Consider the following 72,089-nt stretch of genomic DNA (forward strand, 5'->3'; position numbering starts at 1 on the left):
CTTGTCCTATGTTGACATCCTGGCTCAACCCTAACCGTAGTTTCATGTTCACACCATTGCTCAGCCTTAATCTTAACCCTAACCCTAGCTTCATGTCCACACCCTGGCTCAACCCTAGCTCTAGCTTCATGTCCACACACCCTGGCACAACCTAACCCTAGCCATAACCCTAACCCTAGCTTCATGTCTACACCCTGTTTCAACCCTTACCATAGCCATAACCCTAACTCTAACCCTGCTGTTTATATATTAGTGTAAACACTATGTCTGTGCTGAATAACATAGCTGAATCTGGGACCAATTTAACAACCGTCATCATGCATACATCATGCAGACCATGATGTAAAAACAAAAACTGCGTTATTTTGAATGCAGTTGAACTGACTTTCATAAAACTGAAATTTTATGGGAAAACACTTTTACAGCAGTTTCATTACTGCAGTAAAAGTGTAGTTATTCTATTGCTGTAGTACTGCAGTCAAACTGCAATAAACAGTTATGTTACTGCAGTACTGCTACTGTAGTACAACTGCACATTAAATGCATATAAAATGTGTCACTAGTACTAGTAACGCACAGAATCAAAACATGTGTAGTGTATCTTCTTAAATGCAATATACAAAAGAAAAATAATCGGAAATGTGAAATTCAATAATTACTTTATTCTTAAAATTCCAAGGTCAATTGTAATGACATAAATAAAAAATGTAAATGAACATTTTACATTACCTTAAATAACTAATTAAGACAAAGCCGAAAAAAGAGAGATATGAGAGAAAGAGAGAAAAGCAGAGAGAGAGAGAGAGAGAGTGTGTGTGTGTGCGCGTACATGAGAGAAAGAGAGTTACGGCCTCTGCTTCAAATTCTTGATTTCCTTAACAATTGGACACAGCAGGTCAAGGTGGGACAGTGGATGTCAGACAAGCGCACCACTAGCGGGGAATCTCCTCGAGGCTGTGCGCTTTCTCCGCTGTTGTACATCTTGTACACTAATGACTTTAAAAGCACCTACACTGGTAGACACCTGATAAAGTTTGCAGACGACACAGCACTTGTCAGTCTATTCCAGGGTGACGAGGAGGAGCACGGGCCAGTCTTGGAGGTATTTTTCACGTGGTGTGACGACTCTCACTTAGTGCTCAATACAACAAAGACCAAAGTGATGCACATCGATTTTAGGAAAAATGTAACACCTTCCCCACCGACTGTTGTTAAGGGACAAGACATAGATGTAGTGGAGCAGTATAAATACCTACTTGACCACAAGATACAATGGGAAATGTGTACTAAGCAGATTTAAAAGAAAGGACAGCAAAGGAAACGTAGCTATTTTAATGTTGATTGTGTTCTATTGTCACTGTTTTACAAGTCATTCATTGAAAGTATCTTAACATATTAACATAATTTGCTGGTACGGAAATGCTAGTGTCTCTCAGAGAAATATGTTAAGAAAAATTGGTAGCTCTGATAGTAAGGTGCTAGGGGTCAAGCAGACAGGTCTGGAGGTCATTTATGATATAAGAGCCTTAACAAAAGCCCACTGATGGACCCCAGACATCCTCTTTACCAGGAGTTTGAGCTACTCCCCACTGGGCGACGTTACAGGGTACCAGGGCACAAAAGAAATAGGGCCAAATGATCCTTTGTCCCAGCAGCAGTAAGGCTCCTGAACATTGTGGTTGATAGAGGCCTACAGCTAACATTGTGGTTGATAGAGTGTTCTGTTGTGTATACTGTACAGATGAACCATTGATCGCTCATGAATTACTCTTTTTCTACTTGTATTTACTGTCTGTATATGTCCTTTGTCTATTGTATCTCTGATTATGTGTTATGTATGCACAGAGCCGCAACCAAAATTTCCCCACGGGGATAATAAAGTAATGATCTTATCTTATCTTTACACCCTGCCCTCATTGTTCAGCTATGTCCGGATCACTGCCTTCACTTGTCCGAAGTCCACCCCAAATTTCTGAATGACGTGATCTGTAGTGAAACATAATACACACAAAGAACCGCATTAGTAAGCAATCAAAACACTTCTGATTTTTTCTGGTCCACACTATATAGCACAATTAAGGCCAGCATCAAGACAAATTGGATTAATTCATCTTGTGTGAGCTACTGCTGTCTTTTTAAACCTGTGTCAATGATCAGAAATCAAACAGGTCATCAGATAGGGCGTGATGGCTGATATGCTATAGATGCTAGGATTAGGTTTAGGTATTGAGCTGAGGTTAGGGTTAGGGTTCTGGATAGTAAGTAAGAAATGTGTTGATAGTTAGTTGAACATTTAGGCACATTCCAAATAGTGTAAATAACCTTTGTCAGTGTTTAAGCCTTCGTATGTCTACATAGAGCTAAGCCTTTGTCTGTGTATAATCCCATCCCCCTGTGCATTGCTAATTATGACAATGACATACCAATTAAATGCTGTACTTCTCTTTTGGGTAGGGATTCCTTCACAACATCCTTGTCGCATTGGATGCCCTCCTCCCATTCAGCAAATGTGTTGCCAACATTTGGACCAGTGGTTACATTATAAATGGGTTAACCTGATTTGGACCTAGTAGGTGTCTGGATGAGGACGTTCAGTGTAATGTGACGTGGGCTACTGATTTCAAGTCCTGATAGCTGAATGCCTCTATATGCTGATGTTAGTACTTCCATCTACAGTACACCTTCAGTTGCCGTATCATGTGACTATGGACTGCTGCTGGCATCACGTTTACATGGATTGATTTATCCTATGTAGTTGAAAATGGCGCACATTTTGCAAATGGCTCATCAATTCAGTAATAGAGGTGGATTGACTGTCAAAGAAGAGGATTATTTCAGCTGCTTCTACAGGCATCTGAACCTATCTGACTCAGCAACCTGGAGGATATACAGTATACAGTACAACATGCTGCTTCAAAACTGAACACTTATTCAGACAAGTTCAGAGCCATTTCCATGGATACTGGCAGTAACTTAGCAACGACCGTGTCTGTCTGTTGTCATGGAAGCATATGTCTCATTACATGTGATGTACTCTGCTCTCTCTCTCACACACATATGCATGCACGCATGAGCGAGTGTGTGTGTGTGTGTGCATGAGCGTGTACATGCATGTGTGTGTGTCAATACAATACATGCATCTTTCACCAGCTTGCACTTTAATATATGATCTATTGCAGTACGTGCACTATTAAATCAGTAAAGGATAGATGATGTACCTTAGCTTAATGTGGCACAACCAGCTCCTCATCTGGGAACAAAGTCCCATTCCCACTTTAGCTTGGGAGCTCACTCTCTCCAGTACACTTTCATTATTTTCTCTAAGAGCTGAGAGCTATAAACATCACATTCCTCTGCTCAGAAGCTTAATGGAATCTGGGCTGAATAGGACAAATTGCAGATGTCAGCAGCATGTAGCTACAGGAGATGGGGATTTCCCTGCTGTGTCTCCTTTCTAGTGATGTGGGTGTGGGGATGGATGGATGGATGGATGGATGGATGGATGGATGGATGGATGGATGGATGGATGGATGGATGGATGGATGGATGGATGGATGGATGGAGAGAGGGGTATCCCACCATCCAGTGTTTGACATATCCTTAGGCTACTACTGAGTGGATGTGGTCTGGGAGCTCAACTCAATCAATGACTGGATGTCTGAGAAAGAGCATGTTGTAGCAGTGGTCTAAGGCACTGCATTGCAGTGCTAGCTGTGCCACTAGAGATCCTGGTTCGAATCCAGGCTCTTTTGTAGCCGGCCGTGACTGGGAGACCCATGGGGCGGCGCACAATTGGCCCAGCGTCGTCCAGGGTAGGGGAGGGAATGGCCGGCAGGGATGTAGCTCAGTTGGTAGAGCATGGTGTTTGCAACGCCAGGGTTGTGGGTTTGATTCCCACAGGGGGACTCACTAAACTGTAAGTCGCTCTGGATAAGAGCGTCTGCTAAATGACGTAAATGTAAATGTAGCAATATAGAATAATGCAAAAAAGTTCAATGTAAACCTGGCTACTACTGTAGTTATAGTGTTACTATAATATATACACTGGAATATGTACTGTGAACACGGCAAGATGACCTAAACACAAATATTTACATTATGTGGTCAGTTATGGAAGAGTACCAACCTTGAATAAATTCAATGTATCCGCATAGAATTGTTTAATAATGGATCAAATATTGTCGTAATGACGTCACTGCTCTTGGAAACTGGGTGGAGAGCGTGCTGCAGGTGGGACTAGAGAGCTCTGTCTTCTCAGCTTCCATTCGGCGGTAGACCGTTACCTCTCGCACAACTAACCCGCTTTTTGTTGTGAGACGCGGAGGGTTGCGGAGTCATGGGCAAGCTTAAGGAATTCGATATTACTTTCACCAACAACAAAGTGGTCTACAGCCCTGGCGAATCCATAAGTGGAACTGTGAAAATTACAACTGGTACCTCAATGCAATATAAGGGTAAGATCACATTTTTTTTGTTTTGTGTAGCACTGGCTCAATGAAGCGCATCAGGGTTCGATTTCGGTGGACGAACTGAACGAGAGGGGAGGAACTTTTCCTCTATTTACATGACCTAAACAAAAGATAACGTCCTTCAAGTTTTCTATTGTCCGTTCTATTTGTCTTTTGTCATGCAAAATAGTATTGAAGTAGCCTACATTTATGTTGGATACATATTGCGCATTGGTTCTGGAAAAGTGGGCATGCCTGTTCTTGACTGTGACAGCCGCTGATTTCAGATGTTTACTGCAGTTTTGGTAAGAGATCAAATCAGACAGTAGGCTACATCCTGTAACGTTACCGCATCCTGTTTATTTCTAGTTTAGTATGATCTGTAGCTTAGTGTTCATTGTTTCATATCTGTTGCTAGTTATAATGGAATGTCGTGGAGCAAAACCACAAGCATAGAAAGTCAACAGGTGTGGTTGTGTAGTGATTTTCTAATTTTAATCTGGTCAATTGTTACTAAAAAAGACCGAATATTTTAGGTTTTGCATAGATATGCTGTTTTAGATATGGTAGATGTGGACTAACACTGGATGAACAGTTCTAGAGAAGGTAGGTTAGGTAAAGTGGAGGGCAGCTTGTAAGATTTCCATGGAGGTACACAAAGAATCCATTGTTTATATTGTGTGTGTAGAAGTGATTTTAGACTGGATTAATGTCAGATAATAGGGGAATGCAATCAGTCTATAGCCAGAGACAACTTTCACATAAGGTCTATGTAAATGGAGAACCTGAAGGAATTACCCTTATTCCCAAAGGTAATTCACCTTCCCCTCTTTCACATGATATATGACCATTACACAACATTATTAAACAGTTCCTTGTTGCAACCAAATTCTGTATACAGTATAGAGTTTTCAGATTTGTGAGATGAAAGTCTCATCTCACTGGCAGATGAGGCTAGTGAGATATCAAGCATATATTAGGAATTGAGACTTTGGCCCTCCACGTTGGCAAGTGTGGTTACTTGAAATGCAAACCCTTCCCAGAATCCCCATTAATGTAGTCTGACTAATGCAAAGTATTTTGCAAGCCTCCATCATCTGACTTCCCAAGTTCCTCTTCAATGTATGTTTGCTTTCTTGGTGAATACTTGCACATGGATCTGATCCAAATTTGAAATCACATTATTCTACATGTGTTATTCCGGTAGCTATTGTTATTAAGTTTGAATAATACAGTTTTCCTGTCTGAATCATGTTGTGTGACATGGTGAATTCAAGCCAACATTTCTTATTGTCCTTGACCGTCTGAGTCTGACACACCTTGACATGTCTATGTATGTATTAGTGGATTAAGCACCATCCTATGTTTGCAGACCTGTGACAGATGATGTTACAAGAGTTGTACAAGATTTTCTCTGATATGTTACACTTTGAGGTCATATTGGACCTGACTGCGCACTTGACACCAGGCAGGCACTCACCAGGCTCCGGCCCGGTGAGCACACATCCCTATGGTGACTGATGGGACTAGTAAGGGCGAGCTCTCAGGACACAGACACTTGGGGGGTAGTGTTAGTAGGGAGGTGTTGTCATCAGCCTAGCACCCTAACACCCTCATGGCACCCAGCAGTTGTGCTGGCCTAATGACCTACATATCAACAAGGTGAAGATACCTCGTTGCTTCGGCAGTTTTAAGTAGATCGTCTATGAATACACACAAAGCACTCACATTAGACTTCTACTGTGAAACACGTGACCAGACCATGGTATCACCTCAGTGTGATATATGGTACTTCCTTGCTGAATGAAGACACTTTAGGGTAAGATATTCTGGCCCCATTTCAGGCTCTTTCTCAGCCAAGACATCATACTTTAATGTACAGTTGAAGTCGCAAGTTTACATACACTTAGGTTGGAGTCATTAAAACTCGTTTTTCAACCACTCCATGAATTCCTTGTTAACAAACTATAGTTTTGGCAAGTCGGTTAGGACATCTACTTTGTGCTTGACAATTTTTCCAACAATTGTTTACAGACAGATTATTCCACTTATAATTCACTGTATCACAATTCCAGTGGGTCAGAAGTTTACATACACTAAGTTGACTGTGCCTTTAAACAGCTTGGAAAATTCCAGAAAATTATGTCATGGCTTTAGAAGCTTCTGATAGGCTAATTGACATAATTTGAGTCAATTGGAGGTGTACCTGTGGATGTATTTCAAGGCCTACCTTCAAACTCAGTGCCTCTTTGATTGACATCATGGGAAAATCAAAAGAAATCAGCCAAAAATAAAGTAGACCTCCAGAAGTCTGGTTCATCCTTGGGAGCAATTTCCAAACGCCTGTAGGTACCACGTTCATCTGTACAAACAATAGTACGCAAGTATAAACACCATGGGACCATGCAGCTGTCATACCGCTCAGGAAGGAGACATGTTCGGTCTCCTAGAGATGAACGTACTTTGGTGCGAAAAGTGCAAATCAATCCCAGAACAACAGCAAAGGACCCTGTGAAGATGCTGGAGGAAACAGGTACAAAAGTATCTATATCCACAGTAAAACGAGTCCTATATCGACATAACCTGAAAGGTCGCTCAGCAAGGAAGAAGCCACTGCTCCAAAACCGCCATAAAAAAGCCAGACTACGGTTTGCAACTGCACATGGCGACAAAGATCATACTTTTTGGAGAAATGTCCACTGGTCTGATGAAACAAAAATATAACTGTTTGGCCATAATGACCATCGTTATGTTTGGAGGTAAAAGGGGGTAACTTGCAAGCCGAAGAACACCATCCCAACCGTGAAGCACGGGGGTGGCAGCATCATGCTGTGGGGGTGCTTTGCTGCAGGAGGGACTGGTGCACTTCACAAAATAGATGGCATCATGAGGAAGGAAAATTATGTGGATATATTGAAGCAACATCTCAAGACATCAGTCAGGAAGTTAAAGCTTGGTCGCAAATGGGTCTTCCAAATGAACAATGACCCCAAGCGTACTTCCAAAGTTGTGGCAAAATGGCTTAAGGACAACAAAGTCAAGGTATTGGAGTGGCCATCACAAAGCCCTGACCTCAATCCTATCGGAAATTTGTGGGCAGAACTGAAAAAGCGTGTGCGAGCAAGGAGGCCTTCAAACCTGACTCAGTTACACCAGCTCTGTCAGGAGGAATGGGCCAAAATTCACCCAACTTATTGTGGGAAGCTTGTGGAAGGCTACCCGAAACGTTGACCCAAGTTAAACAATTTAAAAGCAACGCTACCAAATACTAATTGAGTGTATGTAAACTTTTGACCCACTTGGAATATGATGAAAGAAATAGAAGCTGAAATAAGTCATTCTCTCTACTATTATTCTGACATTTCACATTCTTAAAATAAAGAGGTGATCCTAACTGACCTAAGACAGGGAATATTTACTAGGATTAAATGTCAGGAATTGTGAAAAACTGAGTTTAAATGTATTTGGCTAAGGTGTATGTAAACTTCCGACTTCAACTGTAAATGCCTGGCTATGTGATCAATGAAATCATCCTTTTAAATGCAATGGCTGCCCTATTTGATTTATGGCATCATCATCCATTAAATGCCTTGGCTCTAAATCTGATCAATGACAGAATGTTTTAAATGCCCTGGCTGTGACCTGAGAAATTGTCTTGATTTGCTTCCAGTAGTAATGCCAGCCATGTTTTTCTAGACAGTGATTGGTGAAACATTACGACCTGATGAATAGGGTCCAGGAGTACTCTGTGTTCCTATCAGAGGCTGTACATTCAGAAGAGTCATATTCCAATCCCCTCACTATCCCTCTCAAAACACCAGACACATAAACCTTTTTTTGGGGAATCCAACCAAAATCCATTTAGATTAGTGAGAGCAGAAAATGCATGATGTTTTCCTGTGTCCAACCTTAACATTGAGATTCACATTAGGAATGCCAGTGTTAAAATGTATGACAAATGTATCCCATCTTCTCTTGATATGGTTGCTGCTGCCCCACTCTAAAGCAATGATAATACCTCCACTGTCCTTTGTGACAAATGTCAGCACTCTTATCTTATCTCTCCCTCTGAGTTTTTTTCCACAATGGATGTTGCCTATAGAAGCTTGATGCCTCAGAGCGAGAGGAGGGAAAATTGGGTGAAATTATTATCTTTCTTCTTGCCTCACCATTGTCCGTGAGCTGCCTAGTTTCTACACAATCAGCCTGGTCTCCTCTCATTTAGTCAGTCTGCATGAAGTCTGTGAGGCCCTAGGAGACAGTGGGTCCTCAAGAGCTTTTTTAAATTATTCTGCTGATGTGTAGCCAAGTCTATTTCGCTAGCCAGCCCTAGCAAGCCCTGAATCCTGTTGAGGAACATCAGACACTGCATTAACACCAGGTTCTTGTATTTCATTATGTCATCGTCACTATAGGCAACAGAACTGCTGTGAGGATATTTTAGTAAAGGAGATCGATCTGATTGACGTCAAAGGGGTGTGTCTTTTCTGTGGGTAAATATGTGTATGTGTGTGTATCTGGCACTACAGTGTATGCTATATGTGTACCATTATTACATGCATTTCTTCATCATATGAGCTATATGGATTTGCTCCATAGCTGCCTTGTATTTACATTGTGGTCTGAGTGAGGTGTATACAGTTACCCAGTATTGTACTGCAATAAATAGAATAGTAAGTACAGTGGCGTCTGCAGCCCCTGGTGTGTCTGCTATGGTTAGTATGTAGAGCTGGACCTTGGATGATGAGGGAGATTCACTGGCCCACTGTATAATTGATGAAGAGTAGACCCTTAGTCTGTATTTCCATTGATTAGCTAGCAGAGGAAGACAAAACAGAAATAAACACACACAAATAATGCACCTGTTATTACGATTTGTTATTATTTTGTTGTGCATTTCTAGCCATATCCCAAAAATGTTAGGTCTGATTCTTTGCAATTAATTCAGCACAGGTACACATACAGGCTAGCGCGGGTACACCAAGGCTTTACATTTTTTGTGTGTATTAAACTTAGCATTCATTCAGTGGCAGGGAAACCCGCAGAGTCAATAATAAGAGTGTGACCTTCCCTTTATAGATCTGACGTGGTGGCTGTGAGAGTCAGGGTGTCTATTATATTCACTGTGCTGTTCTGTGTTGACTGACTGTCTGTCTCTCCTGGAGCTTCCCCTGGGTGAGCAGCATAGTGGGCCCCAGTCTGAATATAGACATCTGATACAGTAAGGTAACACCACTGTATTGATGCTGCTGGTATCAACAGAAAACAGGTTGTTGTCAGAATATATAATTGGCTCTTGCAGCTGATCCATCTGATGAGGCCTGATTTCTGCACTTTCAATGTGATGTTAGTAGTGGGGCACTAGCGAGAGTAATACTTAAAACACAGATACAGTTGAAGTTGGAAGTTTACATACACCTTAGCCAAATACATTTAAACTCAATTCCTGACATTTAATCCTAGTAAAAATGTCCTGTCTTAGGTCAGTTAGGATCACCACTTTATTTTAAGAATGTGAAATGTCTGAATAATAGTAGAGAGAATGACTTATTTCATATTTTATTTATTTCATCACATTCCCATTGGGTCAGAAGTTTACATGCACTCAATTAGTATTTGGTAGCATTGCCTTTAAATTGTTTAACTTGGGTCAAACGTTTCGGGTAGCCTTCCACAAGCTTCCCACAATAAGTTGGGTGAATTTTGGCCCATTCCTCCTGACAGAGCTGGTGTAACTGAGTCAGGTTTGTAGGCCTACTTGCTCACACACGCTTTTTCAGTTCTGCCCACACATTTTCGATAGAATTGAGGTCAGGGCTTTGTGTTGGCCACTCTAATACCTTGACTTTGTTGTCCTTAAGCCATTTTGCCACAACTTTGGAAGTATGCTTGGGGTCATTGTCCATTTGGAAGACCCATTTGCGTCCAAGCTTTAACTTCCTGACTGATGTCTTGAGATAATTTTCCTTCCTCATGATACCATCTATTTTGTGAAGTGCACCAGTCCCTCCTGCAGCAAAGCACCCCCACAGCATGATGCTGCCACCCCCGTGCTTCACGGTTGGGATGGTGTTCTTCTGCTTGCAAGCACCCCCTTTTCCCTCCAAACATAACGATGGTCATTATGGCCAAACAGTTCTATTTTTGTTTCATCAGACCAGAGGACATTTCTCCAAAAAGTACGATATTTGTCCCCATGTGCAGTTGCAAACCGTAGTCTGGCTTTTTTATGGCGGTTTTGGAGCAGTGGCTTCTTCCTTGCTAAGCGGCCTTTCAGGTTATGTCGATATCGGACTTGTTTTACTGTGGATATAGATAATTTTGTACCTGTTTCCTCCAGCATCTCCACAAGGTCCTTTGCTGTTGTTCTGGGATTGATTTGCACTTTTCGCACCAATGTACGTTCATCTCTAGGTGGGGAAATCAGACCTGGACCTATTCAGCCTGTTTGTTTGTAGCTGGCTGATAATGGATCTTGGTTGAGCTTGTAGCAAACAGAAATAGACAAACATTTACTGTAACCCAACACTCATGAACCGTAACAGGAACCACTGCTCTCACTATAGACACTCTTTACCTTTCCATGTAATGTGGCTCAGTTGGTAGAGCATGGCACCTGCAATGCCAGGGTTGTGGGTTCGATTCCCACGGGGGACCAGTATGAAAATGTATGAACTCACTACTGTAAGTCGCTCTGGATAAGAGTGTCTGCTGAAATGTAATGACTGACTGGCTTGGTTTAGTTTTCCCTGCAAGACCCACAAGGCTTTCAAACGTGTGTCATTGGGATGGTGAGGTCATGTAATGAGTTTAAACTTTTATGGTTCATTCCCTGGTGAGGAGTGGTTGGCTGGGTAACCACTAACCAGCATTAACCTTGATGACTCCTGTCTCAATCCCACTTCAGCAAACACTCTGGCACCTGTCCCTGCATTCCTGGCTGTAAATTGTAGTGAGTCACAAAGAAGACTTCCCCACAGGGCCTGGGTCTCAGTTTCTCCCTGGTCTGTCTAGACTGAGTAGTTTAACTAAATCATGATATAATCATAGATAGGGCTTGCACAATTACGTATAATCATGTAATTTAAGATTATGGATGAAGACCGTCATGAAAATAAAATAACCTCCATAACCATAAAAAAACGAAACAGCCGGGCATTCATGCAGTTGAGTCAGTTTCCGCAGTAACATGGAGTCTTTACAACGTGATGAAACTTTGTTGCGCCTGGCTGAGTTTTCATCTATATTTTCCATAGCTGTCTATTTACCACCACAAACCAATGCTGGCATTAAGATTGCACTCAATGAGCTGTATGAGGCCATAACTAAACAGGAAAATGCTCATCCAGAGGCAGCGCTCCTAGTGGCCGGGGACATTAATGCAGGGAAACTTAAATCCGTTCTACCTCATTTCTACCAGCATGTTAAATGTGCAACCAGAGGAAAACAAACTCTAGACCACCTTTACTCCACACACAGAGACGCATACAAAGCTCTCCCTCGCCCTCCATTTGGCAAATCTGACCATAACTATATCCTCCTGATTCCTGCTTATAAGCAAAAACTAAAGCAGGAAGCACCAGTGACTCGGTTAATAAAAAAGTGGTCGGATGACGCAGATGCTAAACTACAGGACTGTTTTGCTAGCACAGACTGGAACATGTTCCGGAATTCTTCAGATAGCTTTGAGGAGTATACCACATCAGTCACTGGGTTCATCAATAAGTGCATCGATGACGTCGTCCCCACAGTGACCGTACGTACATACCCCAACCAGAAGCCATGGATTACAGGCAACATCCGCACTGAGCTAAAGGGTAGAGCTGCCGCTTTCAAGGAGCGGGACTCTAACCCGGACGCTTATAAGAAATCCCGCTATGCCCTCCGACGAACCATCAAACAGGTAAAGAGTCAATACAGGACTAAGATTGAATCGTACTACACCGGCTCTGACGCTTGTTGGATGTGGCAGGGCTTGAAAACTATTACAGACTACAAAGTGAAGCACAGTCGCGAGCTGCCCAGTGACACAAGCCTACCAGACAAGCTAAACCACTTCTATGCTCGCTTCGAGGCAAGCAACACTGAAGCATTCATGAGAGCACCAGCTGTTCCGGATTACTATATGATCACGCTCTCCGTAGCCGATGTGAGTAAGACTTTTAAGCAGGTCAACATTCACAAGGCCGCAGGGCCAGACGGATTACCAGGACGTGTATTCCGAGCATGTGCTGACCAACTGGCAAGTGTCTTCACCGACATTTTCAACATGTCCCTGACTGAGTCTGTAATACCAACATGTTTCAAGCAGACCACCATAGTCCCCGTGCCCAAGGACACTAAGATAACCTGCCTAAATGACTACCGACCCATAGCACTGACAGCTGTAGCCATTAAGTGCTTTGAAAGTCATGGCTCACATCAACACCATTATCCCAGAAACCCTAGACCCACTCCAATTTGCATACCGCCCGAATAGATCCACAGATGATGCAATCTCTATTGCACGCCACACTGCCCTTTCCCACCTGGACAAGAGGAACACCTACGTGAGAATGCTATTCATTGACTACAGCTCAGCGTTCAACATCATAGTGCCCTCAAAGCTCATCACTAAGCTAAGGATCCTGGGACTAAACACCTCCCTCTGCAACTGGATCCTGCACTTCCTGACGGGCCGCCCCCAGGTGGTAAGGGTAGGTAACAACACATCTGCCACGCTGATCCTCAACACGGGGGCCCCTCAGGGGTGCGTGCTCAGTCCCCTCCTGTACTCCCTGTTCAACCATGACTGCATGGGCAGGCACGACTCCAACACCATCATTAAGTTTGCCGACGACACAACAGTGGTAGGCCTGATCACCGACAACGATGAGACAGCCTATAGGGAGGAGGTCAGAGACCTGGCTGTGTGGTGCCAGGATAACAACCTCTCCCTCAACGTGACCAAGACAAAGGAGATGATTGTGGACTACAGGGAAAAAAAGGGGACTGAGCACGCCCCCATTCTCATCGATGGGGCTGTAGTGGAACAGGTTGAGAGCTTCAAGTTCCTTGGTGTCCACATCACCAACAAACTATCATGGTCCAAACACACCAAGACAGTCATGAAGACAGGAGACTGAAAAGATTTGGCATGGGTCCTCAGATCCTCAAAAGGTTCTACAGCTGCACCATCGAGAGCATCCTAACTGGTTGCATCACCGCCTGGTATGGCAACTGCTCGGCCTCCGACCGCAAGGCACTACAGAGGGTAGTGCGTACAGCCCAGTACATCACTGGGGCCAAGCTTCCTGCCATCCAGGACCTCTATACCAGGCGGTGTCAGAGGAAGGCCCTCAAAATTGTCAAAGACTCCAGCCACCCTAGTCATAGACTGTTCTCTCTGCTACCGCACGGCAAGCGGTAACGGAGCGCCAAGTCTAGGTCCAAAAGGCTTCTCAACAGCTTCTACCCCCAAGCCATAAGACTCCTGAACAGCTAATCATGGCTACCCAGACTATTTGCACTGCCCCCCCACCCCCACCCCATCTTTTTACGCTGCTGCTACTCTGTTAATTATTTATGCATAGTCACTTTAACTTTACCCACATGTACATATTACATCAACTACCTCAACTACCCGGTGCCCCCACACATTCACTCTGCACCGCTACCCCCCTGTATATAGCCTCCCTACTGTTATTTTATTTTACTTCTACTCTTTTTTTCTCAACACTTTTTTGTTGTTGTTGTTTTATTTTACTTTATAATTAAAAATAAATGCATTGTTGGTTAAGGGCTGTAAGTAAGCATAATGTCTACACCTGTTGTAGTCGGCGCATGTGGCAAATATAATTTGATTTGATTTGATTTGAAACAAGCAAGGTGTTGTAGCGAACCTCCCACTACCTCCCCCTTTGGCTTAGACATATGATTGGACCTTTTCTGACCTGCGTACCCCAACTGCCTCATAAACCCCTACTCTATCAGAAGCCCTCGGTGGAAGCCCACCCCTTCCTCACCTGCCACGTTCCTCTCTTTTCTCATCTTCCCTTCGTCTCTTCCGCTCTAAGTTAACTTCGTTCCCTAAAGTTATATTTGCATGGCTAGTCTACTTGGCTGCACTGGAGACATTGGTTTTTAGTTGATTTCCTTTCCCTGTGTCTCTCTTCTGCAATGATCTGACAGACTTGACAAGTGTAAGCAATAAGCTGATGCCCATCATTTGACTGGGTTTAACTTGTTAAATTGTTACAGATCAGTGCAGACAGGTAGCTAGTCTAAAGATCAGACTCTTCCTGGGTGGGGATGGATGAGCCACCTACCACTGATACACTGCGACAGGAACATTGGTATCCTGCTTTGAGATACAGATTACATTTTTATTGTCATTATCTACCCACCAGCTAGAGTTTCCAGTTAGGGTGTGCTGTTATCTGTTGACACAATGTCACAGGCGATAGCCTGTTTTATTGTTTATTAGTACTGTATAAGCTCACGAAACTAACTGATTTCCTCGAACTGATTTCCTTTAACCCTCATGATGACAAGGATGCAAACATTGATCAAGCATTGGAATTATTATCTTGAAAGGTCAGGGTTCAAGTGAACCCAGCCTTGGAGACAGAGGCCCTTGTAGACAGAAGGTGTGGGCTGGAGACTAGAAAGGTTGTGTTGTGGGTGGTGGGAGGCTGGAAGCGCCTATGGAATGTCACACATTCCACAGTACCACTTTCTACTGCTGGACACAGAATGGAAGGTTTGATGGGTCTGAGCTGACTACCCAACACACAAGTCCACTGAGTGTACAACCTCTATCACCTGAGACAGGTCAGCAAGCCAGCAGCTGTGTGTGTGTGTGTGTGAAGGGAATGTGTTGGTTACCATGCCACTAACGCTTAAGATCAGTGGCCACTGGAGAGAGGGGGTTTCTACCCTCCTTCCTTGCCTCTCCACCTGTAATAGTCTAGGTTCGTTCCCAGGTGCCCTTTCTCACTTTAACCCTCCCCCTCTCCTCTCAAAACAAAGGCTCCTCTGGCCTCTGGAGTTTTTCCATGTCCCTCTAGTTTACATCATCTCACACAACAGTTTATGCTACTCGTATTCAGTTGTTTGGTAATGGAATCATGTTGGAAATACATTTATCAGGTCACAGATGTCTCTATTTGACCTAGTTTGCTGTATGTCAGATCAAGTGGAAACAGTATTTAAGGATTTATCACAAAATCACCCAAACTGACCTGGTTATTTCCTATTTGTGCACATGGGTAAGTAACAACATTCATTTCACCCGTGTTTGAACTGCTCAGGATGCTAAGAAATGTTCTGAAGTAGATAAACAAATGACTTCGATGAGTCTTTGAAAACAGCCCTTAACATAGAAACACATTGATGTGCATAGATTTCACAGATTTTCACAAATTACAATCTAATCCTTCCACACAAATTCAGCAGATCCTCCAACTCAATAATGTGTACTATAATTAGGATTTGATTGAATCCAATTTTTTGCATGTGGTCATTTCCATGTAAAAGGACCCATGAGCACAAACATGTGAAGTTCAAATTGGGTGTCGAATGATAGCTAAGTGTTTATATTTTTGAGAAATCTATGCTAAAAATCCAAAAAATATGGAAGAAGCAAAAGCTCTGATTTCTGGTCTAACAGATGGAAAAGGGGTCTTAGAAAACATCTACCAAAAAAAGTCTTAAAATATATTAGAAATACATCAAAACACAATAATGTTGAAGTAAAGACTCCTGCCAACTAATATTAACACTTATATTTAGTTTTTGAAACATTTTTCTGCCTTCTGTAAGTTTAAGAAACATTGCCTTGTGCCTTGAAATTCCGTTACCAAAAACCCACATATCTTTATAATATCATATATAATATCAAAACCCACATACATTTAATTTCTCTCCCTCATGAGGGAGAATAATGAAAGTTCACAGAAGTAAGAAGTAAAGGTAGACCTATACATTAGTTAGTGTTTTTATTGATATCAATTTTGTTTATGAATTATGAATGGAATTGAATTGGCTACAATGGGAAATCATAGTCACAAACCACAGTTGGGTTCACAAATTTGGACAGCGCAGTAGAGTGCAGTACAGAAAAGTAGAGTTCAGTAGTACTGTATAGTAGTGTACAGTACAGTACACAGTAGAGCACACTAGAGTTGAGTACACTATAATATACTGTACTGAACTCTACTGTACTTTGATTGGTTCAGATTTGGTCCGTCTTGTTTGGGGGCAGAGCTCATTAAAATCGCTAGTGTGTAGAACAATACCCAAATATCCAAAGGAGAATATTGCATATTTGTACTTTGTGTACCTATTTAGCATACAACACCATGAAGAGAATGGCATTCATATCCATAATTATGTATTTCTGTATAGTACAGATTAGGGACCCATGATGAAATTCCATTAACACAATTCTATTACTGGTTGTAAATCCATTTCACTTACTGTAGTTCAATAATCAAAGCAGATTTTTTCAAAGTCAATGTGTCATGTCATAGCTGACACCCCATTATTTCTGCAGACATTGTTGCATCTTAATTCAGAGCAGATATGTAACAGGCTTTTTGGAAAACGTGGACACAAAGCTGAGGGAGAATTTACCTAAATTCTGTTACCGAACTTTGCATCTGCACAGTTCTTCCAGTAAATGTGTTTTTGTAAAATGTTCAGTGTAAATTGTTAGAAGTTGTAACATATACACCGGTAGTCAGAAAGCAGGTGCAGAAGGTGAGTTTAATATGGAACAGATACAAAATAACAAACATGGGACGCGTACTGAACGTGAGAGAAAACCAATAACACCTCATGACAACTGAGGGCTAAATAAAGGGGGAGTAATCAGGGTAGTGATGAAGTCCAAGTGTGTCTAATAATGGGGTGCAGGTGTGCGTAATGATGGGTTGCCAGGACCAGTAGTTAATAGACCGGTGACGTTGAGCACCGGAGCGGGAGTAGACGTGACAGAAGTAGTCCTTGTGCATAGAGTTGTATGGTTTGTTAAACTTTGAAATCAATGTTTTTTTTTTGGCATACATCTTAAGTGAAAAATCTGATTCTCTAACTTCATTCATACTGGACACAGGGACATAAAAATGGTATCCACAAGTTTATCTGACTCTGGGGAAGGACAGTTGAAGTCGGAAGTTTACATACACCTTAGCCAAATGCATTTAAACTCAGTTTTTCACAATTCCTGACATTTAATCCTAGTAAAAATGCCCTGTCTTAGGTCAGTTAGGATCACCATTTTATTTTAAGAATGTGAAATGTCAGAATTATAGTAGAGAGAATTATTTATTTATTTCATCACATTCCCAGTGGGTCAGAAGTTTACATGCACTCAATTAGTATTTGGTAGCATTGCCTTTAAATTGTTTCACTTGGGTCAAACGTTTCGGGTTTCTGTTGTTCTGGGATTGATTTGCACTTTTCGCATCAAAGTACGTTCATCTCTAGGAGACAGAATGCGTCGCCTTCCTGAGCAGTATGACGGCTGCGTGGTCCCATGGTGTTTATACTTGCGTACTATTGTTTGTACAGATGAACGTGGTACCTTCAGGCGTTTGGAAATTGCTCCCAAGGATGAACCAGACTTCTGGAGGTCTACAATTTTGTTTCTGAGGTCTTGGCTGATTTATTTTGAGTTCCCCATGATGTCAAGTAAAGAGGCACTGAGTTTGAAGGTAGACCTTGAAATACATCCACAGGTACACCTCCAATTGACTCAAATTATGTCAATTAGCCTATCAGAAGCTTCTAAAGCCATGACATCATTTTCTGGAATTTTCCAAGCTGTTTAAAGGCACAGTCAACTTAGTGTAGGTAAACTTCTGACCCACTGGAATTGTGATACAGTGAATTATAAGTGAAATAATCTGTCTGTAAACAGTTGTTGGAAAAATGACTTGTGTCATGCACAAAGTAGATGTCCTAACCAACTTGCCAAAACTATAGTTTGTTAACAAGAAATGTGTGGAGTGGTTGAAAAACAAGTTTTAATGACTCCAACCTAAGTGTATGTAAACTTCCGACTTCAACTGTAGATAAAGGGCCTCATTGCCAAAACCGCAAAGTATCCCTTTATCATCAAAGAGAAAAGCAGATAATGGCAATCAGTCAAAATACATTTTTTTATAAACTGTGCCTTTTGGTGGCTGATTTTACATTAGGAATACTGGGGCATATACTCATCCTTCTGTGGCTTATCTGTATGTATACAATCAAAGCAGATGTCCCCATATTGCAAATGCATTTATATTGACCTAATTCTGACAAATAGCCCCCATATGCAGGGGTGAAAGTAAGCCGGAATGGTCCGGTGGGGTATACAGTACGCAGTGCCGGTAAAACATGAGCCTATCACAATAATTAAAACATATTTTCCAAGACAACTGTAGGCTATTACACTTTTTATTATTACCACATGTAAGTCACATGAAAAATGTGCGAATAGACTTGAAAACTTGTGGATTATGCTCCACGATGCGTTGTGGTTCAACGATAACACTGACATTTTGCCAAGGCAGAGATGAGTGGCCGGGACGGAGACCCACGAGGACAGCAGTGTACATATCAATTCAGGTTACAAGACTTGTGTAGGCCCAAACAATACCGAATGTCATTCATAACACTTTTGGGTGTTTTGTAAGTGATGTCTCTTTGCAGTTATCAAATGGCACTGTATGAATGCCGGAATTATTTTAGAGTGGAGTAGCCTAATAGTTGGAATAGTAACTGAAGTCTGGACACGGACTGTAGCCTATTATAATATTAACTCTTGCAGAATTAGGTGTTCCTCGCAAAATTATAGACCAAGTGTTAAGTTTGTCTTGGAAACAGGAGTGGAGAAATACGATTTATTTCTTTCAGCATCTTGAGAGAATGCAAATGCGAGTTTAGGGACATGTTGTGTAGCCTAAACATGCAATTTCTTTCAGCAACATAAAAGCTGACAGTATTTAATTTTCAACCACATAAAATATGCATCCAAGACAAACTGAAATACTATCAGAAACATGTTTGATCTTTGTCACAGCTTTTAATTTCCTGATGTCATTTTGAAATCGCCCTGGTCCTTAAACGTCCTTGCTCCGTCAGAAAAGCAGAAATGAAAGAGAAAACTTTACCTGTGTCAACTAGATTGTTGATGATGCATTGATCATTCTATCGCTTTATTACATTATTCTGGTGAGCAAGGCTTTACTTATACTGAACAAAAATATAAATGCAACATGTAACAATTTCAAAGATTTTACTGAGTTACAGTTCATGTAAGGAAATCAGTCAATTGAAATAAATTAATTAGGCCCTAATCTATGGATTTCACATGACTGGGCAGGGGTGCAGCCATGGGTGGGCTTTGGAGGGCATAGGCTCACCCACTTGGCAGCCAGGCCCACCCACTGGGGAGCCAGGCCCAACCAATCATAATTAGTTTTTCCTCACAAAAGGGCTTTATTACAGACAGAAATACTCCTTAGTTTCATCAACTGTCCGAGTGGCTGGTCTCAGATTATCCCGATGGTAAAGAAGACAGATATGGAGGTCCTGGGCTGGCATGGTTACACGTGGTCTGCGGTTGTGAGGCCAGTTGGATGTACTGCCAAATTCTCTAAAACAACGTTGGAGGCAGCTTATGGTAGAGAAATGCACATTCAGTTCTCTGGCAACAGCTCTGGTGGACATTCCTGCAGTCAGCATGCCAATTGCACGCGCCCTCAAAACTTAAGACATCTGTGACATTGTGTTGTGTGACAAAACTGCACATGTCGAACTTGGTACTTCATACAGTTAGAACCAAGTATATGTTATTTTCCAAATCACATAAAAATATATCTGGTGATTTATGATTCATTGCATTTTGTATCAGAAAGTAGGCCAGCCCTCTTGAAGTCTCGTAGATCGATGCATTGCACTCTTTTTGTCTATAAAGCCCTCTTGCATAAGCATCCGCCATACCTTACCTCTTTGTTAACCTTCAGACGTATCAGTTACCAGTGTGTGCAAAGCTGTCATCAAGGCAAAGGGTGGCTACTTTGAATAATCTCAAATCTCAAATATATTTTGATTTGTTTAACACTTTTTTGGTTACTACATAATTCCATATGTGTTATTTCATAGTTTTAATGTCTTCACTATTATTCTACAATGTATAAAATAGTAAAAACCCTGAATGAGTAGGTGTGTCCAAACGTTTGACTGATACTGTAGATATGTACAGTATAGTGTAATTGTTGTTTATTGATGTGTTCATGCAGGGCTCATCTGCAAAAGAGACTGTGGTCTCAGCATTACTCCCTGCTTAAATAAAGGTTAAATAAAATAAAATAAAAATTGTTTGAACTGCAGGATGGTTGGAGGAAATATACAAGACCTCTCTACAAGGTCTAAAAAGGAGGCCAAGGGTGTCTGGGACATGGTATGTGCTGGCAGTGGTGGTGACTCGGTGAGATGAGCTGTGGGCTAGACTGTGGTTCAGACAGAGGATGTATGGTAGGGAAATGTGTTGAGGGGAACTTCAGGCCAAACTCTTACAGTAATGTACTGTATCTGTCTGTCCTGCACTGGTGAATGTGAGACTGACTGGACAAAGGAGAATACAGACAAAGCAGCTTCTTATAATAAATAAGCATAAACAGCCCTCTATTAAGATTATAGTGGTCAGTAAGTGCTCTCCCTCTCGCTTCACTCCTCACTCTGACTCCTGACTGGCCATCACAGAAGGAGCAGAACAGATATCTCTCTTCTTAATCAGACGCTGCTGGTCTCTGCTGATTTCCACTGATATCATCAAGCGCTCTTTGGGGATAACCAAACTCTAGCTGGTCTGGTGGTATGCTGTTCATTGCTGCAGCTTGACAGAGGCAGGGTAAACTGTGATCAGACGGCACGCGGCCCTCCTAAGGTCATGAGGCCTGACTGCGCCTGAGCCTAATTGGCGAAGGGGGGATGTTTTGGGTCTGGGTATGGTGCTACTGCAGGAGCACACAGAGAGAAAACGATAACCCTGTAGCATTATGTAACCTCCCCCAGGCTAAGCCTCTTATGCACACAAAACACACATGCATTCACGCACATACACACGCTTTGAATGCAAACACAATGATTCGTCACCCTACTATACTAATAGGAAATGGTGTATGTAAAATACCTTAAGGCACTATCAACCATCTGGTAGTACCTTTTACGCTGAATAAAGATGCTCTTGGTTACTCTCACCCAGGCTTATCCAGGAGGAATTGCACTTTACATGCAAATCCTAACTATTGGACATGTCTTTTAAAAGAAACTACCCCACGTCTTGTGCGACCTTAGCTGAACCGACAGCTCCTGCAGTCCTGTCAGTGCAGGACTCACTTACAGGCATTTGAACTACTAGATCATTAGATCAACTGTCTGTGTGCTCTTTGAGTGTTACTGAGAGACAGTGAAAGGGAGAGGGAGTAGGAGGGAGAGAGATTCGGGGAAAGCGAGAGACTCTCTACTTGTTTGCAGCGCTTTAAGATTTAATGAGAATAGTGAGCGTGGCATTGGATTACTGGAGTGTCTGGATGAGATGAGTTGAGAATGCCTACAGTAAGTATGGGTGATCTCTGCACTGCTAATAGGCCTAATTTAAAACTGGAGACTACCAAGGTTTTCATTGGTGTACCTTTAAATGTGTCATATGCTGTGCATACAAACATTACAGTAATCTCACAAGGGAGTATCAAGGCTTCAGAAGCTTTCCTGTAGTATGTTACACTGTTATGAGCACAGCAAACAACACTATGAGTGTAGTAAACACCTCTGTAGCTAGGGGGAGTCAGCATCGATTTGGCTCTGTGAAAGGTTCCACCCTTTTTATCTAAGGGTGCTTTATCTTAAAGCAACTTATGTGCATGCGTCTATTCACTTGTGTGCTGGTGTGTAATGCTACTGTTGACATCAGGTTCCTCTGAGACCATCCATGGAATGTTCCTCCTGGTTTCCCAACCGATTCAGCAGACCTTCTTAATCTGCTCATTAATACTCCTGGCCCAGTTGTGATGAAACCCCAGCCTCTGGACAGACACAATCCTCCCCTTGTCTGAGCCAATGTGTCCGGCTGTCTGCCTGCTCCTTGTTTTGGCTGGAGGATAAAGAGATACCTCTGTCTGTATTGTTCTCTTAAAGGCCAGACCTTAAACAAACCCGCTGTAGCTCCTCTGTTTTCAGCCCCACCAGTTGAAACCCTACTCATGGTGCACGTAAACAAGGAAATATTGTTATCAGCCCAAAGTCTGTCTATCCGCCTCCCTGCCAGTTCCTCCTGCCTGGCTCACACGCTGACTCATTGTTGCCATGCAGTGATGTCACTAGGGGTCATGTTCTCTAACTGAATTTCTTCATATCTTGATTGGTTGCACAGTAAAGGCAACCCTCTATCTGTTACCAGGGAGTTTCCCCCCCCCCCCCCCCCATTAAAGATATTTGGATTGCCCTCCTAGGCATTTAACAAAAGATGAACTAGGCCTATAACATTAAGCAAATGTTTAAACAGCCATATCCATTCACAGGAGCTATAATATCTTAAGTTAGAAATAACACAGACATATTATAAATAGTATTGCAAAATTGCATAACAGTTTCTGTGAAAGTGTGCGCTAAAGATAGGCATTCCTGTGGGAAGAGGATAAAGGTTGGAATGTCAGGTATAAATAGATCCTTCATACAAAGACAAAAAAAGGGATTTCAAACCTACACAAAGAAGTGTGAGAAAAAGAAAGAGTGAAAATGCAGACTATTTGAAGCTCTTGACCGAGAGTGGTTTGTCAAAGGTCCTGATCATATTAATACTCCCAGTATTGGAGAGATGGAGCAGCCTATGCTGTCTGATCCTTCTGGGATTAGCTGTAATAAATGAAGGTGGTGTTCTCCACGCCTACAGCACTGTTTCTCTGACACACTTATTGAACTGTGGAAGGCTGAAGAGGCCTTGGAAAGACTCCAGTGTATTGGAGTGAACACACACACTCAACAAGACACTGAGTCAGAGCTTGTTCTAGTCTCGTCGCTCCCACCCAGGAATGCATTCAATGATCATTATTCGTGCTTGTTTGACACGCAGAGCTTGTAATACTTCATGGGTAGTCTGGTGAGAGATGACTTAAAGCTGCTAAACTCCTGTTCACATTACTATGTGTGAGTGATCCCTGTGGGCACTGCTTGTAGGTGTGTGAAGGCATATAGTTCTGTGGACAGTGTACATGCTGTCACTCACTGTAATGTGATGCCTAGTATGCCACATAGCCTGTTCATTAGACACGTGTAACTTCCTGGCATTGCAAACCTCTGAGGGCAAAGGCTTGAATTGCTTAAATGCTTGAAATGCTACACTGTAAAACAAATATCTTGTTGTTTTTACAGTAACTTACTGGCAACCAGTTACTGTAAAATAAGGTACTGTATGTTACTGTAAATTCCAAAGAAACTTTGGTTTAACAGCACTTTACTGTAACAGTAATGTACTGTTAAACCAAAGTTTCTTTGGGATTTACAGTAACATATTGTACCTTTTGTACAGTAATTTACAGGTAACAGGCTTCCAGTAAGTTACCGTAAAAACATCACAATGTTTTTACAGTGTAGGTTAGTGATGGGGGAAAATGTATACAGTTACATATCGGGATATCATTTTTTTTTACAATATATCATATCGTTTTGACAATATCACAGTATTATTTTTGCGGTAGTTGGCTGTACCTGCACCAAGTATTTTCCCTTCATAGCTTGTTCTCCATCTTCTTTTTAAATAGGGAGCCCATTTGTTTTCAGTACTTTTATTTCCATGACTGATTAAAACTTTTTGTCTCTATGGCTCTCTCTTGTCCCTCTGCAGCAGACATATGGTGAGTAATATGTTTGTAACATGGAATCACAATAGAAATTACAGTATCGAATAGCAATACATATAGAATCATGATAACATCGTATCTATCGTGAGGTCCCTGGCAATTCCCAGCCCTAGTGTAGTTCCGAATACAGTAGCTGGATTTTGTAGTTTGTATTGAAGATGAAGATGAACAGAGAGGGGGGAGTTGGAAGCTTTATTACTCTTGAAAGATCCAGAAGGAAATCAAACCCTGTTTTTTAGGAGCTTGGATCTGTCTTAGGTCCCCTTGGCTTGGTGTTGGAATAGTGCTTCAAGTCTTAGGAAGGCTTCAACACTGCCTGATGTGAATCTAGGCGTCCGACATCCGCTACATATTGACACACATTGTGGTCTCTGCCTCAGTGCCTTGTTCTCCTGTGTCATGATGCCATCAGACAGACTCACACAACAGCTCCATCTGGTTCAGAGTGGCACTGGAGAGACCGATCCATTATCCAGCTGCAGCCATCCAGCTTCTCTGCCAACCTGCCGCTTCTCTTACCACAGAGCTATTCACTATTCAACCTAACTGCTGCCTGCCAGTCTGTCTGCTGTGGTTGTGGGGTTAGCACATTAGAGAAAGCTAACTAGCTAACTCTACTGTCGAGCGATTACCCAACCTTTTACTGCCATTTACTATATATGTCTCTACAAGGGTTTGTAAATACTGGCCAGTTGCTGCTGCTAGTTATGTTTGTGTACAGTGTACACATATTTCATGCCCCTCCCCTTCACAAATGTGACACCGACCGGCTCGATTCGGTCATATGCAGCAAAATTTGAAATTGTGTTTTTTACATTGGATAAAAGTAGCGATTCAGAGCTAGAAAATGGTATCATACACTGCAGTTGAGGAACAATGGAAAATTAATTCTGCTTTGAATGTTGATAAACTGGGAACCCCACTTTTGAGAAAATGGCTCTTGAATGTTTTGGTACACCTACTGGAGAGCTCTTCTTTGTCTACACCCATTCCGCATTGTTCACATCCTCTTAAGCCTGGCGGGTAGGAGTGTTGGGCCAGTAACCAAAAGGTTGCTGGATCGAATCCCCGAGCTGACAAGGTATAAATCTGTATTTCTGCTCCTGAACAAGGCACTGTTCCCTGGGCGCTGTGGATGTCGATTAAGGCAGCTCCCCGCACCTCTCTGATTCAGAGGGGTTGGGTTAAATGCGGAAGACACATTTCAGTTGAATGCATTCAGTTGTACAACTGACTAGGTATCCCCCTTTTACCACCCATCTCTTTAAAGATTCACATGTGAGGCCATGTGCTAAACAGAGTAAGGTAGTGTAGAAAACAACCAAAGATTTCAAGACTAAAAGTGGTGAAAATACACTTTATCTAGTCCTTGGCCTATACCCTAATCTGACTTTGGTGCAGGTCATGTTGTTCTTCGCATTACCGGTAAACACACACTATATCAATTAAAATATATGTTTATTTGTCACATGCACAGGATACAGAAGGTGTAAACTGTACAGTGAAATGGTTACTTGCATATTTGATTCTTACCCAGACACACTTGTCTAAATTGATGGTTCATGTAAAAGAAATGCTATAACCGCCCCCCAGCCACATCTAGCAAAGTGGATGGGTCACTATTGTCTAGACGTACACAAGTTCATGAAATACAATGGATGACCGTAATCACCCCCAGACACACCTGGCTAACTTGATGGGTCATGTAATCATCTGGTGAGGTGCAGTCTTTTGTTTAGAAATGTAGCTTGCTAGCTAGCTAGCTAAACAATGAACCTAATGGTGCTTTCAAGACAACTGATAACTTGGAAAAATACGAGGTCAAATCATGACGTCAGTGATATTCAGGTCGGAAAGTCGGGGCTCTAGAAAGAGGCCTGAGTTCCCAAGTTGGAATTCCGAGTTGGATGACTGTTCAAAATGATTTTTCCCTGTCGGAGCAAATTTTTTTCCAGGTTCCCAGTTGTCTTGAACGCACTGAAGTCTGAGGTCGGAGATTTCTGAGTTACATGTTCCGAGTTCCCAGTTGTTTTGAATTCGGCAATAATCCCAACCCATACTACTAGCAATACAAACTGATTGTCATAGCTAGCCACCATGCATGAATCTGCAGGCAGCTAAAGCTAACCAACTAGGTTCAATGTTAGCAAGCTAGCTAACATTAGGCTATAATTAGCAATGCAAATGTATTTCTGAGATACAAATAATATTGCTACACAGATCATACACGTAAGTTAGCTAGCGAGCCAGCCAGCTAACTTTAGCTAGCTAGCTCATAGTACGCTTTAACTTGCAATGAAAACGACTTTATGACAAAATTAGAAACATATATTATCTGAAAATGTAGCTAGCTAGACTCTCTTACCCGTATACATGGATGAACGCTTCTCCCTCTCTGGCACGGATGCCATGGTTACCCTTAGTTTGAAGATGTAATCCGGAGACAGGTGTTTTATACAACAGCCTTCTGTGTGTTCTCTTTTCGACTCCCTCCGCATATTTGCAATCAAACGGCAGAATTTTCTCCATCTACTTAGCTATCATACTCTGCTTCCACCGGGCATTCCAGTGATTTCAAAATTCAGTCAACTTCTTCTGTGACAACAACACTGTTGATCGCCGTTTCAGAAAACTCTACAATGTACAATGTCAATGTCTGGTTCAATGAAAATGTTTTGACATAAATCAGGGATTTCCTCATCGTCTGATTCATTTTCAGAGTCAGAGAGAGTCAGCATGGCACGATCGTCCTCCAGAAGTTGGAGAGCTGTAGCAACACTTTTGCAGTTCTTCATGACATCGTTAAAGAAAGACACAGTAGAAAGGATTACCTGCACATACTGAGCAGCTCATGTTATAGACAGAAGCATGCTACATGGCAGACCAATCTGAACTCATCTCTCGGCATGTGCAGCCCATCCATTATCTCAGCCAATCATGGCTAGCGGGAAGGTTCCTGTCTTTTTCCGTGGCTAAACCAACTAGGTGCGTAATTTCAATTTTTTATTCGTATTTATAGATGGCATACAAGTTTGTTATTAAGGCACATTAAAGTTCACATGTTCCAGAAAGCATTTCTGCCAAAAAATGCATTTTTATAAAAATGTATGTTTACGTTCAAATACCTTTCCTGTGAAGTAGTGGCGTGCGACAAACGTCTAGTTTCCTGAAACGAGTCACAAATGTGTTGATATCAAACCGGGGGTGGGGGTGTAGAGGGAAGTGTGTAAACCCATTATGCTGAATGGGGCAGATGGCTTGAGAAACAGATTGCATGGTTTATTTAATGCCCACATGATGGGCCGTTAGTTTAAAGGGCACTGGTCTTTTCTGTGTACTGTGAATTTTGCTGTTGTTCTCCCAAACCAGAACAAACAGGCTCTGCCAGTGGAGGGGAGCCATCTGCTACTTGTGTGTGTCTCTGGTGCCAAAGCTGGCTTCTGCATGGTTGTGAGCCTGTGGTCGCTCGGTCACACAGTCCATAACTGCACAGTGTCATATGGCACCATTTCCGTCCCCTGCATAGATCGCTCTTCTCTATATCTGACCTCTCTCTCCCTCCCGCCATTTCTAACATTATGAGGCCATGAGGGAACATGATGCTATGGGAATGCAGGTTTCTATAAGAGAGGAGGATTATGACCTTGTGTGAACATCGTGTTCCACTGCACATTATCAAAAGGTTTCAGTTCCTCCTTAGAAAGAGAGAGGGGGAGGGACGAAGGGGGAGGAGAGAGAGAGAGAGATAGCATGTGCTGTAGTTGTGTTTGGTGAATTGGGCTTTAGAAAATCTCCCAGGCTTACCCAACTTGTTACATAATCATCTCAACACTCAAACATGGCTGAACACAGCAGGCTGATGATGGGTTTAACAGTAGTTAAACAGTACATTTTGTTTTCCAGGATGTTTTTTTCTAACCATCATTGGACACAATGGTCGCCATTCGACAGTGGTTTCACAACAATATTGGCGAACACTGATACTGTTTCTCCTCTGTTTCCTCCACCTTCTCCATCTGTTGATATCTACACAACACAATCAAGTGTCTGTTTTGTATGATTATTTACGACCAAGAGAGAATTGAGCCCCTTTGCCCAGCAGCAGCAGCCGCCGATAATGATCAAAGTAAGGCATCATGCTTTGTGAGGGTCTGTGGTGTGCCTCGGGTAAGGTCATTATGATGCTAATAAGTCTGCGGCATTCACTGTGTTTTTCTCTCCAACGGTATGCAACTCAACACAAAGGCCCTTAAACCACACAGAGCCTCTCCATACATCACCCCACTAGGCACAGATGTCAATTCAACGTCTATTCCACATTGGTTCTATGTAATTTCATTGAAATTACGTGGAAGCAACGTTGATTCAACCAGTGTGTGCCCAGTGGGACGTCATATGTGTTGTGACTGCTGTGTGCATTCTGATCACACTAACCCTCTGGTTAATTCTCAGTGAAGGAGATAGGAGCTTATCACAGGACATCAGATTAGTAGTGGCCACATGTATGCTACATCATGAAACATGATGAAATCCCCTGGTACACATCTAGGTTGACCTTTACTTATATAATGATAATATTACCCAGAAAACTTCTGGTTCATCTGAAGTTTGATGTAGATGTAGAGTCTGCCTGTCCCAATGGGGCAAGGCTGGCTGGCTCGCCCCATAAAGGCTAGCTATTGGATTTGATTTGCATTAGCGTCTCAGTAACATAATCGATAGCCCCATCAAACAGGTGAGCGGTGAGGCTAATCCAGTCTGTGATTCAGATAACTCTACAAACCCATCACTATTGAATGTTGAGTGCTGCTATTTTTATAAAACACAGTGAACACACCAGGACCAAGGGTATTCTCTCTGAAGGGTCTAATGTTGAACATGGGGCTTCTAGTCAACAGCAAAACATATTTATAGACACCAGTCATTGAAAACTCTGGTGTTCAGTGTTTGTAACATCCATACAGTATATGGGCTCTGTTTTTTATACCAGCTCATTACTTAGATACAAAAAACTCATAGTGGAAACTACCATTTTAGAGAAATATGGACGATAGACTAAGTTAGTAAACTGTATACGGTTGATTGACTCTTTTCTTTCTTTCCATTCCAGCCATTAAGGTGAACTGCCTGGGATCATGTGGGGTCTCCAACAAAATGAACGACATGTCATGGACACTGGAAGAGCAATACTTCAGTAGCACACTGTCTATAGCTGACAAAGGTGAGGACTATGGAAGCCATTTTGGGGCTACTGATACAACATGTATTGAGTATAAGGTATATAATGAGAATCTAAATAGAGGCTCTTGAGTGGCCGTGTTGCAGCCCTCTTCATCTCTGTTGAATTATAAAATGTATGATCATGTAGCTTTCTACCTCGATTAGATTTTTGTCCTCAAGAGCGGTTTTGCACTTTTTATATTGGTGATCATTCTGAGGGATAATTAAAATGTTCCACAGCCCTTGCGACAAAACTAGTGAAACTGCCATCAGCTGAAGTAATAGTTTCCTGCACTAAATGTTCTGTCTGCCCTCTCTGATGAGAGACATGGCTGTGCCTAACAATTACTGTACTATTCTTAGATCAAAGAACAAACATTTCAGATAGATGAAAACAGAGCTGAAATCCAAGCACTGACTGTGCATTTTGCTTACAAATAGGCAGAGGCAGGCACAAAACATAACACTAGCATTTAAAGTGATTGTAGACTTTTTAACATGCATGCATACAGACATGTTGCAGGTCCTTTTTAAAGTGGCATCTTATTTGTTTTCATTTAATTGGATATGAGGAGATTTGTACAAATCTCTTTGTAGAATGCCAATGTGTGTGCAGATAACATACCCAACATCCATCACGTGAACAGCCCAAGAGATTAGAATCATCACTGGATGTGTTTGAGTTATTAATTACAGCTCTTAAGTCTCACAACACATCTGACCCACACACATACACACACACTCCAAAACTGGGGAGTCATAAATCATTTATTTCACATCCTCTCATCTCAGTGGGTTTTTTTCATATCCCATTTTTCCTCCAACAATGGGCTCTGCCAGCCACACATGTATGGGAGTTATGGGGATGAGGCAACATAAGACATCTATTAGGGTTAATGCCCCTCCCCATGCTATGCTACTTTTGTTCATGTTCAGTGACCCTAAGAGATATTCTACAGATGGTAGAGTGGTGTGTGTGTGTGGCTGTAGTAAGCTATCAGTGTCATCTTTAGCCCATCCAAACTGTGAAGAGGTGGTTGCATCTCATATTTCTCACAGTAGTCAGTCAGTGCCTATTTCCTGTACAAGACTCTAAAAAGCCACAGACAGATCTCTATTGCTGGGTTTTTTTTTTTTTTTACTTACTTGGGGTGAAAAGAGAAACTTTTGAATATAGCTTCAAAAAGAATATGCCGCTGCTTTATACTGTTGCATAGCTCGAAAGCTGTAGGCCTGCTCGACAATCTTGAAATACAGGAGACGACTCTGTCTCTCAGCTGGTAGATCCGATTTGAAATACAGCCCCAACATCCCTTTTGAGGTTTCTCTGTACCGTACCTTCTCTCAGCAGCATGTGAAGTGCTGAGAGAGAGAAGGTGGAAGAATTTGGCTACTACATGAGGCACCCGCAGAGTTGTGTTCAAAGCCTGACACCGTTGCTGGTCGTTGCAAAGAGATGCTTCCTCTAGCAGTAATAAAGTGATGCAAAAGAACACACGTGGAAAAGTCTGAGCGCTTCCCCTTTAGGAAACGGAGACGAACAGAATATGCATTGACGCATTGATGCAGTGAACGAACGTTGCTATCTGGAAAAATGGAATTGCACTGTCAGCTTACAGGGGAAATGAATGACCTGAGAGGCTTTAATGTTCTCAGTTTGAATAAGATGGAAAGAGCCTTGTAGGCCGTTTATGTACTTGTTTGTTTTTGTTTGATATAGTTAGACAGGTGAATAATGGATATAATTAAATACTTAGTGCAGCTGTAGCATGGTTGATTTTCTGTGGTGTGACTTACTGCCTCCACAGTATCACAAGTGATAGATCATTAAAAAAAAGTTATTAACACTATTATTCACATGTTATCAGACACTCAGAGTGACGTCAGACAGTGCCTGTGTATCTACCTGTTGTATAATTCCCTTCCAGTATTAGTACCCATAGATCAGATGAAATGTGCGAGGGAAATCGACCCTTTGATGTTAGTCTGTAAATTCAGCACTCAATCTTGGGTTGATTTAGAGCTAGCCTTGCTTGTACTATAGGTCATTGATTAACTTTGCAGGGAAATGTCCACAAAATATATATATACAGTGCCAGTCAAAAGTTTGGACACACCTACTCATTCAAGGGTTTTTCTTTATTTTAACTATTTTCAACATTGTATAATAATAGTGAAAACATCAAAGCTATGAAATAACACATATGGAATCATGTAGTAACCAAAAAAGTGTTAAACAAATCCAAATATATTTTATATTTGAGATTCTTCAAAGCAGCCACCCTTTGCCTTGATGACAGCTTTGCACACTCTTGGCATTCTCTCAACCAGCAACAGTCTTGAAGGAGTTCCCACATATGCTGAGCACTTGTTGGCTGCTTTTCCTTCACTCTGCGGTCCAACTCATCCCAAACCATCTCAATTGGGTTAAGGTCGGGGGATTGTGGAGGCCAGGTCATCTGATGCAGCACTCCATCACTCTCCTTCTTGGTCAAATAGCCCTTACACAGCCTGGAGGTGTGTTGGGTCATTGTCCTGTTGAAAAACATATGATAGTTAACTCTGGGTCTTACCTTCCTGTGGCGGTCCTCATGAGAGCCAGTTTCATCATAGCGCTTGATGGTTTTTACAACTGCACTTGAAGAAACTTTCAAAGTTCTTGAAATTGACTGACATCATGTCTTAAAGTAATGATGGACTGTTTTTTCTCTTTGCTTATTTGAGCTATTCTTGCCATAATATGGACTTGGTATTTTACCAAATAGGGCTATCTTCTGTATACCAACCCTACCTTGTCACAACACAACTGATTGGCTCAAACGCATTAAGAAGGAAAGAAACTCTTCAAATTAACTTTTAACAAGGCACATCTGTTAATTGAAATGCATTCCAGGTGACTACCTCATGAAGCTGGTTGAGAGCATGCCAAGAGTGTGCAAAGCTGTCATCAAGGCAAAGGGTGGCTACTTTGAAGATTCTCAAATATAAAATATATTTGGATTTGTTTAACACTTTATTGGTTACCACATGATTCCATATGTGTTATTTCATAGCTTTGATGTCTTCACTATTATTCTAAAATGTAGAAAATAGTAAAAAATAAAGAAAAACCCTGGAATGAATAGGTGTGTCCAAACTTTTGACTGGTACTGTATATTTCTTATATATTTTCCCCTAACCCATTCCTTTTTTGTTATGTTTACCTGCCTACAAGAAACACTGTAGTGTGCGTAGATTAGTTTTATGTCAGTTTTGCCTGTTAAACTATCTGCTTAGCTACGTTATTACGATTCACATATAGCAAGCTGATAGTTATGAAGTAAAACGTTTTCTTTGTGTATATCTTGTTTCATCTCTATTGTTGGCTTTGTCCTGGCTGGAAGAAGGTTCAGTGAATGGAAGCAGCGTAAGGTAATACAGTAGGGGGAGTGTGAGTGCTTTTCAAATATAATGGTTTATGCGTTCTCCACACTCTTGTCCTCACAAGAACGTACTCAAGAGAACGTCCTCGGAGAATGCACTTGGAGCATGAGAGTGTGACGCGCAGTGGTATGCATTTTAAGAAACAGCCGATGTCTCTTGGTCTATAGTTGAACAATGCTGTCCGTTTGTCACAGAAACTGAATCTACTAAAGGCGTAGGGCTTCACCTAGGGGTCTGCATGGTTACCCACTGGGCTGTTCACACATATTGTACAGTTAGGGAAAAAAGTATTTGATCCCCTGCTGATTTTGTACGTTTGCCCACTGACAAATAAATTATCAGTCTATAATTTTAATGGTAGGTTTATTTGAACAGCGAGAGACAGAATAACAACAACAAAATCTAGAAAAAAGCATGTCAAAAATGTTATAAATTGATTTGCATTTTAATAAGGGAAAAAAGTATTTGACCCCTCTGCAAAACATGACTTAGTACTTGGAGGCAAAACCCTTGTTGGCAATCACAGAGGTCAGACGTTTCTTGTAGTTGGCCACCAGGTTTGCACACATCTCAGGAGGGATTTTGTCCCACTCCTCTTTGCAGATCTTCTCCAAGTCATTAAGGTTTCGAGGCTGACGTTTGGCAACTCGAACCTTCAGCTCCCTCCACAGATTTTCTATGGGATTAAGGTCTGGAGACTGGCTAGGCCACTCCAGGACCTTAATGTGCTTCTTCTTGAGCCACTCCTTTGTTGCCTTGGCCGTGTGTTTTGGGTCATTGTCATGCTGGAATACCCATCCACGACCCATTTTCAATGCCCTGGCTGAGGGAAGGAGGTTCTCACCCAAGATTTGACGGTACATGGCCCCGTCCATCGTCCCTTTGATGCGATGAAGTTGTCCTGTCCCTTTAGCAGAAAAACACCCCCAAAGCATAATGTTTCCACCTCCATGTTTGACGTGGGGATGGTGTTCTTGGGGTCATAGGCAGCATTCCTCCTCCTCCAAACACGGCGAGTTGAGTTGATGCCAAAGAGCTTGATTTTGGTCTTCTCTGACCACAACACTTTCACCCAGTTCTCCTCTGAATCATTCAGATGTTCATTGGCAAACTTCAGACGGGCCTGTATATGTGCTTTCTTGAGCAGGGGGACCTTGCGGGCGCTGCAGGATTTCAGTCCTTCACGGCGTAGTGTGTTACCAATTGTTTTCTTGGTGACTATGGTCCCAGCTGCCTTGAGATCATTGACAAGATCCTCCCGTGTAGTTCTGGGCTGATTCCTCACCATTCTCATGATCATTGCAACTCCACGAGGTGAGATCTTGCATGGAGCCTCAGGCCGAGGGAGATTGACAGTTCTTTTGTGTTTCTTCCATTTGCGAATAATCGCAACAACTGTTCTAACCAAGCTGCTTGGCGATGGTCTTGTAGCCCATTCCAGCCTTGTGTAGGTCTACAATCTTGTCCCTGACATCCTTGGAGAGCTCTTTGGTATTGGCCATGGTGGAGAGTTTGGAATCTGATTGATTGATTGCTTCTGTGGACAGGTGTCTTTTATACAGGTAACAAGCTGAGATTAGGAGCACTCTCTTTAAGAGTGTGCTCCTAATCTCAGCTCGTTACCTGTATAAAAGACACCTGGGAGCCAGAAATCTTTCTGATTGAGAGGGGGTCAAATACTTATTTCCCTCATTAAAATGCAAATCAATTTATAACATTTTTGACATTATTTTTTTTGTTATTTTTTTTGTTATTCTGTCTCTCACTGTTCAAATAAACCTACCATTAAAATGATAGACTGATAATTTTTTTGTCAGTGGGCAAACGTCCAAAATCAGCAGGGGATCAAATACTTTTTTCCCTCACTGTACATACACACCTTGGTGCTGAAATGTCACAGTGGGCTGACCTAGAAAAGCAGAGTTAAAAACAAAATCGCTTATTGTTAAATTTTTGACACCATTGTGAGAGCTGTTGAAAACGTACACTGGCCACCAGTCAGTCTGTCTTGCTCTCTGTGTCTGTGTCTGTGTCTGTCTGTCTGACCAAGCGATCTCTCCCTTACAGGTGTCCTGGCAGCTGGCGAGCACAGCTTCCCTTTTCAATTTCTCATTCCAGGTATGTTTGGAATTAGTCTGGAAAACCTATTAAACTGCATTCCACCATGTCAACCACACTGTGGTCCCTAATTTTCTTTTACATTTTTACAGTATAGCAGAAATGTTGTTAGTGACGTTGAAGGAAACTGGTATAACCACTGATAACCACTGATAACGTGACGTTTCTGAACAGGCACAGTGTTTGTTGTCTTTGTAGTATTGCCTAATGCCCTTGGCTCTTTGTCTAACAATGAAACAATTGGACAGGATATAATATATTATTGTGAATGAAGTAAGAACATTCAGTAGAGTTTGTTCAGGTAAATAAAGAGATGCCTTTTCATATCACAGGTAGGGCACACTATTGACTCTGTCTCTGCCCTTGTGCTTTATGCACTTCACCTTAAAGGGGGGATGAACTTCCTGATTTAGCCTAGGTTTCAATTCTCCTCATTAGGAAATGCGACTGAGAATGAGATTTGGGTTTTGGAGGCGTACTTTGATGTGGGTGTCTCTTGTGTGTACGGTCGAACGGGGGAAGTGTTTGTACTTTCACTCTGCCAAAACAGTACACAGTTACAGTCACTCACCCTTCTAGATAACTTGAAACAGTCTAACCAGGTCTTGTGTCTGGAAGTAGCCTAGACTAGCTAGCAAGCTAGCCAACTTCTTTACCCAATTAGCTTCAGCCAGCCAGTGTGCGACTGTGGCAAAGTTGGTTTGACTTTGGATACTCTATCTGTCACGCCCTGACTCAGAGGACGCTTATATGTTGAGTCAGGGTGTGTATATTCCTTGTTGTGATTTTCTATGTTGTATTTTCTATGTTTAGATCTAGTATATCTAGATCTATGTTGGCCGGTGTGGTTCCCAATCAGAGGCAGCTGTCGCTCGTTGTCTCTGATTGGGAACAATACTTAGGCAGCCTATTGGCACTAGTGGGTTGTGGGATCTTGTTCTGTATAAGGTTTGTTGTGTTACCTTTGGACTTCACGTGTCGTTAGTTTATTGTTTTGTCGTGTGTTTATTCGTGTAATAAACATGTATGCATATCACGCTGCGCCTTGGTCTGACCCATCCTTCTACGAGCGTGACAGAAGATCCCACCAGACCTGGACCAAGCAGTGTGCTGAGGAGGAGCAGAGAGGATGGACTTGGCAGGAGATGAGAGAGGATCTGGCAAGAAAGATGGAGGCCCTGATCAGGGTGGAGAGGCAATCCCAATATTTTTTTTGGGGGGGGGGCACACGGTGTGGACGACGAGGCAGCAGGAGGCCGTGACAGGGCGGATCGGCTGGTTAGGAGAGGAGGCCACCAGATTACGGGGGCTATTGGTTCAGAGGGAGCAGAAGGAAGGTGTAGAGGCACGGCGAGAGGAGCTGGTTAGGTAGCAGAAGGAGCGGGGGTTAATAAAGGAACCCAGTCCCGCTCCTTGCACCAAGCAAGTGGTGCGTGTCGCCAGTCCGGTCCGGCCCGTTTCTGCTCCCCGCACTAAGCCAGTGGTGCGTGTTCCCAGTACGGCCCGGCCTGTTCCTGCTCCACGCACCAAGCCAGTGGTGCGCGTCGCCAGCCCGGTCCGGCCTGTTCCTGTCCCTCGCACCAAGCCAGTGGTGCGCGTCGCCAGCCCGGCCCGGCCTGTTCCGGCCCCTCGCACCAAGCCAGTGGTGTGCGTCGCCAGCCCGGCCCGGCCTGTTCCTGCCCCTCGCACCAAGCCAGTGGTGCGCGTCGCCAGCCCGGTCCGGCCTGTTCCTGCTCCTCGCACCAAGCCAGTGGTGCGCGTCGCCAGCCCGGCCCGGCCTGTTCCTGCCCCTCGCACCAAGCCAGTGGTGCGCGTCGCCAGCCCGGTCCGGCCTATCCTGTCCCTCGCACCAAGCCAGTGGTGCGCGTCGCCAGTCCGGGCTGCTCCCCGCACCAAGCCAGTGGTGCGTATCGCCAGCCCGGTCCGGCCTGTTCCTGCTCCTCGCACCAAGCCAGTGGTGCGTGTGTCCAGTCCGGCACGGCCCGTGCCTGTTCCACCGGTGCCTGGTCCGGCACCGGTCAGCTGCTCCACTCCGGAGCCAGAGCAGTCCGCTCCACCGGTGCCCAGTTCAGCTCCGGTCAGCTGCTCCACTCCGGAGCCAGAGCAATCTGCTTCACCGGGGTCCAGTCCAGCTCCGGTCAGCGGCTCCACTCCGGAGCCAGAGCAGTCCGCTCCACCGGTGCCTGATCCAGCTCCGGTCAGCTGCTCCACTCCGGAGCCAGAGCAGTCCGCTCCACCGGGCTCCAGTCCGGAGCCTAAGCAGTCTGCTCCACCGGTGCCCGGTCCAGCTCCGGTCAGCGGCTCCAGTCCAGACCCAGACGTCAGCCCCTCTCCAGTTTCGGGGTCTCCCACACCAGGGTCCAGACATGGCTTGGAGTATAGTGGGAGGAAGGAGAGGGGAAGCAACGCACCGAGGTCTAGACCAGACCAGGGGCGCAACAGGGAGGCGACGAGTGAGAGGTCGTCACGCCCTGAGCCGGATCCGCCTCCGAGGCGGAATGCCCACCCGGCCCCTACCCTGTTATGTTTATGTTGTGCGGTCGGAGTCTGCACCTTTGGGGGGGGGGGTACTGTCACGCCCTGACTCAGGGGACGCTTATATGTTGAGTCAGGGTGTGTATATTCCTTGTTGTGTTTGTTTTATGTTGTAGGATCTAGTATTCTAGATCTATGTTGGACGGTGTGGTTCCCAATCAGAGGCAGCTATCGCTCGTTGTCTCTGATTGGGGTCCATACTTAGGCAGCCTATTGGCACTAGTGGGTTGTGGGATCTTGTTCTGTATAAGGTATGTTGTTTGTGTACCTTGGACTTCACGTGTCGTTAGTTTGTTGTTTTTGTCGTTGTTTATTCGGTTCAAATAAACATGTATGCATATCACGCTGCGCCTTGGTCTGACCCGTCTATGAACGAACGTGACACTATCTCTGGGTATAGTTAGAGACCATCAATGAATTACACAATGTAAATGGGACAATATTTTCATTTAGCCCACTTTTTAGTTGTCTCATTAAATGCTTTCAATATTTGTATATGAATTTCTACAATATATAGTTGGTTTGAGGTTTTTAAGTCATTGAAATTTTCTCCCATGTGCATTGTGTAATTTACTGATGGTCCTTAACTAGCCCCCATAGGGATATCGAATGTCAAATCAAATTGGCCATGGGTATTACGATCGGTGCACTCCGAATTGATGATTACTTGGGTGCTGCCAGCTGTGGGCATGTGGGCAGGATTGAAATAAACCCAACCCAAGGAAGACTTTTACGGTACCCTTCATTCCGTGACATATTTTTTTCTTCATAATTATCTCGCAAATCACCCTTTTGGACGAGACTGACTTTATGACCAGAATTATCCTATTTACACTTTGTAGTAACTTTTGACTCATATTGACGCCACGTAGGCCGTTTTCAAAAGGAGAAGTTGCTTATTACGTTCAGTTTCCCTTTAATCCTAAGTGCTTTAGTCAGCCAATACCCCTTGTGTCAGCCAATACAGTTGAAGTCGGAAGTTTACATACACTTAGGTTGAAGTCATTAAAACTCGTTTTTTAACCACTCCACAAATTTCTTGTTAACAAACTATAGTTTTGGCAAGTTGGTTAGGACATCTACTTTGTGCATGACACAAGTAATTTTTCCAACAATAGTTTACAAACAGATTATTTCACTTATAATTCACTGTATCACAATTCCAGCTTTCAACTAAGTTGAAAGTGCCTTTAAATAGCTTGGAAAATTCCAGAAAATGATGGCATGGCTTTAGAAGCTTCTGATAGGCTAATTGACATAATTTGAGTCAATTGGAGGTGTACCTGTGGATGTATTTCAAGGACGACCTTCAAACTCAGTGCCTCTTTGCTTGACATCATGGGAAAATCAAAAGAAATCAGCCAACCTCCACAAGTCTTGGTTCATCCTTGGGAGCAATTTCCAAACGCCTGAAGGTACCACGTTCATCTGTACAAACAATAGTATGCAAGTATAAACACCATAGGACCACGCAGCCGTCATACCGCTCAGGAAGGAGACGCGTTCTGTCTCCTAGAGATGAACGTACTTTGGTGCGAAAAGTGCAAATCAATCCCAGAACAACAGCAAAGGACCTTGTGAAGATGCTGGAGGAAACAGGTACAAAAATATCTATATCCACAGTAAAACGAGTCCTATATCGACATAACGTGAAAGGCCGCTCAGCAAGGAAGAAGCCACTGCTCCAAAACCGCCATAAAAATGCCAGACTACGGTTTGCAACTGCACTTGGGGACAAAGATCGTACTTTTTGGAGAAATGTCCTCTGGTCTGATGAAACAAAAATAGAAATGTTTGGCCATAATGACCATCGTTATGTTTGGAGGAAAAAGGGGGATGCTTGCAAGCAGAAGAACACCATCCCAACCGTGAAGCACGTGGGTGGCACCATCATGCTGTGGGAGTGCTTTGCTGCAGGAGGGACTGGTGCACTTCACAAAATAGATGGCATCATGAGGAAGGAAAATTATGTGGATATATCTCAAGACATCAGTCAGGAAGTTAAAGCTTGGTCGCAAATGGGTCTTCCAAATGGACAATGACCCGAAGCATACTTCCAAAGTTATGGCAAAATGGCTTAAGGACAACAAAGTAAAGGTATTGGAGTGGCCATCACAAAGCCCTGACCTTAATCCTATAGAAAACTTGTGGGCAGAACTGAAAAGGCGTGTGCGAGCAAGGAGGCCTACAAACCTGACTCAGTTACACCAGCTCTGTCAGGAGGAATGGGCCAAAATTTACCCAACTTATTGTGGGAAGCTTGTGGAAGGCCCAAGTTTGACCCAAGTTAAACAATTTAAAGGCAATGCTACCAAATACTAATTAAGTGTATGTAAACTTCTGACCCACTGGGAATGTGATGAAATAACTAAAAGCTGAAATAAATCATTCTCTCTACTATTATTCTGACATTTCACATTCTTAAAATAAAGTGGTGATCTTAACTGACCTAAAACAGGGAAGTTTTACTGGGATTAAATGTCAGGAATTGTTTAAATGTATTTGGCTAAGGTGTATGTAAACTTCTGACTTCAACTGTATCTCCTGTCTAAGTGGGTGATATATGTCAACGTTGGCCATGTAAGTCACCGCTGGCCAAGGACTAACACAAAGGCAGAGCAAACAAGTGCCAGTATCCTAGAGAGCCATATCGTGTCCCCACAGACACGCCCTTGTGTCATAACACATGACATTTAGAATGCTATTCCTTGTTCTCCGGAATTCTTTTGACTGTACTGTGAACTTGAGTACATGCAGGTGTGAGGGCACAGACAGTGCAGTGTCTGTCCATTAGGCTACACTCTGTCTGGGCTCGGTGGGGTGAGGAGGGATGTCTATATATAGTCCTTTAGTCCTGTCAGTGTTTAATTGCTCCTTGTGGGCCCCCTGCCATCCCCCCGCCATCCCCCCGCTGTTCCTCCCGCCCTCGTCGTCTACAGAACAGGCAGAAGACATGATAATTACAGAGCTGATGATGGGATCATCCAGGCAGACTCACTGAGCCCCGTGACCCAGTGACAGTGCCCCCTGCTGGTTGTTGGGGTCAGGGGCTGACAGGGGATGCTTTAACATCTAGGCTCTAGAGCTCCTGCAAATAGGATGCTACATTAAAACTGCTGTTCATGCTGTGAGGATTGGTGGATGTACTTAAACACTGACAAGTGAAGACTTAAAAACAAGAGCCCTTGGTTCTGTGGAGGAGGCTGGAGAAGAGGAAGTGGTAGAATAGCTTTTTGTCAGGCCCATAGACTCAGTCAGACAAGTGCCCCTGGTGCTGGGTTCCCTCTGGCCATGAGCCTGTATGTGTCTGTTCTGCCAAGCCTTTTATATCCAGCCTGCTGCTCCTCACTAATCCTTATTGACAGCAGGAAATGACCCTGTGCAGCACCCACTACTGACATTCTCATTTAAATGAGGAGGAGTGCAGAATTGGAATGGATAATATTGAGAAGTCCAGAGACCTGTTTGTTCTGTATACACCATATTGAATCATCTATTTATTCCAATGATTCATAGGAATATCTAATAATGTGTTTAGTTAAAAGGCCAAAGGGTAAATCATAGCATGACATTGGACACAATACATTCCAATTAGAATATGTCAGCACCTGTCGTGCTTTAAGACATGAGCTGAAAACAGAAGATGGACATTTATATTACCCAGTATGAACTTTGTAAATGTATTCGGATTGAGGATATAGACGTTTTTCTCCAAAAATCTGATACATCCTGTCTCATATCTATCTCTGTTTGTCCTGAACTTCATCCTGTAATTCTCCATTCCTTCTCTCCATCCAACCTCTCAGAGTTGTTATTTTTGACTTTCCCTTCTTCAGTTTCCTTTCCTCATTCCCTTCATCTCCTCCTCTATCTTCTGTCCTTTCTGGAGTCTGTAAATAAACTGTGTCCTCCTCCTGTCTTCTTAGGAGGGGATTTGTACAGCTCAGACAGATCAGCACAGACACTTGGTGACAGCTCTGCTAGGAGCCCCGAGTATCTGTCCCCCTGATCTGATCTATCTGCCTCCCACTGCTCAGACCAAGCACTGACTGGCCCTTCTCTGATAAAGTACACACACTGACCAGCCACCATTTTAGACTACCATTCTGTTTTAGTCAGAATCTCGTATTCTCATTTATAGGTTTCACCTGCAGACAGCACAGGCTTTATGAAAGAAATGAAACAGCTTTGGTTTATGTCGCTGCTGTAGTAGTTAATAATTACAGCAGTTTATGTCGCTGCTGTAATTATTTATCTCCATTAGTACATTTTTATATACAATCTTAAACTTTCTGTGGTCAATCTTGCACTGTCTAATAGCTGTATTTCTCTCTGCCCAACCAAGTGGCTGCCCCGACCTCCTTTGAAGGGCCCTTTGGGAAGATTGTTTACCGTGTGAGAACCGTCATAGACACACCTCGCTTCTCCAAGGACTACAAGGCCCAGAGGCCCTTCTACCTACTCAACCTGCTCAACCTCAACCAAGTGCCCGACATTGAGGTAAAGACCAGTCAACACCGTCTCAAAAATATAATTAAATTGTGTTGTTATGCAGTCGGAATTACTAATATAGTACTTGGCTACAGACTGTCTACTGGAACAGTAGATACTGTCTGAAGAGGACAGTGGACCACCCGTAGAGTGCCCACTTATTTGATCATGTCTTATTTAGTTTGATAGTTATGGGATTTGATTTCAGCGTAATGAGCGCAGTACAAACACTATCTCGTCTTTAATTAAAGATTACGGGAGGTCTCCTCCTTTCCCCCAGCTCTAATTTCTCTCTTTCTTTGCTCTGTTCATTTGTCCGTTGGAATGGCTTGTTTTATCCTTCCTATGACTGCTTCTCCCCAGCAACCCAGTTATGCTGTGACCACTAAGAAGTTCAGCTACCTCCTGGTGAAGACGGGCACCCTCATGCTGAAGGCTTGCAGTGACCAGAGAGGATACACACCAGGCCAGATCATCAGACTAGCCACTGAGATCCACAACAAGTCAGGCAAGGACACAGGTTGTGTGCTGGCCAGCCTCATACAGGTACCCGACGACCTCTTTAATGTCTCATGTGCTGTTGTTCCTTTGACTATTTTGTTCTGCAAAACAGATAGTCTTACTGGTTTATGGGCAAATGCTGATATACTGTATGTTGTCTCTAAGAAGTGATGTGATGCTTTGCTCTGTATTGTCTGGTCTGTATGTTGGTCTGATGGGCTTCATTCTGATGACTCTCTCCTGATCAGAAAGTGACTTATAAGACCAAACGGGCTGTGTTCGACCTGCGGACCATAGCAGAGGTAGAGGGGGCGGGAGTGAAGGCGGGGAAACACGCTGAGTGGCGGGAGCAAATCATCGTACCGCCCCTCCCCCAGTCTGCCCTGGCCGGCTGCAGCCTTATAGAGATCGATTACTTCATCCAGGTTAGTAACACCCTCAATGAAGTGCAGTTTTTGGGATCCACTCAATTAATAGTGTTGTTCACAAGTGGTACTTCAGACTTGTAGCAGTTGTAGTTGTAATATAAACCAGACACTTTTCCTCATACAGTATCATACTGCTGTAATCCTCTTATTAACCCAATGCACCTGTGATGTAGTATGCTGTAAGTAATTCATGCTCAGTCTCAGAGGTCTCTTTACTGAGTTCAGGGATTATAACTATGGTAATCTCTTGTTCCTAATACAGTATGGCAAAGCTATTTTTGTCAGTACTTAAAGGCCCAGTGCAGTCAAAAACGTGATTTTCCTGTGTTTTATATCTATTTCCACACTATGAGGTTGGAAAAATACTGTGAAATTGTGAAAATGATGTAGGGCTGACCCCATTTAGTCGACTGGTCGATTGTTTGGTCGATAGGCTGATGGTCGATCGAGATTAATTTTGTTGAGCAGTAGCAAAAAAACATGGTGTACAAGACACCTGTCTGATTGGTGGACTGATCCATTGTGGAGGCTGTGGGGATGGCACAGTCCATCAGTCTAAGACATGTGCTACTGAAATTGTACAGTATCTCACAAAAGTGAGTACACCCCTCACATTTTTGCAAATATTTGAGTATATCTTTTCATGTGACAACACTGAAGAAATGACACTTTGCTACAATGTAAAGTAGTGAGTGTACAGCTTGTATAACCGTGTACATTTGCTGTCCCCTCAAAATAACTAAACACACAGCCATTCATGTCTAAACCGCTGGCAACAAAAGTGAGTACACCCCTAAGTGAAAATGTCGAAATTGGGCCCAAAGTGTCAATATTTTGTGTGGCCACCATCACTTTCCATCACTGCCTTAACCCTCTTGGGCATGGAGTTCACCAGAGCTTCACAGGTTGCCACTGGAGTCCTCTTCCACTCCTCCATGACGACATCACGGAGCTGGTGGATGTTAGAGACCTTGCACTCCTCCACCTTCTGTTTCAGGATGCCCCACAGATGCTCAATAGGGTTTAGGTCTGGAGACATGCTTGGCCAGTCCATCACCTTTACCCTCCGCTTCTTTAGCAAGGCAGTGGTCGTCTTGGAGGCTTCCTTCTGGGACGACAGCCATGCAGACCAATTTGATGCAGTGTGCGGCGTATGGTCTGAGCACTGACAGGCTGACCCCCCACCCCTTCAACCTCTGCAGCAATGCTGGCAGCACTCATACGTCTATTTCCCAAAGACAACCTCTGGATATGACGCTGAGCACGTGCACTCAACTTCTTTGGTCAACCATGGCGAGGCCTGTTCTGAGTGGAACCTGTCCTGTTAAACCGCTGTATGGTCTTGGCCACCGTGCTGCAGCTCAGTTTCAGGGTCTTGGCAATCTTCTTATAGCCCAGGCCATCTTTATGTAGAGCAACAATTCTTTTTTTCAGATCCTCAGAGAGTTCTTTGCCATGAGGTGCCGTGTTGAATTTCCAGTAACCAGTATGAGGGAGTGTGAGAGCGATGATTTAACACACCTGCTCCCCATTCACACCTGAGACCTTGTAACACTAACGAGTCACATGACACCGGGGAGGGAAAATGGCTAATTGGGCCCAATTTGGACATTTCCACTTAGGGGTGTACTTACTTTTGTTGCCAGCGGTTTAGACATTAATGGCTGTGTGTTGAGTTATTGTGAGGGGACAGCAAATTTACACTGTTATACAAGCTGTACACTCACTACTTTACATTGTAGCAAAGTGTCATTTCTTCAGTGTTGTCACATGAAAAGATATACTCAAATATTTACAAAAATGTGAGGGGTATACTCACTTTTGTGAGATACTGTATATGGTTATATTATGTAAGAACAATGGTGCAACACAAATAAAGATTATATTATTTTATGACAAATGCACTTTCTCTTGCGTTGAATACTGTCCGCGGTTCTGAAACACATCAATGCTCTGTTGAATTGCCGCCTTTTCCTAGACCATGTTGCTATGTGCATAATAGCAAAGTTAACCAGCATATTGGTGTTGAGAACAATGCGGCGGAGGCAGCAGCAGAGTTAGGAGACGAGAAAACAACCCTTGCCTTAATTGTCTAAGAAAAGTGAGAGAGGAAACTCCAAATTAATTAGGTCTATAATCAATCGCCTAACTGTTAAATGTGCTTGGCTTTATAAACCATCCATATATATCTACAGAAATAAGACAGATCCTGCTTCTGTTGCCTGTTTGAGTGTTTGGTTGATAGCCTACTGATTCAGTGAGCACCAAGCCTCACACAACAATTTCACAAATTCCGCTGTTTTTAATTTCTGCTCTGCTGTAATAAAGGCTTTACACTTTATTTCGTTAGACCAGCCTGTCTGGTGTTGTTTATAATTATTTAGTGTTGTTTACACTGTTCCAAATTGTCAGAAAAACATTATTTATAATAATAATAACCCTCCTTTTTCCTTGATCTCCTTATTGTTATTATTATTATTATGATCATCATTATAATAATAAGTAATGTCATTATCATTAGTAGGCTTAGTATAGCAGCCTTGTATAACGACTAAGAGTGCATCCTGTTTAGTCTTAATACCATAATTTACTTAGGCCTATATTTCAATACTTATATAGTCTGCTGTATCAATCAATCATTTATGTCATCACACAGCATATGAGTCATTCATGATGTGAAATGCAATCAAGCATTTTAGTTTTAAAATAAAATAACAAAGCAACCATTGAATAATTAGCGTAAACAATAAATAGGCTTAAACAATTCCATTTCAGAAATTGCATTCTTGAATGAATGTGACTGTTTTTAGTCTTTGCTGGAATAAAGGCTTTACTTTTCTTAATGACAACAGACACTCTGGTATGCTTATCATTTATTTAGTGTTCTTTACATTGTTCCAAACAGTCTGAAAAAGTATATTGTAAACTAACAGCACCTGCAGTGCTTGCTCCATATCTTATTTTTCTTGATCTCCAGTATTTTCCACAACTAGTCAAATTTATTCCACACATCTTCCCCTTTACCTCCTGAGCAACCAGTAAACATTCCCCTGCTTTGAGTTTATTTATCACATCCTCTGCATTTATTTTGCGGTCACGTGTTACGATGTTCAGAGTTTGTTATAACCAATTTATTGATGTGATTATGATATGCTATAGGTCAGGCCCTATTGGTCACGTGCATATGAAGCATACATGTGTCACATAAAGAGAGCAAGGGTTGAGGGACTGTTTTTCCTAAACAAATTAGGGATTTCGGTAACAACTTTTCAGTCAGAAATGGCTGTAATTATGTTGCAGCTCCAGCAACACGGACAGCGTGATACACACTGTTGAAGTTCTATGGTGGTCGCTGCAGCAGGGAGGAGAGAGAGACAACGGGTGTTAGTCACAGTCACTTGCTGTCTTTTTTTTAACACAGTGCAGCAATTCTGAGACAGGTGGCACAATCAAATCAATTGCGGTCGGACTCCCTCTAGTCATTTGTGTGTCTTAATGATTTCATCAAACAGTTTGCTTAAAGCATCAGACAAGCTCAGTGCATATAGTTGATTTGATTAAAACACATAGGATGTGTCTATATATGAAAAAATACACATTAAAAAATGTTGTCCAATCGATTGGTCGAACGAACAGACGACTCTTGGTCGAGCAAGATTTTTTTGTTGTTGGGGACAGCCCTAAAATTATGAAAATGCCCTTTTACTGTAAGAGCTGTTTGAAAAGACCACCTGAAGTTTCAGCCAGTTTTGGTGGGATGGAGTTTTGGCATGCCTGGTGACATCACCAGGCGGTAAATTAGTTGATAGACCAATAAGAAAGAGAGTTCCAAACCTCTCTGCCAATAACAGCTAGTTTTCAGTTTTCCCCTCCACACTCAGAACACTCCCAGACAGTCCTAGCAAAATTCTTCCTTAAGAAATTGCTCTTTGCTAAGAAGCTGTTTTTGTTTCTTTTTTACCATTTTAATTTAAAACAATCACAAAGGTACTTAATTCTTACCCATAAATGGTTTGATATTGAGATAAGAATAGCTGCATTGGAGCTTTAAAGGATCATCTTGGGATGACAGGATATATAAACACATTTACATTGTGTCTTGTGACCGCTGCAGGTATCACTAAAGTCCCCAGAGACAGTTGTCACTTTACCCATCTACATCGGGAACATCGCTGTCAACTTGATCCCGTCACGACCTATGCCCTCAACTCCAGCCCCAACAACCATCAGCCCCAACACCGGTCCAGGAGGGGTTACCCCGAGCGCACCCCCGGCTGAGGAGGACTTGGAGGAGGTGTTGGGTGCAGGGGGTTCAGTCAGCGAGGAGATCCCCACAAAGAGTCACTCCCAGCAGGACCAATCCGGCCAGCCCCCCACCATGTCCCCCAGTGCATTCAGCTACGCTCCCGGTGTAGCTTCCCCCAACAGCCAGCAACCTGCCGATGACACCTCGGCGCATCTGTTCTGTGTGTCTACTGGGGCCACCATCCCCTTCTTCACAGAGGGAAACGCCACCCCAGTACCCACGTCCTGTCCTCTCATACTCCCCCCTGAGTACAGCACCTGGGACTACCCACATGGTGAGTCGTCGTCGTCCCCCCCCCCCTCCCCTAATACAGCACCCCTGTGCATGACAAACTATCCCAGTCAAAGATGAGCTGACCTGTCTGGAGTTTATTCTATAAATCCCCTCTGTGTCAGTATGATGATCAATGATTACTGAACAATGGCCTACTATATAATCTGACTGTTTCTCTGGTTTGTCTGTGTATTTTACAGAGCCCCCTCCCACATATGAGGAGAGCTGCAGCAGCAACAACTCCAGCTTCAACAACAGCAGGCCTTAGAGGAGTGGGGACTGAGCATAATGGAGCTCACAACCACAATTACACTCCCAAAAGGACAAATAGGATACTGCAACCCTTTCTCCAAGTGGACAGAACATGCTCTCCTCCTAAGTATTACTTTAAAATATATATTTTTAAAGGGATCATATCAGATTTTATATTATAGTTATATCTACCCTTCTCCCTGATTTAAAGGACCTGATGTTATATAGATAGAATGAGAGTGCAAATTCCCTGTGCCTAATAGGAGCACATCAGAGACAACTTATAGTAGGTATGATATTCCATAATTGGAGTCTATTAGAGACTAAACGTAGTGGGTAATACAAATTGTGAATATTCTTGCATTGTGATGACTTGAAATTGTTGTAGGCCTGCTTTTGTGTCTCCTTTTTCATCCTTCAAACACAACCAAGATCTGGCCTTTATTGTAGTTTCTTTCCAAATGTGCACACTACTGTAATTTCGAACCACTTCCACCGCAGTGGCTCCCTCTTTTGATGAGTAGAGTAGGGGTGGCCTAGCTGGACATGAGGGCCTAAGCATGTCTACCCCCTGGTGGCCATCAACGGAAGAGAATGGAGCCAATTGGAAAAGCTTCAGACCACTAAAGGATTGGAGTTCAATGATGCCTGCTGAGGAAGGACATATTCCATCAACCTGTGATCTACTGACAAGGGGCTTCTGGAATGTGCATCTTATCTTGTCACACCTCATCATCTTGAAACAGACAAGCGGGACAATGTACTCTTGGGTGTGTAGGGGAACTGACGTAGCAAGGTTTGATATGCATTTATGACATCTGATGCAAACAGCAACTTTTCTTTCACCTTTTTTACCCTGGCACATTTTTTACCCTGGATAAATGGAGATGATCTGTTGATTTTCCATATGTGGCCTTAACTCCTTTTGTTCTACCTACATTAGTATGTGGTGATGAAGACAGTTGTCTTCAGGGTTTCTGTTGCTTTTGAAATGGCAGTCAATGCAGATAAAAAATATGTTGGTGTGAAAACCAACAGCGTTAAATGTTCAAGCACAAGACAGCACTTTTTGACAGTTTGAAAACTGTGCATGTATATGTTTTTGTTTGTGAATGTGTATGTAGTTGTACCAGTTTGTGTGTGAATGTGTATGTAGTTGTACCAGTTTGTGTGTGGCTGATTGCCCCTCCTGTCTTTGGTAGTTGATAGCGTTGGACATCTCAGTTTGAGAGCCAGACATCAGGCAACATCATCCACTCTGTGTTTGTATGAGTGTTTGTTTTGTATGTCTGTCTTGTTTCCGTCTCAATTACAGCATCCTTTTTTATGTATAGGCCAACCTCATTGTGGCTTATGTTTCGTACAACTCTGTGAATACAACCTTTAGCACCTGCTGTGGGAATACATGTAACGCAATTCCTCCTCAAATGGTAGCCAATAGTACAGTCACAGCCTTTAATACCAGAAAATAAATTGCAGATTATATTGGGAATTGATCTGCGGTTCAGACCACTGCTCTATACTAATAAGGTATCAGATCTGAAAGAACCATAGAAATTACACCTCTACTGTACATTTGACATTTGCATTTGAGTCATTTAGCAGACGCTCTTATCCAGAGCGACTTACAGTTAGTGAGTGCATACATTTTCATACTGGCCCCCCATGGGAATCGAACCTACAACCCTGGCGTTGCAAGCGCCATGCTCTACCAACTGAGCTACAAGATTGCTATGGCAGCTTGGTTCTCGAGTCATTTCATGCTGCCTTTATCAATCCTGCCCCATTGTTTGTATTTCTCTTTACGAAAGTACTATAGCTTTATAAACTCCTACATGTTTTTCATTGTACTTTCTTTTCCCCTCACAAATGGGTGTGTGGTTTCGTATTTTTCTATTTGTAAAGAGATTTCTGGTGCATATGGTAGCCATTTGAGAGAGAAAAAATATTCTGAAAAATAGTAGCATCCTGGTCAATCAATGTAAAAATTAAACTTGTTATAAATCCAAATTGTACAGTATACCAATAAAATGATCATCTGCCATATAATTTGTACTGGTTTTGTAAAGGAAAGTGGTTTGTTGGGCCCTATATATAAGAAACCTGTCCCGAAGGGCAAAGTTATGATGCTGTAAAAGTGGTTGGATGGAGAATAAAAGGTGACCTCAGGTGCCGTCAAAAGAAATGGGTCTATCACCCACGTGCGCTCTGCCTGTGACTTTTTCCATCCTATAGGCCTCATGCTACAGAAACAGGAGACAGGCTCCTGCTCCTATGAGTCGTTCCGATTCGTAAAAGGCTACTTACATGTCTTGGTGTGACTATTATACACTATACTTTAGCTGCCTTCCTTATAATGATTTGACAATGGAATGGGCGAAAGAGTGTGACCAGTAGCCAAGATAATGGGCGCAACAGGGGAGAGCGTGAGAGGAGCATGGAGGAACCAGCCTTTTGAGTGATCGTCTCCGGGCTCACCACCTCACTGTTTACTGCTGCATCGCTCTTCCTCTGTTGCCATAGAAACTGCTTAGCCCGAATCCATCAGCCTCCCTGTGTCACACAAGGATATGGACCACAGAGCTTATGTCTGTTTGCATACCTGCCTTGGCAACATAATATCACATAATTTCCCATAATCTGTGCGCTATCACTACATAATATTCCATGCTGATTTTGTTCAGCTGTTATGATACAAAAGCTACACTGTTGGATCTTTTCTAATGGAATAAAATATTGGGGCCAACTTCTAGACTCTGTACTGTTTTGTCCTGAGTGCCACCACCTGCTGTGATAATGACACCAACAAGGTGTGTGGGCTATAGGCCTTTATCATTATCAGGTGAAATTCAGCATGAGGGTTTGCGCTCAGGCTAGAATGGAAGGCTGCTGGTGCATAGGAGAAAAAATATCTGTTGAGTTCAAAGGTACTCACACTCAAAACCATGGAAAATAATAAATCAGGGAGGCCGAAATGCAAAAAAAGTATATATTTAATCCATTCTCGAAAGAAATTGAAAGTGTAAGGGGCTATAAAGATTATAATTTTTTTGCATAGGTTTCGGCCTTATGCCTTAATCAGTGCTGTAAAAACAAATTAAGGAGACACACCTGCTGCGTAACAGGTGCAACAAGTGTAAGCAGATCATTTATTAGATACTGGTGAATATATATATATATATATATATATATATATATATATACATACATACATACATACATACATACACAGCTGTGGAAAAAATTAAGAGACCACTGCACATTTTTCTTAAATAAGCATTTCTTCATGTATGACAGCCATTCCATTCCAGTGTCTGTTGAATTCCAACACAGGCACACCTCATTCTACTGAATTAGGTACTGATTAGGTGATCACATGAACCAAATCTTATTTAACGAGGAAAAGTATAAAAACCACTGCTGTGGTCATCACTATCCTCTTGCAATAGGACCAGCTGGATGGCAAAAACAGTGCTAATAGTACCTCAAAAGTAATATTAATCAAAAAATAACTATTGACCATGCCAAAAGAGTTGAAAAGGAAAGTTTTGAGTGAGAAAAAGAAGGGTTCAATTCTGGCTTTACTGGCAGAGGGATACAGTGAGCGTCAGGTTGCTTCCATCCTTAAAATTTCAAAGACGGCGGTTCATAAGAACAAGGTCAAGCAGCAGACATTGGGGACATCAAAGCTACAGACCGGCAGAGGGCGAAAACGACTCTCTACTGACCGGGATGACCGCCAACTCATTTGAATGTCACTCAACAACCGTAGGATGACATCAAGTGACCTATAAAAAGAATGGCAAACGGCAGTTTGGGTGAAGTGCACGGCGAGGACGGTTCGAAACAAGCTCCTAGGGGCTGGGCTGAAGTCGTGCAAAGCAAGAAAAAAGCAAAAGACCATAAGGATTGGACCGTAGAGGACTGGAGTAAGGTCATCTTCTCTGATGAGTCCAATTTTCAGCTTTGCCCAACACCTGGTCGTTTAATGGTTAGACGGAGACCTGGAGAGGCCTACAAGCCACAGTGTCTCACACCCACTGTGAAATTTGGTGGAGGATCAGTGATGATCTGGGGGTGCTTCAGCAAGGCTGGAATCTGGCAGATTTGTCTTTATGAAGGACGCATGAATCAAGCAACGTACAAGGTTGTCCTGGAAGAAAACTTGCTTCCCTTTGCACTGACATTGTTCCCCAACTCTGAGGATTGGTTTTTCCAGCAGGACAATGTGCCATGCCACACAGCCACGTCAATCAAGGTGTGGATGGAGGACCACCAGATCAAGACCCTGTCATGGCCAGCCCAATCTCCAGACCTGAACCCCATTGAAAACTTCTGGAATGTGATCAAGAGGAAGATGGATGGTCACAAGCCATCAAACAAAGCCGAGCTGCTTGACGTTTTGCGCCAGGAGTGGCATAAAGTCACCCAACATCAATGTGAAAGACTGGTGGAGAGTATGCCAAGACGCATGAAAGCTGTGATTGAAAATCAGGGTTATTCCACCAAATAATGATTTCTGAACTCTTCCTAAGTTAAAACATTACTATTGTGTTGTTTAAAAATGAACATGAACTTATTTTCTTTGCATTATTCGAGATCTGACAACACTGCATCTTTTTTGTTATTTTGACCAGTTGTCATTTTCTGCAAATAAATGCTCCAAATGACAATATTTTTATTTGGAATTTGGGAGAAATGTTGTCAGTAGTTTATAGAATAAAACAAAAATGTTATTTTTACCCAAACACATAACTATAAATAGTAAAACCAGAGAAACGGATAATTTTGCAGTGGTCTCTTATTTTTTTCCGCAGTTGTATACACACACACACACACACACACACACACACACACACACACATACACATACACATACACATACACATACACATACACATACACATACACATACACATACACATACACATACACATACACATACACATACACATACACATACATACATACATACATACATACATACATACATACATACATACATGCATGCATACATACATACATACATACATACATACATACTACCGTTCAAAAGTTTGGGGTCACTTAGAAATGTCCTTGTTTTTGAAAGAAAAGCAATTTTCTTGTCAATTAAAATAACATCCAATTGATCAGAAATACAGTGTAGACATTGTTAATGTTGTAAATGGCTATTGTAGCTGGAAACGGCTGATTTGTAATGGAATATCTACATAGGCGTACAGAGGCCCATTATCAGCAACCATCAGTCCTGTGTTCCAATGGTACGTTGTGTTTGCTAATCCAAGTTTATCATTTTAAAAGGCTAATTGATCATTAGAAAACCCTTTTGAAATTATGTTAGCACAGCTGAAAACTGTTGTGCTGATTAAATAAGCAATAAAACGTGCCTTCTTGAGACTAGTTGAGTATCTGGAGCATCAGCAGTTGTGGGTTTGATTACAGGCTCAAAATGGCCAGAAACAAATAACTTTCTTCTGAAACTCATCAGAAATGAAGGCTATTCCATGCGAGAAATTGCCAAGAAACTAAAGTTCTCGTACAGCGCTGTGTACTACTCCTTTCACAGAACAGCGCAAACTGGCTCTAACCAGAAAGAAAGAAAGAGGAGTGGGAGGCACCGGTGCACAACTGAGCAAGAGGACAAATACATTAGTGTCTAGTTGTTTCTCTAGTGAGAAACAGGTGCCTCACAGGTCCTCAACTGGCAGCTTCATTAAATAGTACCCGCAAAACACCAGTCTCAACGTCAACAGTGAAGAGGCGACTCCAGGTTGCTGACCTTCTAGGTAGAGTTGCAAAGAAAAAGCCATATCTCAGACTGCCCATCTTAATCTTTTATTTTTATTGGCCAGTCTGGGATATGGCTTTTTCTTTACAACTGATGTTATTTTAATGGACAAAAAAATTGCTTTTCTTTCCAAAACAAGGAAATGTCTAAGTGACCCCAAACTTTTGAACGGTAGTGTATAGCTAACTGTAAGTCGCTCTGGATAAGAGCGTCTGCTAAATGACTAAAATGTAAATGTAAATGTATATATACAGTATCTCACAAAAGTGAGTACACCCCTCACATTTTTGTAAATATTTGAGTATATATTTTCATGTGACAACACTGAAGAAATGACACTTTGTTACAATGTAAAGTAATGAGTGTACAGCTTGTATAACAGTGTAAATTTGTTGTCCCCTCACAATAACTTAACACACAGCCATTAATGTCTAAACCGCTGGCAACAAAAGTAAGTACACCCCTAAGTGGAAATGTCCAAATTGGGCCCAATTAGCCATTTTCCCTCCCCGGTGTCATGTGACTCGTTAGTGTTACAAGGTCTCAGGTGTGAATGGGGAGCAGGTGTGTTCAATTTGGTGTCATCGCTCTCATACTCCCTCATACTGGTCACTGGAAGTTCAACATGGCACCTCATGGCAAAGAACTCTCTGAGGATCTGAAAAAAAGAATTGTTGCTCTACATAAAGATGGCCTGGGCTATAAGAAGATTGCCAAGACCCTGAAACTGAGCTGCAGCACGGTGGCCAAGACCATACAGCGGTTTAACAGGACAGGTTTCACTCAGAACAGGCCTCGCCATGGTCGACCAAAGAAGTTGAGTGCACGTGCTCAGCGTCATATCCAGAGGTTGTCTTTGGGAAATAGATATAGATGTATGAGTGCTGCCAGCATTGCTGCAGAGGTTGAAGGTGTGGGGGGTCAGCCTGTCAGTGCTCAGACCATACGCCGCACACTGCATCAAATTGGTCTGCATGGCTGTCGTCCCAGAAGGAAGCCTCTTCTAAAGATGATGCACAAGAAAGCCCGCAAACAGTTTGCTGAAGACAAGCAGACTAAGGACGGATTACTGGAACCATGTCCTGTGGTCTGATGAGACCAAGATAAACTTATTTGGTTCAGATGGTGTCAAGCGTGTGTGGCGGCAACCAGGTGAGTTGTACAAAGACAAGTGTGTCTTGCCTACAGTCAAGCATGGTGGTGGGAGTGTCATGGTCTGGGGCTGCATGAGTGCTGCCGGCATTGGGGAGCTACAGTTCATTGAGGGAACCATGAATGCCAACATGTACTGTGACATACTGAAGCAGAGCATGATCCCCTCCCTTCGGAGACTGGGCCGCAGGGCAGTATTCCAACATGATAACGACCCCAAACACACCTCCAAGATGACCACTGCCTTGCTAAAGAAGCTGAGGGTAAAGGTGATGGACTGGCCAAGCATGTCTCCAGACCTAAACCCTATTGAGCATCTGTGGGGCATCCTGAAACAGAAGGTGGAGGAGTGCAAGGTCTCTAACATCCACCAGCTCTGTGATGTCGTCATAGAGGAGTGGAAGAGGACTCCAGTGGCAACCTGTGAAGCTCTGGTGAACTCCATGCCCAAGAGGGTTAAGGCAGTGCTGGAAAGTGATGGTGGCCACACAAAATATTGACACTTAATGGCTGTGTGTTGTGTTATTTTGAGGGGACAGCAAATTTACAATTACATGATTTAGCAGACGCCCTTATCCAGAGCGACTTACAAATTTACACTGTTATACAAGCTGTACACTCACTACTTTACATTGTAGAAAAGTGTCATTTCTTCAGTGTTGTCACATGAAAAGATATACTCAAATATTTACAAAAATGTGAGGGGTGTACTCACTTGTGAGATACTGTATATATCATTATTAACCACAGGAGGGAGATAGAGAGCTAATAGTGGTGAGTTAAAGTGTTTCTCTTGTTTACTGCTAAGCTGTTTACCGCTTTGTTGTTTGAAATGCAGATTGACCTTTTAATGTTTTTGTTTTGTGTAAAAACCATGTATCACAACATACTAATTTAATTGTATTTAAAAATAAATGTACATCAGTTTTGTTAAACAATCAGAAATGATTGTGTAACAGGCTTAAAACATAAAAAATTAAAAAATGACTGTGCAATCACTATAATATTTAGGCCTACAACAAATATATTTTTTGCTGTGTTTAAAACATTTGTACATTAATTTAGTTTATTAAATCCAAAATTATTGTGCAACAGGCTTAAAAAAATATTATTTAGTGTCAAGTCCTCCCTCAATCGGCAGACAAGAAAAGATGAGAGATGGAGCCAACACCCTGTCAACGAGGCCCAAACTGTTTCCAGTCCACCTCAGGCTGAGACTGTGAAAGTTAAGGATAAACCTCAAGGTACACCATAAATGTTTCTATTTTCAAGCTAGAATCCTTAGTTGTTACATCTATATTTTTTTTACTTATAAATTAATTATATATACCTATTGATTGTTGAATAATATAATTTATGAATGCCTCACGAGCTTAGTTCAACTGTCGTACCCTATCAGAACCCAAAATATAAGCTTGTTTTACTCCAATGTTGGTAAGCAATGTAAATGTAAACAGACACTGTATAGCCTCAAAACATGGTATCATGGATGGTCAGTCCTTGCATCCATACAGTGGCTTGCAAAAGTATTCACCCCCCTTGGCATTTTTCCTATTTTGCTGCCTTACAACCTGGAATTAAAATGGATTTGGGGGGGATTTGTATCATTTCATTTACACAACATGCCTACCACTTATTGTGAAACAAACAAGAAATAAGACAAAAAAACAGAAAACTTGAGCGTGCATAACTATTCAACCCCCCAAAGTCAATACTTTGTAGAGCCACCTTTTGCAGCAATTACAGCTGCAAGTCTCTTGGGGTATGTCTCTATAAGCTTGGCACATCTAGCCACTGGGATTTCTGCCCATTCAAGGCAAAACTGCTCCAGCTCCTTCAAGTTGGATGGGTTCCGCTGGTGTACAGCAATCTTTAAGTCATACCACAGATTCTCAATTGGATTGAGGTCTGAGCTTTGACTAGGCCATTCCAAGACATTTAAATATTTCCCCTTAAACCACTTGAGTGTTGCTTTAGCAGTATGCTTAGGGTCATTGTCCTGCTGGAAGGTGAACCTCCGTCCCAGTCTTAAATCTGTGGAAGACTGAAACAGGTTTCCCTCAAGAATTTCCCTGTATTTAGCGCCATCCATCATTCCTTCAATTCTGACCAGTTTCCCAGTCCCTGTCGATGAAAAACATCCCCACAGCATGATGCTGCCACCACCATGCTTCACTGTGGGGATGGTGTTCTCGGGGTGATGAGAGGTGTTGGGTTTGCGCCAGACATAGCGTTTTCCTTGATGGCCAAAAAGCTCAAATTTTAGTCTCATCTGACCAGAGTACCTTCTTCCATATGTTTGGGGAGTCTCCCACATGCCTTTTGGCGAACACCAAACGTGTTTGCATATTTTTTCTTTAAGAAATGGCTTTTATCTGGCCACTCTTCCGTAAAGCCCAGCTCTGTGGAGTGTACGGCTTAAAGTGGTCCTATGGACAGATACTCCAATCTCCGCTGTGGAGCTTTGCAGCTCCTTTAGGGTTATCTTTGGTCTCTTTGTTGCCTCTCTGATTAATGCCCTCCTTGCCTGGTCCGTGAGTTTTGCTGGGCGGCCCTCTCTTGGCAGGTTTGTTGTGGTGCCATATTCTTTCAATTTTTTTATAATGGATTTAATGGTGCTCCGTGGGATGTTCAAAGTTTCTGATATTTTTTTATAACCCAACCCCTGATCTGTACTTCTCCACAACTTTGTCCCTGACCTGTTTGGAGAGCTCCTTGGTCTTCATGGTGCCGCTTCCTTGGTGGTGCCCCTTGCTTAGTAGTGTTGCAGACTCTGGGGCCTTTCAGAACAGGTGTATATATACTGAGATCATGTGACACTTAGATTGCACAAAGGTGGACTTTATTTAACTAATTATGTGACTTCTGTAGGTAATTGATTGCACCAGATCTTATTTAGGGGCTTCATAGCAAAGGGGGTGAATACATATGCACGCACCACTTTTCTGTTATTTATGTTTTAGGATATTTTGAAAAAATATATTTTTTTCATTTCACTTCACCAATTTTGACTCTTGTGTATGTCCATTACATGAAATAAAAATAAAAATCAATTTAAATTACAGGTTGTAATGCAACAAAATAGGAAAAACACCAAGGGGGATGAATACTTTTGCAGGGCACTGTAGCTCAGTCTATGCATTTGAGAGTGGTTACATTTCTCCAGGCCCATCCCTCAGCTTTTGACCAAAAACAGAGGCGGGGTCACTGCTTTGTTATTGCTTCAATTAAGGATTCTAGTGTTAAATTTCATTACAGTATTAAATTATAAGTATTGTTTAGATAGGTTTTTATATTGTGTAGTAAGATACAAAATGTCTATCAAAAAGGTATTACTTTTCTACTTCTCTAGTTATTGAGCCCTTTGAGGCAGATCAGCTTGTCTAGTTGTCTGGCCCTCTGAGGCAGATCAGCTTGTCTAGTTGTCTGGCCCTCTGAGGCAGATCAGCTTGTCAAGTTGTCGGGCCCTCTGAGGCAGATCAGCTTGTCTAGTTGTCTGGCCCTCTGAGGCAGATCAGCTTGTCTAGTTGTCTGGCCCTCTGAGGCAGATCAGCTTGTCTAGTTGTCTGGCCCTCTGAGGCAGATCAGCTTGTCTAGTTGTCTGGCCCTCTGAGGCAGATCAGGACCAGGGTCCCCATAAGGATGAATATTACGTACGTAAGTCCATATGTGGTAAGACCCAGTTGATATAGTTAATACGTGAAAATGGAATGAAAAATGTATTGTGCAAAATACAAGTAAGTGTTATTTAATGTTTGATGAACACAAAATATATGTAGGCCTGCTGATATTCATGTCACCTTTCTCTCCTGTCTCTAGCACCCTGAGTAGTTCCAAAAGCTGTCACATTTACACTTGAGGAGAGTCTTCCCTCTAAACCCGAGGATAATTATTAATTGTAAAAAAAAAAAAAAGAAGTCACATACTCTACATATAATCTCAATAATTAAATGGTAAACCTAATAATCAACGTTTCGGGGAATGCAGTGCCTTCTAAAGAGAGTAATTAATTAACACAAAGTATGCTGCTTGAGTGGAAACCCTGGATCAGATCACCAACCACTGACTCATTTAATCACTTAAAAGGACTGAATGTTGAAGAGGAAGTAGTTTACTGATCAACAAGCTGTTTATTTTATCCATGTGCATTTTCTTCAGCTTCACCAATTTTGAGTTGTCATTGCTGGTCATTCACCACATTGGAGTTGGCTAATAAAGCAAAAGATCATTAGGTTTAATTGAAAATCACAATTAATTTATTAATGATTAAATCAGTCATACTTCTGTGAAATATGAACATAGTAAAAAGACTTAAAACAGATGTTTTATGTGTAAACAGAACAAAAAGATGAGAATTTAAAACACATAAATCAAAGTTGTCATGGTGGCTCCATTGGATGGAACTGGCAGGATATCCTCATCTTCTCATGATTGAGTTAAGTTTTTGCCTCATCAGCTGAGCTTGCCTAATTTGCATGGCAGCTCTCACGATCTTCTTCACTCTTGGGTTTGCACAGTACTTCCTCCCATTGGCATGTAATCTACAGTACAAGAAGAGAGTGGGACATTGTGGGTGCATTTCAGATCTTTACAATGCCTGGAGAAGTATTTTGCATCTAATCAACTACATTAATATGATAATGGTCCTCTAATCTGTGTAGAAAATGTGTATCTGGAACGCACCCCATGACAGTCTTATTGGCATATGTTTTTGTGTAACAGAAAAAGTAGATAGGGAATCTTGAAAGATAAGACCAGAGGCGTCATTCCCATAGATTTGCTCAGAATTATTATTTTTTTTTTTTCTCCAGATGTTAAATGAATTACTAAACTTCATTTTTAAGCCCACATTTTATAATTGTTTATAAAAAAAGATCTGTCAGCGGTATTTTGCGGAGGGGGCCCACTGACTGGACCAGGCAAAGAGTATCCCCCCTACCCATTCTTCCTAGTAAGTGGTTCCTTCCTAGGTGCATCACGGAGCAAAGATATGGTAGGCAGGACACTAGACACTCTAGTGTGTGCAGACCACAGGCGGCCGGTAGCAACTTAATTTGGGAGGACGGTCTCATAGTAATGGCTGGAAAGGAATATATGGAATGGTATCGAACACATCAAAAACATGGTTTCCATGTGTTTAATACCATTCACTCCATTCCAGCTATTATTATGAGATGTCCTCCCTTCAGCAGCCTCCTGTAGTGCAGACAGTATCATCAGTGGAGGAAGAGAAAGAGTTTGATTTGATTTTAGCTGCCGGTGATGGGCAGGACTTGCAGGAGGTATGTTTGAACAAGCTATGTAGCTTATTTATTCATTCGTGATGAATAAATAAAAAATATAAATACATGTTGTTTCTCTATAATACCAGCCACCTAGCAATTTTATGAAGTTGCTTTAGCTAGTCAGCTAGATAGGTTATCAATCTCCCAACCTAATAACTAGCTACCAAGCCATTTCAGGTTAATCAAGATTGAGTAGCTTGTCTAACTAATCTCTGTTGGCATGCCTATGGGGGTTGTTGTATTAGCAAAGACGGTAGCCTGCCGTACATGCAGTGGTGTAAAGTACTTAAGTAAAAATACTTTAAAGAACTACTTAAGTCGTTTTTTGGGGGGGTATCTGTATTTTACTTTTTATATTTTTGCCAATTTTTACTTTACTACATTCCTAAAGAAAATAATGTACTTTTTACGCCATACATTTTCCCTGACACCCAAAAGTACTCGTTACATTTTGACAGGAAAATGGTCCAATTCACACACTTATCAAGAGAACATCCCTGGTTATCTCTACTGCCTCTGATCTGGTGGACTCACTAAACACCAATGCTTTGTTTGTAAATTATGTCTGAGTGTTGGAGTGTACCCCTGGCTATCCGTCAATAAAAAATATATATGAAAAAATTGTGCCGTCTGGTTTGCTTAATATAAGGAATTTGAAATTATTTATACTTTTACTTTTGATACTTCAGTACATTTTAGCAATTCCATTTACTTTTGATACTTAAGTATATTTAAAACCAAATATTTGTAGACTTTTACTCAAGTTGTATTTTACTGAGTGACTTTCTTGAGTCATATTCTATTAAGGTATCTTCACTTTTACTCAAGTATCACTTTTACTTTAGTACTTTTTCCACCACTACCTACATGCAATCTATATGCACTATTTTCTTTAGCGAAATTGTGACAATACAGGACAAGTAGTGAGGACTCACACAACAGCGTCGATCTCACATGCACCATGGCTGTGTTGGACGTCATATCGTTCCACTCGCATTAGTATGCTTAAAGGAATGCTCCTGGATGTCCCAACACAACATTTTGGAATGGCTCCTGAAAGAGGCAGTTATAACCATGTCAGAGCTACACAAAGATACAGAATATTCCTGAGTAACAGATGAATAACCAATCCCAAAAAATGCCAAATGAAAATCCATCAATACTGAATCACTTAAATTCCAGAGCAATTAAAAACCAGCAAGACCACACCCATCGAGGACTGGAGTTGTGCACACAGTATATTAATAACATTTTCAAGGGAGCATCACATTACCTTGGATGGAGTAGATGGTGACACACAGCATAAGAGCCAGAACCCTGAGATCCATCAATGAGATTTGGAGTCCTACACTATCTGGTTGATTTAGATCTATGCCACTGTCTAATCTGGTTGATTTAGATATTTGTCCCAGACTCCTGTTTGCCTGTTCTGATCCATCTACTACTCTGAATGGGGTCACTGGCTGCTAATATCAGCAAAAAAAAAACAAAACAAAAAAACACTCCTCTCTACAGGTCTGCATGCCTATTGGCTGATTCTTTAACGGCAAAAAACTCACTGATGACTGATATGTGAAGTGAAAGAGAAAGCCATGATGTGTTAATACCTATGCATTTTCATGCAGATTTTATTATGATGGGGGAAAAAAAACTTGAGAACAACCAGATAACTAAAATGTTAAAAATAAAAAATATTCTGTAAATCAGTGAATGTAAACATTCCCACTGCATAATTTCATTTAAATAAACATATAAAACAACAATACATTAAGAAACATAAAACCCTTTAACACCCTTAAATTAAAATTGTTACAAAATAAAACATAACAAATAAAATACTAGTAAACAAGGAAGTATCTCCTTACAATTTGTTCATAAAACCTGGATATAGCTTTGACAGAATATGGTCCAGTTAACTCATTCAGTTTGGCAAAAACAACAAATAGCATTAACTCCCTCCATCCCATGGGTTATGAATCTGCAACAGACACAAAAATAGCATAAGTCAGTGTAAACCACTGCTTGGCTAAATACTTGATTCTGCTTGAGAAGGTGTTGGTTATTTATATGTATATAAAAATACATGCAAGAACAACGGCATGCACACTCAGACAGGCAAAATTATGGTGTGTTGGGTTGTGGGAGGCAGCGTGGTATAGTAATGAAATGTCAATTAATAGAGCTGACATAATTCCCTATTACACATGACAGAGACATGTCTGCACACAATATATTGCACAATGTTATGCCCTGCAGGCCAGAACTATGACTTACCCGTCATTCTCCAGGAGGGGTTGGGGGTACTGTGAGAGACAGAGGGGCTCTGATCCTGGCCATCTGGAAAATGCTGCAGAGACACAAGACAGACAACATCACAAATTCATCCACATTTCTTTATTAATGGATATTAAATGAACACTTGGGGCACATTAATTGTGTCAGTTTGGCTAATCTTGTTTTCTCATTAAAAAGTCAGCTCCTAAAAATCAACCATGATTCCCAGAAATGATCTGGGGTGGTTTGGAAAAAAACAAAGACGGTTCAACCTACAGTGTATCAATTCAAAAAGCCAATTGGCAATCGTGAATAGTTAGGTGGTATGTTGCGTGATCTTTCAGATGGGGCTTGTACTGACATGTTTTAGAGTAAGGTTTCCCAAACTCGGTCCTGAGCCCCCCCGGGTGCACATTTTGGTTTTTGCACTAGCACTCATCATCAAGCTTTGTTTATTTGAATCAGCTGTGTAGAGCTAGGGCAAAAACCAAAACGTGCACCCAGGGGGGGCCCCAGGACCGAGTTTGGGAAACCATGTTTTAGAGACTAGGCCTACAGTCTAGTTATTTTAAAGGTCAACTGCTCCTTAGAACCAACTTATCTGGTTTTAAACAGCCTATGTGGCATCAATATGAATCAGAAACATTCATTTTTCTTTCAAAATTGACTACAAAGTGTAAATAGTATAATTTTGGTCATAAACAGTGGTGTGTATTCATGGAGCCAAGGGAAGCCAGGCTTCCCCCAAAAAGTGTTACATAATTTTCCTTCAATTCGCAAGAGGCTGAATGTATCTCACCGGAGAAAGCATCCAAGCAAGCGAAACAGCGCCTATCTGTCTCTGTAAGCCATCTATCTGGTCATAAAGAGTATGACATTGTTGCCGCCTGTAGCATTGAATGCAAGGGAAGCCAGCGAGCGTTTGGCCTCCCTTGATAAAAAAAAGTATTAGATAGTAACCAATCAGGGTTGAGCTAAACTGAGTGAGCTGTTCTGTGAAAGGTCCTGGCGCACCAAAAAAAAGTGTTAAGGGAAGCCAGTTTGGATTTGGCATCGCTCCTATCAAATCACATCGAGCGCATACGTCATTGACAGAAACAACTTGAATTGTTGCATCTCGTTGTGTTGCTGTCCTCCAGTGGCTAGCTAGCTAAAATTGGCACTTTCCTACATTAGCCATGGATGGAGATAGGGATTTTGACTTTTACTTAATTCTCCGTACTGGCCAATGATTATAATGGCAATTCTGATCCAACCATTAATTCACACATTGTGCCTCTGGCCTGAGAGGATGGAAGTGTAATATGTAGCTAGATTTAGAAGGCTAATGTTAACTAGCTATGAAAAGGAAGTTAGGCTAGGGGGCTAGCATTTTAGCCAGGTATGGAGAATAAAAGCGTGTACTGTATGACAGAGTGATAGACCGTTTCGTCAACATTAAAGAGAGGAGGATGGCATTGGCGTTTCTCTACAAGTAGGGTGAGTCAACATGTTTTTTCTACTTGCACGAATGCACACACACACAGAAATCCTAAACATGGACAGCCACATCATATTTATCTTACGTTGATTGGACTACTGGTCATAAAGTCAGTGTCGTCCAAAATAGAGTTTGGTAAGTGACTGCGTCATTACTTACTTGAGGGTTTGGTTTGGTTACAATTATGTCAACAATTCATGCCCCCTTTTGCCTATTTAACACATGGTGGCACCGTGTTTTCTGGGAAAAGACTGGGCAAGTTCGCTTTGCATGGCCCAGTACCACGGGCAGGCGGAGACATCTCCTTAGGAGGACCAATGGAATGGTCAAAAATCTGCAAACCCCGCCTACACGGGGCACCGGGGTCATGCAAAACGAACTTGCCCACTGGAACCTCTTCACAAGACAAGACGTGTGGTTAATACTTGCCCTTGCTTGGGAAATAGCTACTCCAGTGAAAATGGGCTTCCATAAAGTTATTCAACACACTTGGTCAGATTGCCAGGATATGAATTACATCCGACTAGTTTCTACTTGGACTGTCAAACAATCAAACCTGAGACTGGTGTGTTGTTGGTAAGTAGCAGTGGTGTAGTGGTGACTGGAGAAGTGGGTATACTCTAATTTTGCCAATATTTTCCAAACGGCCCACCCAGCGAAGGAAAGGTGCCCTTTGTAAAATAAATTATGAGAAACAGTGACACACTCAGAATGACCTTAAATGATCAATCTCATATTTGTCTATCAGTCAGGCCAACCCAATCAGTACTGTGCAAGTAGGCTAATAGTAGGCCTACTATTGAATAAGATAAAATAGTCTGTCAACTCCATCAGAAATACACAGGTTTCAGATTTATTCAATTATTTTCAGGTTTTTGCTCTCAAGGTCACACTTTTTTTTTGTTGAAAAACAACATTGGATGTTCTAAGTCCATAACAATGCAGTAGACCACTTTTGAGGACTGGGTAAAATCTAAGAAATGTTTATTTGAGTTACCCTTTAATTCAAGTGCACAGACACCTAGCACTGTTGTTTGGTTAGCAGTGTTTCTGTAGCACATGAGATGGAGCTTGCTAAACAAATGGCCACTGGATTGATGTAAATAATCATGATATAATTTCATTCTGCCAGGAAGGCATAGGCTACTTTGTAGCTAGTTAACACTTAATTGAGAAGATTTTTGGGAAAGCCATTCCATCTACCAGAAGACGGTTAGGCCTATCATTAGCATTGCTATATTTTCTTGTTCCTTTTCCTGTTTGAAACCTGGACGTTTTACTTCATATTATGAGGCATGTCTTACCTTTCTTCAAAGTACCCTATATAGCCAAAATGCACCATAGAAACGTGGAGACAATTATTTTATAAAGACTTCCTCGTATGCGTTCTCCTGTTCTATTGGGTTTCTTTCAACTTTCTTTCATTGTCTAGCAGCCAAAGGCATTATCCTAGTCATATTAGCAAACCTTGATGGTTGTAGCATTTTTTTATTTCTTTCTACATTTCTAACGGCTATTTCCATCTCTATCCATGAAACCGCTCGCATGTGTGGTGTGCATTTTTGAACTGTATTTTCCCGCAAATTGAATTTTGGAACATTCACACGCATGTCTACCGCCGTGTGCACACTGCTGCGCCTAAAATGTGAACAAAGTTTATTAACATTTTAAGCTAAACATTCTGAACTGTTCCATCAGCCTTATTAATTGACATGGCGTATACACTGTATCTCCACTATACTACTTTGATACACATTAAGGGAGTTCATGTGAGTATACGCAGTGCCCACAGAAAAATAAGTGGGTATATGGCGTATACCCTCCAATACACCACAGGTAAGTAGAGAAGTTTTGTTTATAGCTAGCTAGCTACATCATTATTTGGTAGCTTTGTATCATAGCGGCATAGCCTATAATACTGTGATGTAACTAGCTAAATACATGTGCCTAACATGCAATTTGAGAGGAAGATTTGCATAGCTAACATTGTACCTGAAGACAGGTTTGCTCCCTGGTAGCTAACGTTAGCTAGCTAGCTCATAATCACGCAAACCTGACGACGTTTGACGCATGTTGCCAGCTTGCTTTCAACAACGTTTCAACTCGAACTGGCTAGCTACTGTCCTTGTGTCGTGATTGAATGGCAAAAACACCCAAGAAACACCCACAAACCACACCCCCCAAGACAACTCTTGTTTGCCTTCAGTCATGGCCGCTAGCATTTCTAAATCAGCATTGATAAAAAACAAGGCCAAATCAGGATGTGCAGACACCCTTTAATGGTTCAACAACACCATATCCTGACTGCTATCTATACGCAGATGTACCTACACCAGTTCTAGCAATAGACCAAAATGTATCCAACCAGTTCTATAGACTGACATTTCAAGAAGATGTGTGTAATTTCATTGAGAAACAATGATAACCTGGATCCAGCATTAATACATAGGCCATTCAACTCTACACCATCTGTCCAATCACATTAAGTCTGCCTCTACATCTCTCCCTCCATTTATCCATCCTTTCTCCCTCTTCCCTCTCCTCATCATTGCCTCTCACCTGTTGGATCTGCTGGATCTCCCTCATAGCCAATCGGATGGAAGGATACAACCGGGGGAAGGGCCTGCTCTTGTGGTCCCTCTTGTCCTCCTCTTCTTCCCACTCTCCTCTCTCCCTGTCCCTCCCTCCGCGGGCCTCCCCTCCTCTAGCCTCGGCCCGGTGTCTGCGGTCAGATATCCGCCTGAGGACAGGGGGTCTCTGGGACTCCAGGCTGGGGTTCTGCCCCGGGGGCAGGAAGAGCCGTTGTAGCTCCAGGTGGACGGGGGTCGACTCGCCCTCCTCCTCCTCCCCAGACTTGGAGCTCCCGTGGTCGGCTGAAGCCAGGAGGTCCAGGCCCTTCAAGTCCTCGTAGTCTGTGTTCTGGTCACATGTCTGAAACAACAGATTAAAATTAGCTTACATTAAATCTGGAACAGTGCATGCATGTAGATTGTAGAACACTTGCTATAAGCTTTCATGGCTCTTCCCAGACTACATCAAATGCATAAATGTTTGATGATGCATTCTTATTGTTTAATATTAAACACAGATCCTGGCAGACCCTGTTACAACTGTGGGTATATTCAAGACAGTATTTGACAGGAGCCAGACCCTAAAGGGTGTTTGACCCGATGCTGACCTGTCCGCAGGGGGTGGTAAGCAGCTCGTTGAAGGGCTTGATGCCCACCCGGCTGTGGTGCTGCACCAGGTCAGGCAGGGAGGGGTGAGCCTTATCCTCCCCCAGGATCACATACTTCCCGTTGGACTGCATCTCGATCATAAAGTGCCTGCAGCGGTTCGCACCCCTGACAGCGGATAGACGGAGAGGCCAAGGTCAGAGGGTAAAGGGTACACATAGGTCACAAAGGATTAGGGCCAAACGGGAGTTTAGGGGTTTAATGTCTTAGATTCATCCACCAAATGACACATATGTTTAAATCCAGTTTGTCATCCTCAGTCTTACTTGTATGTTAGTGTGTAGCCCTCCCGGCTCTGTCCCACACGAATCAGAAAGCAGCCCACAGGCTTGTCCGTCATAAGATCCTCTGCTTGTCTGTAGAGGAGACATACACAGAAAGACTTGTTAAAACCACAACGAAATCTGAATGAGAATGTGCGTACATGTGCATGTGTGTTTGGCATCCTCTCTTACTGACCTGCGTGTGATCATGCCATGGAACCAGCAGGGGAAGGCTCCATTGTGGACCACCTTGCGGGCCTGCGTCTCCTTGAACCAGCGGATGGTGTTCTTCCTCTTCTTGCTCCTCTCCCTGGCCCGCTCCTCTCCCCCTGCCTGGCCCACCAACTCAGCCAGTTCAATGTGCACCTCCAGGTTGTCAAAGGGAGTGGCCTGGGAGAGACAGAGGGAACCGTATAGGGTAAATCTTAGGGTCATTTAAGGCTCAGTTTAGGGTCAAATTTAGTCATCAAAGACTGGGAGTGGATGTCAGGGTATAGAGTGGGAGGGCGATTGTCGTAGGGTACAAGATCAGTCAATAGCATGGTTCCCACTAACATGCTGTCTGCGTGCTAGCCAGTGCTTGCTAGCACCAGAGATATTTATAACAGAGAGACAACATGAGATTCCTTCCTGCAAATTACTTCTTACAGTTCTCAATTAAATAAAGGTTACCAGTGTAGACTCTTGAGTATGGCTCACCTCAAATGGTTTGCTGCGGGGCCGTGGGACAGGGGCCAGGTGGATAGCTGTGGGCAGGATGGAGCGAGGCCGGGGCTGTGGCTTCTTCTTCCTGGGTAGGGGCACGGGTGGAGAGAATGGCCCTGAGACACACAGACACCCCGGTTAAAGCTACACTGACTGTACAAAACATTAAGGACACCTGCTCTTTCCATGACATACACTGACATGGGTGATTCTAGCTGAAAGTTATGATCCCTTATTGATGTCACTTTTTAAATCCACTTCAATCAGTGTAGATGAAAAGGAGGAGACAGGTTAAAGAAGGATCTTTAAGCGTTGAGACAATTGAGACATGGATTGTGTATGTGTCATTCAGAGTGTAAATGGGCAAGACAAAATATTTAAGTGCCTTTGAACGGGGTAGCCAGGCGCACCGGTTTGTGTCAAGAACTGCAACGTTGCTGGGTTTTTCATGCTCAACAGTTTCCTGTGTATCAAGAATGGTCCACCACCCACAGGCCATCCAGCCAACTTGACACAACTATAGGAAGCATTGGAGCCAACATGGGCCAGCATCCCTGTGGAACGCTTTCGACACCTTGTAGAGTCCATGCCCCGACGAATTGAGCCTGTTCTGAGGGCAAAAGTGTGGGGGGGCGGGGGTGTAACTCAAAATTAGGAAGATGTTCTTAATGTTCTGTACACTCAGTGTATACATACAGTGAGTGACAAGGATCCTTACACATTCTTGAATGCTGAATTCTTTATTTAAGTCATACTGAAATGTATTTGTCAACGTGCACATAGAGGGGTAGAGAGAGAAAGAGTTCGGAGAAGGGTGGAGGTAAAGAACAAAAATTGAACAGTGGTAGGGAGAGAGAGAACAAGTAGGCAGCAATTACAGCCTTGAGTCTTCTTGTGTATGACACTACAAGCTTGGCCTGATAAAGGCCTGATTGGTGGAGTACTGCAGAGATGGTTGTCTTTCTGGAAGGTTCTCCCATCTCCACAGAGTGACCATCGGGTTCTTGGTCACCTCCTTGACCAAGGCCCTTCTCCCCCGATTGCTCAGTTTGGCCGGGCGGCCAGCTCTAGGAAGAGTCTTGGTGGTTCCAAACTTCTTCCATTTAAGAATCATGGAGGCCACTGTGTTCTTGGGGACCTTCAATGCTGCAGACATTTTTTGGTATCCTTCCCCAGATCTGGGCCTCGACACAATCCTGTCTCGGAGCTCTACGGACATTTCCTTCAACCTCATGGCTTGGTTTTTGCACTGTCAACTGTGGAACCTTATATGTCCAATCAATTGAATTTACCACAGGTGGATTCCAATCAAGTTGCAGAAACATCTCAAGGATGATCAATGGAAACAGGATGCACCTGAGCTCAATTTCGAGTCTCATAGCAAACGGTCTGTATACTTATGTAAATAAGGTATTTCTGTTTTCTATGTTTAATACATTTGCAAACATTTCTAAAAACCAGTTCTCGCTTTGTCATTATGGGGTATTGTGTGTAGATTGATGCTGACTTTTAAAAATGTAATCCATTTTAGAATAAGGCCGTAACGTAACAAAATGTGGAAAAAGTGAAGGGGTCTGAATACTTTCCGAATGCACGGTTGGTGAGTAAGAGACGAGAGGGAGAAAGAGATAGAAGGAAAACGATATTCTGTGTCCTTACTCTTGTTCTCCTGCTCCATGTCCAGTCGCCTCCTCATCTCCTCCTCCAGCTCCTGCTTCCTCATCTTCTCCTCCAACTCCCTGGCTTCTCTCTCCTCCCTCTCTCTCTGGGCCTGCCTCTGTCTGTGCACCTCCGCCAGCAGGGACAGGTACTTCCTCCTGCAGCGCAGTGAACGGTAGTCTGCAAACACACAGCAACAGTGAGAATGTGAAGAGAGAGAGTGAGAGATGCAGTGATGAGACGTAGAAAGGAGAGAGACATAGGGAGGAGAGAAACATTACTAATGAATGGCCACTTTAAAGAAATGGAACACTAGCTACTTTAATAATGTTTACATATCGGCATTACTCATCTCATATGTATATACTGTATTCTATACTATTCTACTGTATCTTAGTCCATGCTTCTCTGACATTGCTTGTCCATATGTATATATTCTTAATTTATTCCTTACTTAGATTTGTGTGTGTTGGGTATATGTTGTGAAATTGTTAGATATTACTTGTTAGATATTACTGCACTGTCGGAGCTAGAAGCACAAGCATTTCGCTACACCCGCAATAACATCTGCTAAACACGTGTATGTGACCAATAAAATGTGATTTTATTTGTATTTGTGATAAAGGACCACATTACACGCAAAATGATGCTACAGTAAGCACAGGCCATGAAATCAAGATACCAGACAGTATGCCATAGAAACGATCATCCATCTTGCAGGGGGGTGGGGGGTTGCAACGCAAAGACTGAGGGTAGCACTGCATGTAACTTGCTGATGGTAATGTTTGTTTAAACATGTCCCATCGTGATTTATTTCAATGTTTACTTCGATGATTATAACCTAGTCTACCTACCTGAGAGGGTTTTTACCCTCAGGCCTGAGTTTAAAAGCAGCAACATCTCACAGAGGCCAAATAAATTACTTTGACAGACATTTGAGAGATTATGTTCCAGATACTATGGTTTGTGGCCCTTACCTTTCTGGATGACAAGTGCTGCCTTGCCAAGTCTCTCTAACAGCCTGGCCAACTCCTCCTGGTGCCAATACTTAAAGAACATACGAGACGAACTGCCACAGAAAGAGACAGCGAGAGAGACAGTTTAAAAACAATGTTTATAGATATTAAGCGGTATTTGCAAGGGGAATTGTTGCATACAGTACTATTAAATCAGAGAGAACATTCGAGAAAGAAAGATTTCCAATCAACTTCAGTACTGTCATTAAGCCATATTCATAAAACTATATATACAAAAGTATGTGGACACCCCTTCAAATTAGTGGATTTGGCTATTTCAGCCACACCCGTTGCTGACAGGTGTATAAAATTGAGCTCACAGCCATGCAATCCCCATAGACAAACATTGGCAGTAGAATGGCCTTACTGAAGAGCTCAGTGAGTTTTAACGTGGCACCGTCACAGGATGCTACCTTTCCAACACGTCAGTTCGTCAAAATTCTGCCATGCAAGAGCTGCCCCGGTCAACTGTATGCGCTGTTATTGTGAAGTGGAAACGTCTAGGAGCAACAACAGCTCAGCCGCAAAGTGGTAGGCCACAGAAGCTCACAGAATGGGACCGCTGAGTCATCGGTCCTCGGTTGCAACACTCAGTACCGAGTTCCAAACTGCCTCTGGAAGCAACGTCAGCACAATAACTGTTAGTTGGGAGCTTCATGAAATGGGTTTCCATGGCCGAACAGCCGAACACAAGCCTAAGATCACCATGCAAAATGCCAAGCGTCAGCTGGAGTGGGGTAAAGCTCGCTGCCATTGGACTCTGGAGCAGTGGAAACACGTTCTCTGAAGTGATGAATCACTCTTCACCATCTGGCAGTCCGACGGACGAATCTGGGTTTGGCGGATGCCAGGAGAATGCTACCTGCCTGAATGCATAGTACCAACTGTAAAGTTTGGTGGAGGAGGAATAATGGTCTGGGGCTGTTTTTCCATGGTTAGTTCCAGTGAAGGGAAATCTTAATGCTACAGCATACAATGACATTCTAGACGATTCTGTGCTTCCAACTTTGTGGCAACAGTTTAGGGAAGGCCCTTTCCTGTTTGAGCATGACATTGCCACCATGCACAAAGCGAGGTCCATACAGAAATGGTTTGTCGCAATCAGTGTGGAAGAACTTGACTGGCCTGCACAGAGCCCTGACCTCTACCCCATCGAACACCTTTGGGATGAATTGGAACGCCGACTGCGAGCCAGGCCTATTCGCCCAAAATCAGTGCCCAACCTCACTAATGCTCTTGTGGCTGAATGGAAGCAAGTCCCCGAAGCAATGTTCCAACATCTAGTGGAAAGTCTTCCCAGAAGAGTGGAGGCTGTTATAGCAGAAAAGGGGGGGACCAGCTCCA

The 72,089-nt window shown here is 42.6% G+C and overlaps 2 protein-coding genes and 1 long non-coding RNA gene across 3 annotated transcripts in view; 1 reads left to right on the forward strand and 2 right to left on the reverse strand.

Moving 5' to 3' along the window:
- The first annotated feature begins 4,333 nt into the window (after positions 1-4,333).
- LOC311127129 (arrestin domain-containing protein 1-like) lies at positions 4,334-49,925 on the forward strand. The gene is made up of 8 exons (XM_084158893.1): positions 4,334-4,454; positions 29,448-29,558; positions 35,048-35,098; positions 41,979-42,133; positions 42,488-42,670; positions 42,874-43,050; positions 47,168-47,633; positions 47,833-49,925. Exons 1-8 carry the CDS (start codon positions 4,337-4,339, stop codon positions 47,898-47,900), a joined length of 1,329 nt encoding a protein of 442 aa, XP_084015019.1. The 5' UTR covers positions 4,334-4,336; the 3' UTR covers positions 47,901-49,925.
- Positions 49,926-58,903: 8,978 nt separating this feature from the next.
- LOC311128661 lies at positions 58,904-61,557 on the reverse strand. Its single transcript, XR_014613221.1, has 3 exons — positions 61,386-61,557; positions 61,048-61,165; positions 58,904-59,368 (listed from the first exon to the last, which is right to left on the reverse strand). It is a non-coding gene; the product is annotated as an uncharacterized lncRNA (long non-coding RNA).
- Positions 61,558-61,708: 151 nt separating this feature from the next.
- LOC311128660 (myosin-IIIb-like) overlaps positions 61,709-72,089 on the reverse strand; it is a 48,514-nt gene continuing 38,133 nt past the window's right edge. The window contains exons 22-30 of the mRNA XM_084160857.1: positions 70,707-70,798; positions 69,730-69,909; positions 68,065-68,186; positions 67,562-67,755; positions 67,369-67,458; positions 67,045-67,210; positions 66,426-66,797; positions 62,387-62,459; positions 61,709-62,090 (exon numbers count right to left, since the gene is read on the reverse strand). Coding sequence (XP_084016983.1) covers positions 62,083-62,090; positions 62,387-62,459; positions 66,426-66,797; positions 67,045-67,210; positions 67,369-67,458; positions 67,562-67,755; positions 68,065-68,186; positions 69,730-69,909; positions 70,707-70,798 — 1,297 coding nt within the window. The 3' untranslated portion in view covers positions 61,709-62,082. The remainder of the gene's footprint in view (positions 62,091-62,386; positions 62,460-66,425; positions 66,798-67,044; positions 67,211-67,368; positions 67,459-67,561; positions 67,756-68,064; positions 68,187-69,729; positions 69,910-70,706; positions 70,799-72,089) is intronic.

Source organism: Coregonus lavaretus (assembly GCF_964263955.1).
Source record: "Coregonus lavaretus genome assembly, chromosome: 4".
Lineage (NCBI taxonomy): Eukaryota > Metazoa > Chordata > Actinopteri > Salmoniformes > Salmonidae > Coregonus > Coregonus lavaretus.

Bases quoted from the DNA above. Each gene is read 5' to 3' on its own strand.
- LOC311127129 (XM_084158893.1), top strand. From the start codon at position 4,337: ATGGGCAAGCTTAAGGAATTCGATATTACTTTCACCAACAACAAAGTG. The intron at 42,671-42,873 runs GTACCCGACGAC...TCTCCTGATCAG, and splicing joins TGCTGGCCAGCCTCATACAG to AAAGTGACTTATAAGACCAA. The intron at 47,634-47,832 runs GTGAGTCGTCGT...TGTATTTTACAG, and splicing joins CACCTGGGACTACCCACATG to AGCCCCCTCCCACATATGAG.